Source organism: Phacochoerus africanus, chromosome 8 (genome assembly GCF_016906955.1).
Source record: "Phacochoerus africanus isolate WHEZ1 chromosome 8, ROS_Pafr_v1, whole genome shotgun sequence".
In the NCBI taxonomy this organism is placed as follows: domain Eukaryota; kingdom Metazoa; phylum Chordata; class Mammalia; order Artiodactyla; family Suidae; genus Phacochoerus; species Phacochoerus africanus.
In genome coordinates, this window is record NC_062551.1 from 19,807,501 (window position 1) to 19,879,095 (window position 71,595).

At 43.7% G+C, this 71,595-nt stretch overlaps 2 protein-coding genes across 3 annotated transcripts; one reads left to right on the plus strand and one right to left on the minus strand.

Moving 5' to 3' along the window:
* The first annotated feature begins 620 nt into the window (after window positions 1-620).
* CCDC113 (coiled-coil domain containing 113) lies at window positions 621-37,493 on the plus strand. 2 transcript variants are annotated; one of them, XM_047792224.1, is made up of 9 exons: window positions 621-822; window positions 3,812-3,938; window positions 5,173-5,334; window positions 9,175-9,330; window positions 10,103-10,183; window positions 13,548-13,703; window positions 15,647-15,754; window positions 32,869-33,024; window positions 34,030-37,493. In XM_047792224.1, exons 1-9 carry the CDS (start codon window positions 722-724, stop codon window positions 34,114-34,116), a joined length of 1,134 nt encoding a protein of 377 aa, XP_047648180.1. In that variant the 5' UTR covers window positions 621-721; the 3' UTR covers window positions 34,117-37,493. The 2 variants fall into 2 exon arrangements, with proteins under 2 accessions (XP_047648180.1, XP_047648181.1); XM_047792225.1 differs by lacking the exon at window positions 3,812-3,938 and having other exon boundaries at window positions 34,030-34,193.
* PRSS54 (serine protease 54) lies at window positions 34,556-48,471 on the minus strand. Its single transcript, XM_047791311.1, has 5 exons — window positions 48,322-48,471; window positions 44,899-45,070; window positions 38,902-39,160; window positions 38,183-38,314; window positions 34,556-35,095 (listed from the first exon to the last, which is right to left on the minus strand). Exons 1-5 carry the CDS (start codon window positions 48,437-48,439, stop codon window positions 34,556-34,558), a joined length of 1,221 nt encoding a protein of 406 aa, XP_047647267.1. The 5' UTR covers window positions 48,440-48,471.
* Between the last annotated feature and the right edge of the window lie 23,124 nt (window positions 48,472-71,595).

A 71,595-nucleotide genomic window follows, 5' to 3' on the forward strand; every position in this document is an offset into this window, starting at 1 on the left:
TCATTATGGAAAGATATTACCATAATCACTCCAGATTGCAACAGCTGGTTTGGGGGCTATTTCTTCATTTAACTAGAAGCTCCTTGAAAGCCAGAATGGTCTGCTTCCATACCTTCTTCCAGGATTCTCAAAACATAGTACATAATGTCAATTTACAAATGTCTCTTGAATTTATACCCATTAAATAATCAGCTAAGTTTTTTCCCTTCCGGGAATACAGACTATTGGCATTCCAGAGAAACTGCAGTTAGTATGTATGAAGCCCGGGGTGGTAAGCAGAGTAGAGGCCTCACAGAGAGGTAAGAGAAAGAAGACACCCCCACAAATCGAACTTTCTGATTCTGTTTCCTTATTTGGAGAATACATAAAGAAAAGAATAGATACTATAACAAGTGTTGCAAGGATTTTCATAAACTCTGCTTAACACGATGCCAAGAGCACAGTAAGCGCTGAGCAAACCGTAGCTCATTTTAAAAAGCATGACAGTAAAAGTGAACCGTGAAGGCGCGTAGGTGTCCACCCAAGGTCAGCTATCACGTTCCCGGAAGCGAGGAGTTGGGCTGGGGTCGATGGGCGAGGCCTCAGGAAGCCCCGCCTCCTCACGCATGCGTCCGGGTCGCCCTGGCAACCTACTGCTTGGTCGCAGCCCGAGTGACGCGTGGGTTCTCGCACCCGGCGCCCTTGGTCACCCTTGGCTTTGGCAAGGGTAGCTTCTGCAGTGATGACGGACGAGGACTCTGAGACCTCTGCCTCCGAGGCGCAGGCCCAGGACGAGAACGAGCTACCTATTATCCAGCTATGCGGGTTGGTGGAAGAGCTCAGGTACCAGCCGGCCGGCCTCTGGGGGCGGTCCCTCCTCAGTGTGTGAGGTCGAAACTCGGTCCAGCACCGAGATAATCGAAGTACGAAGTGAACTCTGAGGAAACTGAGACCCCCACCCCAAAAAGTGGGGAAGGCGTTTACCTTTGCTCTTTATTCCTATATCTCCACCGCCACGGAGCTAAGAAGCCACTGATGGAGCCAGAACAGAAACTGGTGCGAAGCCCAGAACCTAATTGGTGAAGCCAGAGCTTCAGCCTGGTGCCACACCGTGCTTAGCCGCTTCTCTACTGTGCGGTGGCAGGTTGGACCGGGTGACCTCTAAACCCCTTTCCAGTGCTAAGATTCTATGATTAAATTAATGTGGCAGAAGATAGAAAAGAGGCTATTGAGATGTTTTTAGTATGAGGCAACTTACACCTGAACCGGAGTATAAGCATGGAGGTCGACAGCAAAGACGGAATAGCCTAATATTCTGTAACTTTAGCAGTGTGTTTTGTATCTACTATAACAAATATATTGGATATCAAGATTCCATGATGCAGTTGAGGTTAATTGTACAACTTCTTGGAAGAATATCCTGACCTGGCAGCAGAATAGATGTTATTTCTATATGTTTATAAATAGCTTAGGTCAGAACTGAGGTACTATTACTAAAATAGCTATAATCTTTTGAGTGCTTATTATGTGCCAAGTATTTTGCATATATATGGCCTTGTATAATGGCACAGTAACCCTAAGAAGTGGGTGAGGAAACAGACACAGAAGTTGTCACTTTCCTAAGGTCACACAGCTAGTCAGTGCTAGTGCTAGGATTAAGACTCAGGTGGGAACACTACATGAAAAAGAAAATTGCCTTGATATTTCCACTGAGCGTTTCCCACTAAGCTTAAAATTCAGCCAAATAGGAATTAGCTCAATGATGTATGAAAATATCAAAGCTGTTCTCTCCCTTATATATACATTTACAAACATATGTATGTATTATACACACTCATATGTGTGAATGTTATATACGTTAAAAGGGTCATAATCTTGGCACATACAGAATAAACTAGGTTTGTCATCTCTAGTTGTTTAAAAACCATCTATACAAAGCTTTCCCACCATTTATAATAAACTTCTAGTGGATCCACTGGGTTCTGGAAATAAAAGAGCTGAGGAATTTAAACCAAAGGAAACATCTGAAGATTGTGGTTATATGTACCTTCAAAAATAGAGTAATTCAGAAGGAATTTCACACATGGATTAGAAGATACTTGAAACATAGCAGTTTTCAGTGTATAGGCATGACTTTGTTTTACTGCTCTTTGCTTTATTGTGCTTTGAATACACTGCATTTTTTACACCATGAGGTTTTGTGCATCCCTGAATTGAACAAGCCTGTTGGTGCCAGTTTTTCTAACAGCATTTATTCACTTTGTGTCTCTGTCACATTTTAGTAATTCTTACCATATTTCAAACTTTTTCATTATTATTATATTATGTGATTTGTCATCAGTCTTTTTTTAATGTTACTATTGCAAAAAGATTATTACTCACTGAAGGCTCAGATGATGTTTAGCATTTTTAGCATTTTAAATTAAGATATGCACTTTTTTGTAGTTCCTTTGTGGCACAGCAGGGTAAGGATCCAGTGTTTTCACTGCAGTGGCTCGGGTCTGTACTGTGGCCCGGGTTCCATCCCTCGCTGGGGAACTTCCACATGCCCTGGGCATGGCCAAAAAAAAAAAAAAAAAGATAATGTACATTTTTTAGACATAATGCTATTGCATACTTAGTAGACTACAGTATAATATAAACATAACTTTATATGCATTGGAAAACTAAAAAAATTTATGTGACTCACTTTATTGTGATATTTTCTTTGTTGAGGTGGTCTGATACTGAACCTGAAGTATCCCCAAGGTATGCCTATAATCCCAGTGCTCTGAATTTTGTGGCTCATTAGATATATTTTTCTTTTTTTTTTGTCTTTTGTCTTTTTGTCTTTTTTGTTGTTGTTGTTGTTGCTATTTCTTGGACAGCTCCCGCGGCATATGGAGGTTCCCAGGCCAGGGGTCGAATCGGAGCTGTAGCCACCAGCCTACGCCAGAGCCACAGCAACGCGGGATCCGAGCTGCGTCTGCAACCTACACCACAGCTCACGGCAACGCCGGATCGTTAATCCACTGAGCAAGGGCAGGGACCAAACCCGCAACCTCATGGTTCCTAGTCAGATTCGTTAACCACTGAGCCACGACGGGAACTCCCCTATTTTTCTTTTCTTTCTTCCTTTCTTTCTATGGCTGCACTGTGACATATGGAAGTTCCTGGGCCAGGGATTGAATCCACGCTGCAGCTGTGACCTACACCACAGCTGCCTCAGCACCATGTCCTTTAACCCACTGCTCTGGGCAGAGGATTGAACCCGCATCTTTGCAATGACCCTAGCTGCTGTAGTCAGATTCTTAACTCATTGCACCACAGTGGAAACCCCTTGATATATATTTAAAATATATCAAATACTTAAATAGCATGTACTGTGTGCCAGGCACTGTCCCAAAGCCTTTTTTTTGGGAGGGGGCACACCATTGACATATGGAAGTTTCCATGCTAGGGGTTGATTTGGAGCTACAGCTGCTGGCCGATGCCACAGCCACAGCATCTTGGGATCCTAGCCACATCTGTAACATACACCACTGCTCATGGCAACGCCAGATCCCTAACCCACTGAACTAGGCAAGGGATAGAACCCGAGTCCTCATGGATACTAGTCAGGTTTGTTACTGCTGCACCACAGTGGGAACTCCCCCAAAGTCTTTGTATTCCTTGTTGCAACCCTAAAAGATAGGTACTGGTATTATTCCCATTTTAAAGATCAGGAAAGTGAGGCACTAAGAGGCTAAGTATCTTGCAGAGGGTCCTACAAAGCTGAAGTGTTAAATACTAGCTATTTGGGGGTTAAAGTCCTATATTGGTGGAACTTACCCCGGCACCCTCTGTCTTGCAGCTATGGAAACTCTGCGCTCAAAACTGAGACAGAGATGTTTGAAAAATATTACAATAAACTGGAACCCAGGGACCAACGATCTCTACGATTATCAGAAATTAAGATATCAGGAGCAGAAATTGCACAGGTATAGCAGCAAGACCTAAGAATTCTTTTCCTCATCCGATTTGATACAGGTGGTGTTTGTTATCCGCCTTTGGTGTGCCCTCCTTGGCCAAGTGGCATGTGACTTTCTCCCCGTTCTACTTTGGATTCTTCCTTCCCCGCCAAGGTTTCTCCTTCAGTTGAGTATGAACAGAATCAGGTTCCATCTGGTGGACTGACACTTCCAGACCATCTTTGTTTGAAATAATTCCCTTAAATTGGGGGACCCAAATGTATATGGGGCCTGGCCTGCCACTTAAAGGAGTGAAGATGGGCCTGGTGTGGGCACTGGAGTGCTTCTCCCATCTCAAAGGGCCAGCCAGACAGCCTGGTATTGCCAGAGCAGCTGATTTTTCAAGAGAATCTGGCAATAATTGGATTATTTTGGTGAAATCTTCTGATTTTTCAAATGTGGGTAATTAATTTTTTTTTTTTTTTTTGGTCTTTTCTAGGGCCACACCCGTGGTATATGGAGGTTCCCAGGCTAGGGGCCTAATCGGAGCTGTAGCTGCCAGCCTACACCAGCGCCATAGCAACTCAGGATCTGAGCCTCGTCCTCCACCTACACCACAGCTCACTGCAATGCCGATCCTTAATCCACTGAGCAAGGTCAGGGATGGAACCCACAACCCCATGGTTCCTAGTCAGATTTGTTAACCACTGAGCCACGACGGGAACTCCAAATTTTTTTTTGATTTAAAACTGTATATAGGTCTATCTTTTGAGGGCCAAACAATCCCATCTTCAGGTCCACACATTCCTTGGCCACTGGTTTTCGACCTTTGGCTTCCTTGCCTAGGAAATCCAAATTTTGGGTCTATTTGTTTTTTTTACTGCACATCATGGCCCCAGATGCAGTTTTTCTCCTGTGTTCCTCTCAGGAAGCCCTGAGCTCCAGGTTTTCTGTGACTCTGACTTGAATGCTAGTCTGTGGTAGGTTCACAATTTTCCCACCCTCGAGACACTTTCCCTTCTTTATTTTCAGTTCATTGTCAAGCGTAGGCCTTTGATGTACTTGGCACAGCACCTCAGGTGGACTTGTGAAAAGAACATCACCTCAGGCTCAGTATCCAGTCTCCTTTCACATGGAGTTGATCCCCTCTGGCTGTCGTTCGCAGTGATCCCTAGCAGGTCTGAGTGGTCCTTTTGATGCCCTCTTGGGCTGCTGTATAACCAGTTCCTAGTAGACCAATGGTTTTGCTTTTCTTGTGTTACAGTTACGAGGCAAGTGGAGATCCAAATCCCGCATAGGTGTGGACCGTGTGACAGGCCTCAGTGTAGACCAAAAATGCGAGCTTGTGCAGAGGGAGCTGGAAGACACAAAGGATGAAATAAGGCACATGAGGGCAAACGCCGAACGGGACCTGCAGCAGCACGAGGTACTTCCTTTCTGTAGGCCATCCTCCCTGCCTCAGCAAGAGGTACCTAGTATATAGATTATAGTTTATATAATCATTGCTAATTTGAGAGACACACAATTAGGTTAAAAAAAATCAAGGGCATGCCTTTGAGGAACTTACCACCTGCTTGAGGAGATATCAAATTTTAAACTTAAAAATTATTTATCTATTTATTTTAGGCAGGAGGCATAGCATATGGAAGTTTCCAGGCTAGGGTTTGAATTGAAGCTACCTCTACCTTCCAGCCCACACCAGAGCCACAGCAACGCCAGCTCCGAGCCCCATCTGTGACCTACCCACAGCTCTTGGCAACCCAGATCCTTAACCACTGAGTGGGGCCAGGGGGGTCACACCCGCATCCTCATGGATACTAGTCAGGTTCGTTTCTGCTGAGCCATGAGGGGAGCTCCTCAAATTTTAAACTTTTTAAAGTGAAAAATTTCAAAATACACAAATGTCGAGAAGCCAGCATAGTGAACCCTTAGGTATTCAACACCCACACATAATAACACATGGCCACTCTCTTTTTAAAATTTATTTTATTGATGTATAGTTGGTTCACAATGTTGTTAATTTCTGCTGTACAGAAAAATCATTCGGTTGTATATATATGTATGTGTGTGTGTTTTCTTTCCATTATGGTTTATCACGGGATTTTGAATATATTTTCCTGTGCTATACAGTAGGTGTTTATCCATTCTGTATATAATAGTTTTCATCTGCTAATCCTGAACTCCCACTCCATCTCTCTTCCACTCCCTTTCCTGCTTGGTAACCACAAGCCTGTTCTCCGCGTCGATGAGTCTGTTTCTCTTTTATAGATAAGTTCGTTTGTGTCATATTTTAGATTCCCCATATAAGTGATATCATATGGTATTTATCTTTCTCTTTGAATTACTTCACTTGGTATAATAACCTCTAGGTCCCAGAGTTCCCTGGTGGCCTAGTGGTTAAGGACTTATTATTGTCACTGCTATGGCTTGGGTTCGGTCCCTGGCCTAGGGGAACTTCTGCAGGCCATGAGCTTGAACAACAGCAGCAACAACAACGAAATCTCTAGAGCCCTCTGTGCTGTTGCACATGGCATTATTTCATTCTTTTTAATGGCTAAGTATTAGTCCAGTGTACATGGGTACCACCTCTTTATCCACTCACTGTCAATGGACATTTAGGTTGCTCCCATGTCTTGGCTGTTGTAAATAGTGCTGCAGTGAGCATTGAAGTGCATGTATCTTTTTGAATTAGAGTTTTTTCCAGATACATGTCCAGGAGTGGGATTGCAAGATCATATAGCAACTCTATTTTTGGCTTTTTGAGGTGCCACGCTGTTGCTGTTTTTCACAGTGGCTGTACCAATTTACATTCCCATCAACCGTGTAGGAGGGTTCGCTTTTCTCCACACCCTTTCTAGGTTATTTATAGACTTTTTAATGATGTAACATATGGCCACTCTTATTTCCTCCATATCCCTACCAACTTCCCCCTCATAATAAGTCCCTGGGCTATTTTTGAAATGAATCTTAAACATATCATTTATCTGTAAATATTTCTAAGACATGAATTCTTTAAAAAACAGTACCATAAATGCCCTTAAAATTTTATAATAATTCCTTAATAATACAAGGGGCTTCAGGTTAAGTCAGTTAGTTGGATGAAAAATCCCTTGACAGCCTCTATATGCAACATGCATGACCATGGTTCATGTCTCATTGGACCCCAATGTGGTCAGTTTTCCTCCAGAGAAGAAATGTCACTCTTAATTTGACTGCCCATGGGATGACATTGTTGGCTTGCATTTGATAGCCATGTTGTATGAAAAATAGATATTTCTGTTCTGTTTCTAAATTTTTCCATTTCTAAATGAAGGCACACAGAGAATCACACTCATCTCCTCGAAAGGGAAAGATCAGTGGACTCAGGTCTCCACTGATGGAACATTGGTACTGCATAAACCTATCCCTCTTTCCCTTTCTCCTTCCCTCCTGCCCCTCAGTCTCTCCCCCTCTTTCTCTTTCCAAACAGGCATTGTTGAATTCTAACATGTTAAAGGAGCTTGGGATGTGGTAGCACTGTCCTGACATGCTCGATTTTGTGATTACACGTTATGGTGGTGGGCTAGGAGTGGTCACAGTAGACTTTGTTGAGGAGTTGGGGCTGGACATAGGACGTGGCATGGCCTTGAAGAAAGATGGCATTTGTTTAAGGAGTAGGAAAGCAAGGGCACCCTAGGTAAGGTGAATGACATGAGCACTGAAGTGGAGGTGGGAATGAACATGGCAAGTTCATGACCTTGAAGAGGATGGTGTGATTAGAGAAGAGGGTGCTTTGGGAGCTATGTTAGGAAATCAGGGTGAGTAGGTCTGTGAGACCTTGAAAGCCAGGCAGAGGAGTTTGTTTTTGATGTCTTAGAAAGCAGAACCCCAGTGAGAAAAACTGAGAAGGAACGTGATGCATAGAAAATAGCATTTAATGTGCATGGATATTCTGGTATGTGAAGATCATGGGGAGGGAAGACGGTGGGCCAGACACTAGTGGTGAAGGAAGATGCTTTGGCTCTTTGGTGCCCAGTGAAAGAGCCTCAACAAAGGTGATCTGCTCTGTAGCTATTCATTTTACTTTTTAAAATAATGTGCGTTTGTACTTTCTTGTTTAAAAACAATCTCTGTTGTAGCAAAATTTGAACATACAGGTAAGCTAAAACAAGAACATTTGAAATTATTCACAATCTTACTACCTAGAGGTAGTTTCTGTTGACTCTTGAACTTATCTCCTCAAGCTTAGATTATTTTCTATGTATATATGAATTTCTTTACAAAAACATATTATTTTGTAAAATATTTTTTACGTAAGAATGTCTTCCCATATTAATACATAGATTCATTTATAACATCTTTTTTCTTTTTCTTTTTTTTTTTGCTTTTTCTAGGGCCGCTCCCATGGCATATGGAGGTTCCCAGGCTAGGGGTCTAATCAGAGCTGTAGCTGCCGTCCTACTCCAGAGCCACAGCAACGGCAGATCCCAGCCGCACCTGCGACCTACACCACAGCTCATGGCAACGCCAGAGCCTAAACCCACTGAGCAAGGCCAGTGATCAAACCCACAACCTCATGGTTCCTAGTCAGATTCGTTAACCACTGAGCCACGACGGGAACTCCTAATATCTCTTTTCAAGATACAGAAATGTATAGTAAGAGTGCTTCTTTGCCTCCCTACTAATCCATCTTTCCAGATACAACTGTGGTTAATGTCCTGGCATATAGCCTTCCAGATATTTTTTGTATATGGCATGATATGATATTAATGTTATAATTTTTAATGGATAATGTTTCAGATACGGAAATACATGTTTCTAGAGATACTCAAGGCCCTGTTTTTGTTTGTTCTTCTCCTCTATACTGATACTGTAATTTCTTGATACTTGCTTTTTTTTTGGTTTTTACTGCTGAACCTCTGGCATATGGAAGTTCCTGGGCTAGGGGTCAAATCAGAGCTGCAGCTGCTGGCTTACACCACAGCCATAGCAACTCCAGAGCCAAGCTGCATCTGCAACCTACACCACAGCTCACGGCAACACAGGATCCTTAACCCACTGAGTGAAGCCAGGGATCGAGCCTGCATCCTCATGGATACTAGTCAGATTTATTTCCGCTGAGTCAGGACAGGAACTCCATATTGTCCAATTTGTATCTTAGGGATATCTTTCTAAGAAAAAAGCTTATGTATTGGGACAGAATAGGGCTGAGAACTAAGGTTTCCTTGGACGGATGTGTCCTTGAGAATTTTTGGAAACTCTTCTCTTTTGGTGCTGACTCCCCCAGGCCATCATTGAGGAAGCTGAAATTCGATGGATTGAAGTTCAGAGAGAAGTGCATGAGTTTAAAAAGGATATTCTAAAGACCATATCCAAGAAGAAAGGGAGTATTTTGGCCACTCAGAAAGTGATGAAGTACATCGAAGACATGAACCGCCGGAGGGTGAGTTGGCAGGTGGTTAGAGCTTAGCATGGGGAATAGATTCATAGAATGGGCAGCCCACTCCACTTGGTCCACCACATGCATTGCCCATGTATGCAGATTCTTTACATTCCTCAAAATATGAATCTTAAAATGCAAGTTTATCAAGGCTAAAATCAATCAGGCAGGATGAATATGCATGGTATTGTCAGATCAGCTTCTTTTTCATTTTGATGTTTGTTTCAAGATTTGATGTTATCTTGAGAAAGGTGTGAGCCTATCTAGTTGGTGACTCTGTGGCATGGGACATGTAAATCTTACTTTCTTTTAGTTCAGTTATCATAAGAATGAGACATAAAATGCTCTTTCACTTCCAAAGATTTTGTAGCATATCTAGCTTTGGATCCTGGAGATAGGTAGGGTTGCTAACTTTAATGTGTTGTAAGTAATAAAAAAAAAATTGTATAAATTACCAAAAGAATAACAGACTAAAGAATCATAAGATCATTTTGTCAGGAAAGGGCCCTGTACCCAAGCATATACCCAAATTGTCTTGAATTTAAAGACAATAGAAAATTTTGTATGGAGCAGACACAGTTTCCTCTGCTTCTTGATCATAAGTAAAATACCATAGCAACACCAACTTGAGTAGACATAAAAGACCTAAAAAGATAAAAAGACATGACTGAATGCTAGGGTTCAAGGGTTCCTTTTGCAGCCCCAGACCTACCACATTCTCAAACCAACAGAGAAGGAGAGGAGCAGTGGATTAAAATTTGCTTTTATTTTTTAGGATAATATGAAGGATAAGCTACGTTTGAAAAATGTTTCTCTCAAAGCCCAGAGGAAAAAGATGCTTTTACAATTGAGGCAGGTATGGGACTTTTCCCTTTTTTGAAGGTAAAACAATGTGCTCCCAAAGATATCCATGTACTAATTCCTGGAATCTGTGAATATGTTACCTTACATAACATAAAGATAAAGATGGCATAAAGATTTTGCGGATGCAGAGAGTTCCCTTCGTGGCTCAGAGGAAATGAATCTGACTAGCATCCATGAGGACACAGGTTCGATCCCTGGCCTTGCTCAATGGCTTAAGGATCCTCACCTTGCTGTGAACTGTGGTGTAGGTCACAGACACGGCTTGGAGCTGGCATTGCTGTGGCATAGGCCTGCAGCTGGAGCTCTGATTAGACCCCTAGTCCGGGAACTTCCATATGCCGAGGGTGCAGCCCTAAAAAAAGACAAAAAAAAAAAAATATATATATATGGATTTTGCTCATGGAATTGAGTCAAGGATCTTGAGATGGGGAGATTTTCTTGGATTATCTGAGTGGATCCAGTGTAATCACAAGGGTCCTTAGAAGGAGGCAGGAGAGTAGGAGTCAGAGAAGATATGATTATGGAAGCTGGGATGGAGTGATGCTTTTTTAAGACAGAGGAAGGGATCATGAACAAAGGATGCAGGCCACCTGCAGAAGCTGGAAGAAAAGTCTCCTCTAGAGCCTCTGGAAAGATGCAGCCCAGAGTTCCCGTCATGGCGCAGTGGTTAACGAATCCGACTAGGAACCATGAGGTTGCGGGTTCGGTCCCTGCCCTTGCTCAGTGGGTTAACGATCCGGCGTTGCCGTGAGCTGTGGTGTAGGTTGCAGACGCGGCTCGGATCCTGTGTTGCTGTGGCTCTGGCTTAGGCCGGTGGCTACAGCTCTGATTCAACCCCTAGCCTGGGAACCTCCATATGCCTCGGGAGCGGCCCAAGAAATAGCAACAACAACAACAACAACAAGACAAAAAAAAAAAAAGATGCAGCCCTTTCAACACCTTGAGTTTAGTCTAAAGAACCATTTCAGGTTTCTGACCTCACGAGCTGTAAGACTATACATTTATGTTGTTTTACGCCCCTAAGTTTGTTACAGCAGCAGTGGGAACCTAATACAGTTTCTCTGCTGGCAAATCTGTAGATGGAGTTGGCTTGAATTTAAAAAACTCTCATGACATACTTGTTGACCCTTTCTGGGAATGTGGCCTGGGTGGCGCATTTAATAGTAAGCTTTGGTGAGTCTTTGGTGAGCTGAGGCTAGAGGCTCCTGATTAAAAGCAGTAAGGCAGACATGGCACAGGGCCTCTGGAATGTGGTTACATGGCCCCATCTTCTCCTAGCTAGATATTTTTATTATTAATTCAAACATGGGCCCTGATGGCATGTGCATCAGAGGTGGCCACTGACTATGACACAGAGTCAGGTGGGAGAATTAACATGTCTGGAGACTGTTGCTTTGACTGACTTGGGATCCCAGAGACTCAACAGGCTGGACAACTTCATCATAGGAAGTGACTAAGGACACACATAAGATCCTCCACTCTGATCCCTCAAATAGCCGCACAGGTACTGGGCGGCTTAGTCGTAGAGCACCTGATAAAGTCAGCTCAACTGGAGGCAATGCTACGGCCTAGGGTTCAGGGCACAGCGCCCCCAGGAAAGGGGTGGTCTCACTTCACTCTGTTCTCAGGTGCCCCCAGAGCACTGTGTCTCAGAGAGAGCTCCACACTTGAAAGAATCTGTAAACTAGAGTCCATGTAGGAAGGGAAGCGGAGAGAAAGGAAAGCCCGTCAGAGGACCTGGGACTGATGGAGCCAAGGAGAGGGGGCTGCTGTGGGGAAGAAAACATAGTGCTTGGGAGTGGCCGCCGGGCTGGAGCTGGGCGGGGGCGGAGGTGTCAGTGGAGGAGACTGAGTTCAGTGTAAGAACAAACGAGGCCCCACTGGCGCTGCCTCCTGATACTGTGATCCTATTTCCCTGGGGTTCCTGCAAGCTCAGGCGTCCTGAATCATGAGAGGGGAGGCAGATGGGTGACCTTTAACCTAAAAGCCATTGCTACAGAGATGACATTGATGCAGCGGGAAGTGGTGATGGGGAGAAAAGGCATGGGTGTGTAGCTGCTATACAGAGGCAGCAGCAGCAGGGACCAGGAGCCACAGCCTCCAGAGGCGGAGTGGAGGGAGGGTTACCCTCTGGTGTGGAAAATGGGTTGGGAACGTTTGAGCTGGAGGATGGGTCAAGTTGGGGCTTAAGGAAATTGTGTCATTTGGGGGAAAAGGAAGAAGATGCCTTCTAGGAGGTAGCACAGCATGAGTAGCAGGCGGGAGTGGCAGCAGTCCTGACTTTGGCTCTCATGTGCCGCAAATTAAAATGGCATCAACCTAGTGGGACAGGTAAGGTGGGCAGGGGCCAGGAGGGAACTCAGTTCACTCATATACTCCCAGGGCAGAAAGGTCACGTGATCAAAGCAAGGGCATTTATGGCACTTGTCCTGGGTTTTCCAGGTTAAAAAAAACTTCTATTTTTAAAGTTTTTTTATTTTTTGTCTTTTTAGGGCCACACCCGAAGCATATGGAAGTTCCCAGGCTAGGGGTCCACTCAGAGCTATAGCTGCTGGCTTATGCCACAGCCACAGCAACGCCAGATCTGAGCCAAATCTGCAACCTACACCACAGCTTAAGGATCCTTAACCCACTGGTCGAGTCCAGGGATCAAACCTGCATCCTCATGGATACTAGTTCAGTTTTTTTCCACTGATCCATGATGGGAACTCCCTAAAAACAACTTTTTTTTTTTTTTGGTCTTTTTGCCATTTCTTGGGCCGCTCCCACGGCATGTGGAGGTTCCCAGGCTAGGGGTCTAATTGGAGCTGTAGCCGCCGGCCTATGCCAGAGCCACAGCAACACTGGATCCGAGCCACATCTGCAGCCTACACCACAGCCCACAGCAACGCCGGATCCTTAACCCACTGAGCAAGGCCAGGGATCGAACCCGAAACCTCATGGTTCCTAGTCGCATTCGTTAACCACTGCATCACGACGGGAACTCCCCTAAAAACAACTTTTAAGTGGCCTTCTTCCCCCGAGCCCTGTTTGGGCACCACTTCCTGGGGGAAGCCTCCCCTGACCCAGCCTTCCATGCTCCCCTGGCCTGGCTCAGGGGCTTGCCTTCTGCCCCTGTGTGTCCCACTACACCATGCTGTGACCTCTGAGCTGCCATTGAGTATGGGACTATCATATTTACTCAAATCTCTATCCCTAGTGCCTAGCACCATGCCTAGTATCAAGCAGATCCCCAGTCTGAGTTTGTTGAATGACTGAATGACGACTGACTTCCAAAAGCTCACCCAGAATTGCAAGGTGTGAGCCGTATATTCAGAAGTGACAACCGCACGTTGTTTCTCCTTTCTGAGCTGCAGAAGGAAGAGGTAGGAGAGGCCCTCCACGAGGTTGACTTTCAGCAGCTTAAGATCGAGAACGCTCAGTTTTTAGAGACGATCGAAGCAAAGAATCAAGAACTGATCCAGCTGAAGCTGGCATCGGGGAACACCCTGCAGATCCTTAATGCGTACAAAGTAAGGCCCGCGCTGGTGCCCAGATCCCTGAGGCTTCTGTGCCTGCCTTTCTGGCACAGCGAGGTTCCAGGGCACCACTGTGGCTTCTCTGAGAGCCCAGTGTTCTTCACTCTCCTGTCAGTCTCTCATTTCTCCCAACAGAACCGGAGCCAAATATTCTGAATGTCCCCACAACCCTGGCTGCACATTAGAACCATCCAAGGAGCCTTTTCTTTTTTTAAAGATAGGCAGACACTCTAGTCTAATTGAATTAGGAGGTGAGGGCCATGCATCTTTTTTTTTTTTTTTAAACTCCCCAGGTGATTTTTATGCACAGTGAGTCTTGAGAACTAGCTACATTTAGGGCCCTTTTAAATTTAGTGTTAATAAGCACTTCCCTGCTTAAAACCCTACAAAGGAAATGTTACTAGCTATACATCAGAAAACTACATCCTCATCCATACAGAACCCTCTTTGCAGAGAAAGACACACTGTTGACAGTTAAGCACAAACTGTGCGCGTGAACATGGCCTGTCCCTGGCAGACCAGACTGTCTGGCCACCCTACTGGCAACTGTTTGATGCAGCAATCAGTGGTCAGCTAGCTAAGGGCCTGTGTATCCTGCCTGCTTGCCTGTGAGCTCAGGATGCTTTTCACATAGGACGATGTGCCACTGCTTTGATGGAGCACACTACCTTTGAAACCCAAGTAAGCAAAATTGATTTCTCCCCCAGAAATTCCATTCTTCTCATTAGTAGACCTGTATTCCAAAATATTATACTTAAGTATTTTATTAATAAAACATTTATGGAAATTTGTTTTTTCTCTTGTTAATATAAGTAATCACACAATATCCACAATTTTGCCTCTTGGCCTGCAAAGCCTGAAATGTTTACTATCTGGCTTTTTACAGAGCAAGCTTGCTGAGCTCTGGCCTAGAGCCTAGGTGGCAACAGCAGCCATGGGCTTAGGTAGCTCCAGGCAAGCTTCGCGTGGCCCACCTGATGTCATTTAAAAATGTGAATTCAAATGTGTTTAGACTAGGCTTATGTTTGCCCAGCGTTTTCCTTTTACAAATGACAAACACGAGGCCCAAAGAGGCAGAGTAATTGCCAGATTCAAGCAAGTTTGTGATGGAATAGATGCTAGTCCAGGGCATGTCCCACCTCACCCAGCCCCCTTCCCCTGACCTACTACTGTGTAGCACAGGAGCAGTCTGGTTTTGTGGAGAAAAGCCAGGGCTTTGGAGCAGAGCTACTGGTCTATAACATGCAACAACCAGGTCCAGGGCTTGATCTGGTTTAGGATGTCTAAATGCACAGTGCTGATTGATTGTGATACCCAGGCTGCAGTAGCACAGGCAACAGCGGGCAGAGTGGGAGCCATTCTGGTCAGAATCCGCGGGGTCCGTGGGCCATGAAATCACACTGCCTGTGATCAAATCCTGGCTCCCCCTTGGCTCTGTGACCCTGGGCTAACTGCTCTCCTCCCCAAGAACCAGCTCCCTCACCTGTACAGTGGATCGCAGCCGCGCCCACTTCGTGGGGAATGCTTCTCCTTCTTCATTTGAGGGAGGAATAGTGGCGGCTGTCTGCCGTGTGTTCCCCATGTGTCAGGCTTTACTAGGATTGACTCCCTTAAGCCCTTCCACAACGCTACAAGCAACCAGCCCAAGAACTGTAGAGCAGTTCTGGGACTTGCCCAGAGCTAATTTCTCTTAGTTAAGTGGTGGGGTGGGCTTTGGGTCCCTGTGTGTCTGGCTGCTTTGCAGGTGAGGACAGGATTTCCGAGGGCCTCTCCTCCCCTGCCACTTAGGCACCGGGATTCTGATCAGCTGTGAGAGGGGCAGGCCCAAGTGCCTGGGGCGGCCCTGCTATTCTCCTGCTTCCTAAAGAGCTGTCTATCTTTCTTATAGTTTCAAACAATCCTCTTTACTCAAAACTTGCCGTGTTGTTATATTTCAGAGCAGGCTGCAACGAGCAATGGAAATGTCTGTCAATCTGGACAAGGAGTTCTTGCTGAGAAAAGAGTTACTGGAAAAAATTGAAAAAGAAACCCTACAAGCAGAGGAGGTAGGAGACGGTAAAACATGCTGCTTCTGGTATTTTTCTCCTTTTGTCTACAAGGGCTTAAGTCAGTGTTCACTAAGATCTAGGCCACCTTGGTTTTTGTCTAAAAAAGCCTAGAGCATAAAACTCAGAATAGCTCTAGGCTGTCAAAGGAGAAGGTGGCACCCAGAGACCGTGGTGCTGCATTTTCTTGCTGGATTAGAATCCAAAGTCAGAAACCATGACATCATCTAGAGATGGTGTGAAGTCCAAAGAACCCTTGAAAATTCCTTAAGTGGCCCATAAATTACCAAATTCAAAGTGTTGTGTATACACCCTTGCCAAAAATGTGTCATGCATGTCCTAATGTAACTGGTCTGAGGAAAAGGCCACAGCCCCCCAGAAAGTTAGCGCTCGGTGTAAAGGAGAGAAGGCTCTTTAAACATGTAGCTCTCTCGGTACAGCAGATGCTCAGGTGTCAGACCTGTGGCCTCTGTCCCGCACCCACTCCAGGGTCGTGGTCACTGTGTGAAAACCTGTGGCATCGTCAGAGCGCCCTGCATCTGCACTGGGATGTGGTGTTCTCATTACTTTACTGAGCACAGAGTTAAATTTCTGTAAGTTATGCTCACCTAGGATACGACTCAAAGGGGCTTTTGGGGGAAGGTGGGGAAGATGAGCGATGGCCTTGTGTAGAAGGCCTGGTGGCGGGTTTGGTGGTGCTGGTCTCTAGCCTCAAACAAGCCTTTGAACTAGACAGAACTCAGTTTCCACATCTGCGAAAGAGATGTCACAGCCCTGTGATCACGCAGGACAATGCCTTGTCAGCCTTAAAGCCGTTAGTTCAGTTAGGGAGTTCTCTTTGTGGCTCAGCAGCAGTTAACAATCCCGACTAGGATCCATGAAGATGAGGGTTTGATCCCTGGCCTCGCTCAGTGGGTGAAGGATCCGGCATTGCCGTGAGCTGTGAGCTGTGGTATAGATCACAGACATGGCTCAGATCCCATGTTGCTGTGGCTGTGGCGTAGGCCAACATCTGCAGCTCCAATTTGACCCCTAGCCTGGGAACTTCCATATGCTGCACATGTAGCCCTAAAAAAGCAAAAAAAAAAAAAAAAAAGCCTCTTAGTTCAGTCTAGTGTCATTGTCTTGAATGAGCCTGAAGTGTCCCCAGTAGTGTGTGTGACCCCAAACCTGCCTACAATGGCCACAAAGCCACAGGATTACTACATCTGACTCAGTTTGCCATGGCATCTGTATCACATCCCTAAAGGAGAACCATTACCCTTTGCAGGAAAGCAGTATGGTTCACTCAGTACAGAGTGGCCAGGAACGAAGGTGAAGCCAGGCTGTGGTGATCCCTCCATGCAGAATTCCTGTGGTACTTACTTGTTTGGGTTGATATTTATTAGGTTACAAGTAAAACATGAAATCAGTTTTTAAAAGCCTGGCAGTCATTACTTAGTATGTTTTCCTTTTCTTAAATTTTTTTTAAAGCAGCTCATACTGGGATATAATTTATATATTTTACCAACTTAAAGTATGCATTTTAATGGTTTATAGTATACTCACAGGGTCGTGTAACCATCAACATAATAATTTTAGAACATTTTCATCACCTCAGAAAGAAAACCCTCGGGGGGTGGGTGGGGATAAATTAGGAGTTTGGGATTAACATACACACACGACTCTATATAAAATAGATACCCAACAAGGACCTGCTGTATAGCACAGGGAACTCTACTCAATATTTTGTAATAAGCTATAAGGGAAAAGACTCTGAAAAAGAATATATGTGTATGTGTATGTTGTATATATATGTGCATATATGAGTGTATGTGTATATATCTATGCATATATGTGTGTATAAATGTATGTATAACTGAATCTCTGTGCTATACACCTGAAACCAACATGTTGTAAATCAACTACACTTCAGTTTAAAAAAAGGAAAGAGAAGCCCATACCCATTAGGAATCCTCCATTGCACCTCCCTTCACTCCCACCCTCCAGCCATAGATGACTGCTAATCTGCTCTCTGTCTCTGCCAATTTGCCTTTTCCGAACCTTTCATATAAAAGGGATCGTACAATGTGCTACTTTAACAATATTTTCAAGATTCATGTTGCAGCATGCATTGGTACCTGTTTCTTTTTATAGCTAAATAATATTTCCTTGCATGTACCACATTTTGTTTATCCATTTCTCGGTTTGATGGATATTTGGGTTGTTGCATTTTTTGGCTATTATGAATAATGCTGCTGTGAACATTCACGTGTAAGTTTTGTGTGCATGTATGTTCTCTTTTCTCTTATACATATAGCTAAAAGTGGAGTTGAGGTTTATATGCGTGTCCTCTATGTTTAACATTTATAGAAACTGCCAAACTGTGGGGTTTTGTTTGGTTTGGTTTGGTTTTTTTTTTTTTTTGCCTTTTTGCTATTTCTTGGGCCGCTCCCGCAGCATGTGGAGGTTCCCAGGCTAGGGGTTGAATCGGAGCTGTAGCCACCGGCCTACGCCAGACCCACAGCAACGCAGGATCCGAGCCACGTCAGCAACCTACACCACAGCTCACGGCAACGCCGGATTGTTAACCCACTGAGCAAGGGCAGGGACCGAACCCGAAACCTCATGGTTCCTAGTCGGATTCGTTAACCACTGCGCCACGACGGGAACTCCTTGGTTTTTTTTTTTTTACATAGTTCACTATTTGTGTATTTTGCAAAATGATCACCACAGTAAGTTTGGTTAACATACATCACCATACATGGCTACAAAATTTCTTGTGATTAGAATTTTTAAAATCTTTCTTAGAAACTTTTAAATAGGCAACACAGGGGAGTTCCCATCATGGCTCAGTAGAAATGAATCTGACTAGGATCCATGAGGGTGCAGGTTTGATCCCTGACCTCGCTTAGTGGGTTAAGGATCCGGCGTTGCTGTGAGCTGTGGTATAGGTTGAAGACGCGGCTGGGATTTGGTGTTGCTGTGGCTGTGGCATAGGCCAGGGCTATAACTCCAATTTGATCCCTAGCCTGGAAACCTCCATATCCCGTGGGTGCGGCCCTAAAAAGATAATAAAATAAAATAAAATAAAAATGCATCACAGTATTATTAACTCTAGTTACCATGTGTATATTACATCCCTAGGACTTATTTATTTTATAAATGGAAGCTTGGAAGTTTGTACTATTTTATTCCCTTCAGTCATTCTACCCACCACTTACTGCCCCCCCACACCCACCTTTGGCAACCACAGATCTGCTCTCTGTATTTAAGAACTTGAACTCATTTTAAAAAAGATTCTGGGAGTTCTTGTCGTGGCGCAGTGGTTAATGAATCTGACCAGGAACCATGAGATTGCAGGTTCGATCCCTGGCCTTGCTCAGTGGGTTAAGGATCCGGCATTGCCGTGAGCTGTGGTGTAGGTTGCAGATGCGGCTCAGATCCCGCGTTGCTGTGGCTCTAGCGTAGGCCGATGGCTACAGCTCCGATTCGACCCCTAGCCTGGGAACCTCCATATGCCAAGGGAGTGGCCCTAGAAAAGGCAAAAAGACAAAAAAAAAAAAGATTCTGGGTATAAGTGAGATCATAGGTATTTATCTTTGACTTATTTCACTTAGCATAATGCTATCAAATCCATCTGTGTTGTCACAAATGGCAAGGTTTCCTTCTTTTTCTGACTGAATAGTATTTCATTGGAGTGTGTGTATGTATATATATATATATAATCACAGTTTCATTATTCATTCATCCATTGATGGATATAAAGGTGGTTTCCACGTATTGGTTATTGTGAATAATGCTGCAGTGAACATGTTGATGCCTGTATCTTTTAAAGTTAGTCTTTTTGTTTTCTTTGAATAAATATCCAGAAGTGGAATTGCTGGACTGTAGAGTAGTTCCTTTTTTAGTTTTTTGAGGAAGCTCCATGCTGTTTTCCATAGTGTCTGCGCTAATTTAGATTTCCAGCAGCAGCGCATGAGGGTTTTTTCCCTCCACATCCTTGCCAGCACTTGTTATTTCTTGTCTGTTTGATAATAGCCATTCTAACAGGTGAGAAGTGATATCTCAGTGCAGTTTTGATTTGCAGTTCCCTGATGCTTAGTGATACTGGACATCTTTTCATGTGCCTGTTGGCTGTCCGTATATCTTCTTTGGAAAAATGTCTGTTAGAAATGTCCAAACTGTTTTGCAAAGTGGCTGCACCATTTTACACTCCCATCAAAAATATATGTGTGAGGGTTCTAATTTCTGTACATCTCCACCAACACTTGTTATTTTTAGTTTTTTTTTTTTAATACTGTCCCGGTGGATGTGATGTGGCATCTCATTTGTGGTTTTGATTTGAATTTACTTAATGACTAATGACATTGAGCATCTTTTCATAGGCCTCTTGGCCTCTTGTCTATCTTTTTTTTTTTTTTGAGGAATGTCTATCCAAAGCCCTTGACCAGTTTTTAATTGAGTTATTTGTCTTTTTATCATTGCAGTTACAAGAATTCTTTACATAGTCTGGATTCAAATTCCCTATCAAGTATATGACTTACAAGTATTTGCTCTTGTTCTATGGGTTTTCTTTCTTTCTTTCTTTGGTTTGTTTTTTGTTTTGTCTTTTGTCTTCTTAGGGCCACACCCCGTGGTATATGGAGGTTTCCAGGCTAGGGGTCCAATCAGAGCTGTAGGCCAGCCTACGCCACAGCCACAGCAACGTGGGATCTGAGCTGTGTCTGCGACCTACACCACAGCTCACGGCAATGCCGGATCCTTCACCCACTGAGCGAGGCCAGGGATCAAACCCACAACCTCATGGTTCCTAGTCAGATTCGTTTCTGCTGAGCCACGATGGGAAATCCTTCTTTCTTGATGTTATCATTTATAGCACAAAAGTTTTTCATTTTGGTGCAATCCAGTTTTTTCAACTTTTACTTTTGTGTTGTGCCTTTGGTGTTATAGCTAAGAAACTCTTACCTAACCTAGTATCATGAAGATTAACTCCTATGTCTTCTAAGAGTTTTATAGGTCTTAAATTTAGCTTATGATCCATTATGGGTTAAATGGATCATTTGTAAATGGTGTGAGAAGGGGGTCAAAAACTGAAGGGAGAAAGGAGATGCAGTATGTTTATAGAATGTGTTATATTAACCTTCCTATTTACCATTTGTGTGGTCTCTTCACTTCTTCCTGTAGATCTGAGTTACCATCTGGTGCTATTTTCTTAATCAAATATAGCTTCATTTTGGTTTGTCTCCTTTGTGCTGTTGTTGAAAATTTATATTACATTTTTTATGCCATAGGTCCAATATAAAATTATATACCGATTTTTTAAGAAATTGCTTTTTTTTTTGTCTTTTTGTCTTTTTGTCTTTCTAGAGCTGCACCCACGGCACATGGAGGTTCCCTGGCTAGGAGTCCAGTCGGAGCTGTAGCTGCCGGCCTACACCACAGCCACAGCAGCTCGGGATCCGAGCTAGCATCTGTGACCTACACCACAGCTCATGGCACTACCGGATCCTTAACCCACTGAGTAAGGCCAGGGTTGGAACCCGCGTCCTCATGGATGCTAGTCTGGTTTGTTAACCACTGAGCCACGATGGGAACTCCAAGAAATTGCTTTTTAAATCAGTTAAAATAAGGAAAATATGCAATGACATTGTCTTTTATAATTACCTACATAAATACCTTTACTTGTGGTATTTGTTTTCTTGTATTCAAGTTATTGTTGGGTGTCACTTGTAAGACAGTAACACCCGACAGTAACTTTAGAATTTCTAGTAAGACAGGTCCACTAGCATTGAATTCTCTCAGTTTTTGTTTATCCAGGAAAGTCTTCATTTTTCCTCATTTTTAAAAAACAAACTTTAAATTTTAGAACTGTTTTTTATTTATAGGAAAATGGTGAAGCTGGTACAGAGAGTTCCCAAATCCCTCACACCCGGTCTCTCCTATTATTAACTGCTTACCTTAGTGGAATACATTTATTAAAATGAATCAATACTGACATGTTATTATTAGGTAAAGTCTATTCTTTATTCACACATCCTTCATCTTTACCTACTGTTCTTCTTCTGTTTCAAGATGCTGTTCAGGACACCACAGTTAGTGTCATGCCTCCTCAGGTTTCTCTTGGCTGTGACAGTTTCTCAGATTTTGTTGTTGATGACCTTGACAGGTTTGCGGAGTGCTGGCCAGTTATTCTGTAGAATGCTCCTTGATTAGGATTTGATTAGTTCTTTCCCCCCCATGATTAGACAGGGGTTATGCGGTTTGGTTTGGGGAGGAGAACTACAGAAATAAAGTGCCATGTTCATCTCATCTCATCAAGAGAGCATCCTGTCAAAATGACTCCTCGCTGCTGATGTTAACCTTGATCCCCTGGCGGAGATGGTGTCCCCACTTTTCAGCTTCACTCTGGGGAAGGAAGTTCCTGTGCACAGCCCACACTTTTTTTTGTGTGTGTGTGATTTTTGGGGTCACACCCGCAGCATATGGAAGTTCCCAGGCTAGGGGTCAAATAGGAGCTGCAGCTGCCAGCCTTTACCACAGCCACAGCAACACTGGATCTGAGCCACACCTGTGGCTTACACTGCAGCTCACAGCAGTGCCAGATTCTTAACCCACTGAGGGATCAAACCCACATCCTCATGGATACTCGTTGGACTCGTTACTGCTGAGCCACAAGGGGAACTCCTGAAGCCCACTCTTAAGATGTAGGAAGTTATAATTTTTTAGAATTTTTTATGTGGGAGATTTGCCACTTCTCCCCCATTTATTTATTTGTTAAATTATTTATTGATATCAGTATCAACTCATTAGTTATTAATTTTGTACCTTGGGTTATAATCTAACATTATTTTGTTGCTCCCATTGTTCCAATTTGGCCATTGGGAGGTCTTTTAGTTGGTTTTTGTGTTCTTTGACACATTCTTATTTTTGTGGGTTGTGGAGTGTGTGTGTGTGTGTGTGTGTGTGTGTGTGTGTGTTTTGTTTTGAGCACCTCTTTCGTTTCTGAAACTAGAAGATGCTCTAGGCTCTTTGAGTGTATTTCCTGCCCCAGTCTTAGAATCAGCCGTATTTCCAAGGAGTCCTGGGTCCTTTAATTTGAAATTAATATCAGAAACCAAGATCTCATTGTTTTCTCTCATTTTTCTTTTTTGGCCACACCCATAGCATATAGAAGTTCCCAGGCCAGGGATGGAATCTGAGCCACAGCTGCAACCTACACCACAGCTGAGGTAACACTGGATTTTTAACCCTCTGCAGTGGGTCAGTGATCAAACTCATGCTTCTGCAGTGACCTGAGCTACTGCAGTTGGATCCTTAACCCACTGCACCATTGCAGGAACTTCTCTTTCATTTTTGAAAGATAGTTTTGCTGGATGTAAGATTCTTGGTTGACAGGTTTTTTTTTTCCCCCAGCACTTAGAATATATCGTCATGCTGCTTTCTGGCCTCCATTTTGTTTCTGAAGAGGCATTGGCTATTAATCTTATTGGACTTCCCTTGTATGTGTTGAATTGTTTTCTTTTGCTGTTTTCAATATTTTCTCTTTGACTAGTTAGTCAGCATTTTGGGTATGATATATGTAGGTGTGGATTTCTTTGCACTCATCCTACTTGGAGTTTGTTGGATATCATGGATGTATAGCTTAGTGTTTTTCATCAAAGATGGAAAGTTTTCATATATGTTGGTGCACTTAGGGGTATTCCACATTTCTCTGAAACTTTTCTTCTTTTTTTCTCTGCGTTCTTCACAGTGTATGATCTCGTTAACTTACCTTCAGGTTTACTGATTATTTCTTTTATTGTCTTAAATGTAGTACTTTCTAGTTAATTTTTCATTTGAGTTGAAAATACTTCAGATTTTCTATTTGGTTCTTATTTTTTTTTGTCTTTTTTTAGCTATTTCTTGGGCTGCTCCCGCGGCATATGGAGGTTCCCAGGCTAGGGGTCGAATCGGAGCTGCAGTCACCGGCCTACGCCAGAGCCACAGCAACGTGGGATCCAAGCTGCATCTGCAACCTACACCACAGCTCACAGCAACACCAGATCCTTAACCCACTGAGCAAAGGCAGGGACCGAACCCACAACCTCATGGTTCCTAGTCGTTAACCACTGCGCCACGACGGGAACTCCCTGGTTCTTATTTGTATCTTAAGTTATTTAAAGTAATTTCTACCTATGGGAGTTCCTGTTGTGGCTCATTGGAGACAAATCCGACTAGTATCCATGAGGATGTGGATTCGATCCCTGGCCCCGCTCAGTGGATTAAAGGATCCAGCATTGCCATGAGCTGTGGTGTAGGTCACAGACACAGCTCAGATCTGGCATTGCAGTGGGTATGGTGGAGGCCAGCAGCTGTAGCTCCAGTTCAACCCCTAGGCTGGAACTTCCATATGCCATGGGTGCAGCCCTAAAAAGAAAAAAAAAAAAAAAGAATTTCTACCTTTTTATCAATATTCTCTGATAAGAAATTATCATCATATAGTCTTTTAATTCTTTGAACATTGTTTACTTTACTTTTTTGAACCTGTTTCTAATAGCTGCTTTGAAGACATTGCTAAGTCCATCATCTGGATTCTCTCAAAGGCAGTTTATAATATCTGCTTTTTCCCCTGTGTGGGTCACACTTTCTTTCTTTTTTTAATTTTTTTAAAACTTTTTCTTGTACAGTTGATTTACATTGTTCTGTCAATTTCTTCTGTGCAGCAAAGTGATCCAGTCATACATATATATACATTCTTTCTCTCACATTATCCTCCATCATGTTCCATCACAAGTGAGTAGATATTGTTTACTGTTCTTTACGACAGGATCTCATTGCTTATCTACTCCAAATGCAGAAGTTTGCATCCACTAACTCCAAACTTCCAGTGCATCCCACTCCCTCCCTCTCCCCCTCGGCAACCACAAGTCTGTTCTCCAAGTTCATGAGTTTGTTTCTTTTCCATAGAAAGGTTCATTTGTGCTGTATATTAGATTCCAGATATAAGTGATATCATATGGTATTTGTCCTTCTCTTTCTGACTTACCTCACTTAGTATTAGAATCTCTAGATTCATCCATGTTGCTGCAAATGACATTATTTTGTTCCTTTTTATGGCTGAGTGGTATTCCATTGTGTATATATATCTTATCTTCTTAATCCATTCACCTGCTGATGAACATTTAGGTTGTTTCCATGTCTTTGCTATTGTGAATAGTGCTGGAGTGAACATAGGGGTGCATGTATCTTTTTCATGAAAGTTTTGTCCAGATATATGCCCAGGAATGGGATTGCTAGGTCATATGGTAGTTCTGTATTTAGTTTTCTGAGGTACCTCCCTACTGTTTTCCATAGTGGTTGTACCAATTTACGTTCCCACCAACAGTGTAGGAGGGTACCCTTTTCTCCACACCCTCTCCAACACTTGTTGTTTGTTGGCTTGTTGATGATGGCCACTCTGACAGGTATGAGGTGGTACCTCATAGTAGTTTTAATTTTCATTTCTCTAATAATAATAGTGATGTTGAACATTTTCTCCTGTGCAAGTTGGTCATCTGTATATCTTCTTTGGAGAAATGTCTATTCAGGTCTTCTGCCCATTTTCACTTGGGTTGATGGCTTTTTGGTGTTGAGTTGTATAAGGTGTTTGTATATTTTAGAGATTAAGCTCTTGTCAGTTGCATCATTTGAAACTATTTTCTCCAATTCCATAGTTTGTCTTTTTTTTTTTATGGTTTCCTTTGCTGTGCAAAAGATTTTAAATTTGATTAGGTCCCATTGGTTTATTTTTTGCTTTAATTTCTGTTGCCTCGGGAGACTGACCTAGGAAAATATCTGTACAGTTGATGCCAGAGAATGTTTTGCCTATTTTCTCTTCTAGGAGTTTTATGGTGTCTTATCTTATGTTTAAGTCTTTAAGCCATTTTGAATTTATTTTTGTGCATAGTGTGAGGGCGTATTCTAGTTTCATTGATTTACATGCAGCTGTCCAGTTTTCCCAACACCACTTGCTGAAAAGACTGTCTTTTCCCCATTTTATATTCTTGCCTCCTTTGTTGAAGATTAATTGACCACAGGTTTCTGGGTTTATTTCTGGGTTCTCTGTTCTGTTCCATTGATCTGTATGTCTGTTTTGGTACCAGTACCACACTATCTTGATTACTATAACTTTGTAATATTGTCCAAAGTCTGGGAGAGTTATGCCTCTTGCTTGGTTTTTGTTCCTCAGGATTGCTTTGGCAATTCTGGGTCTTTTATGGTTCCACATAAATTTTTGGATTGTTTGTTCTAGTTCTGTGAAAAATTTCATGGGTAATTTGATAGGGATTGCACTGAATCTGTAGATTGCTTTGGGTAGTATGACCATTTTCACAATATTGATTCTTCCAATCCAGGAGCATGGAATATCTTTTCATTTCTTTGAATCCTCTTTAATTTCCTTGATTAATGTTTTATAGTTCTCAGCGTATAAGTCTTTCACCTCCTTAGGTTTATTCCTAGGTATTTAATTTTGGGGGGTGCAATTTTAAAAGGTATTGTATTTTTTTTGTGGTGAGAGAATTTTGTTGAGGTTAGTTTTATGCCCCAGTATGTGATCAATCCTTGAGACTGTTCCATGTGCACTTGAAAAGAATGTATATTCTGATTTTTTTTAATGTAACGTCCTGAAAATGTCAATTAAATCTAAGTTTTCTATTGTGTCATTTGGGATCTCTGTTGCCTTATTGATTTTCTGTCTAGAGGATTTGTACATTGATGTGAGTGGGGTGTTACAGTCTCCCACTGTTATTGTATTCCCATCAATTTCTCCTTTTATGTCTGTTAGTATTTATTGTATGTATCTAGATGCTTTTATATTAAGGGCATATATATTGATGATTGTAATATCCTCTTCTTGAATGGATCCTTTTACCCTTAAATAGTGTCCTTTGTCTTTCTTTATGGCTTTTGTTTTAAAGTCTATTTTGTCTGAAATGAGTATTGCAACTCCTGCTTTCCTCTCTTTCCCATTTGCATGAAATATCTTTTTCTATTCCCTCACTTTCAATTTATACGTGTCCTTTGCCCTAAGGTGATTCTCTTGTAGGCAGCATATTTTAGGCTCTTGTTTTTTTTTTTAATCCAATCTGCCACTCTATGTCTTTTGATTGGAGCATTCAGTCCATTGACATTTAAGGTAATTATTTATAAATATGCATTTATTGCCATTTTAAACCTTGTTTCCAGTTGATTCTGTTTCTCCTATGTTCCTTTCTCTTTTCGGTTGGATGATTTCCTTTTATGCTTGTGTCCTTTTTTTTTTTTTTTTTTTGTCTTTTTGCTGTTTCTTGGGCCGCTCCTGCAGCATATGGAGGTTCCTAGGCTAGGGGTCTGATCGGAGCTGTAGTCGCCGGCCTACGCCAGAGCCACAGCAACGCGGGATCCGAGCCGCGTCTGCGACCTATACCACAGCTCACAGCAACGCCGGATCGTTAACCCACTGAGCAAGGGCAGGGACCGAACCCGCAACCTCATGGTTCCTAGTTGGATTCGTTAACCATTGCGCCACGAGGGGAACTCCTGCTTGTGTCCTTTTGTTTTTAGTTTTTGTGAGTGTAATGTTTGGTTTTGATTTGTGGTTGCCCTGTTTTTCAAGTTTGTTAACCCCTTCCTATATCTGCTTGCTTTAGCCTGATAAGTCATATAGGCTCAAACACATTCCAAAAAAAAAAAAAAAGAATCTAGATGTACTTACTTTCCTTCCCCACATTTTATGATTTTGAAGTCCTTTTTTAACATCTTCATGTTTGTCCTTTTGCTATTCCTTGTGTTTAATCATCACTTTTTTACAATAGGTTTCGTGGTTTTTTTTTTTTTTCCTTTACCACCCTGAGCATTTGGCAGTGGCAGTAGCAGGTGGGGTGTGTTCCCAGGGGAGTGAGAGCAACAGCAGATGATGTTCAGTTGTAGTGCCCTCTTCTTTGCCAACCTCTGAGGTGACTGGGGCTGCAGGTGGTGCCTGTTCACAGACCCCTAGTGGCGGTGGGCCACGCCCCCACTCTGGTGTCTGAGATAACTTCAGTGGTTTGTTCCTGCCTCCTGTAGATCATGCAAGAGGTGCCGTGCCACACAGACCCCTCGCTGCCCTTAGGCCACACAAGAAGCGCCTGGCCACCCGTAGCGCACACAAGAGGCGCCTGGTCACCGGTATCATGAGAAAGTGGTGTCTTGCTACTGGTAGCTTGCGTCAGAGGCACCCTGCCCTCTGAGAGTCTGCCAGTGCACAGGGAAAGATATTCCTATGTGGTCTGCCCCTCCTCCTCTCGCCCTCCCCAACAATGGTGCCTTGCTTCTCCTACGGGCCCAGACCTCCCAGGTTCCCTCAGCTGTGGTGTTCCACTCCCCAGCCCTGGCACACCACTCCCTAACCCCTCAGGCTGTCTCCACAGAGCCAATCCTGGTCCTGCCCCCAGAACCGGCCTCTCTCTGGAGCCTGAGTCCCAGTGCCCAGCCCCCACCGGAGCGTCTCAGGCTGTGGTGTCCCGGGGCAGTGGTGCAGATGACCTGTGATGCTTTCACTCTGCTTTGCCCTCCTCAGTCCAGCTGCTGTGATTTTTCTCCATGGCTCTGAGGTCCCTCCATCTTGGCTGATCTCCCCAGATGGAGGTGGCTTCCTAGGGTGTGGGTTCCTTTCCTCTTTAACAGCTCCTTTTCAGGAGTGCTAGTCCCATCCTGATTCCTTTTCTTCCTCTCTCTCTCTCTTTTCCCTTTTCTTCTACCCAGTTATGTGGAGGGTTTTTTCCCCTTTTTGGAGATTTAAAGTCTTCTGCCAGTGTTCAGTAGATGTTCTGTGCAAATTGTTCTACATGTAGATTTTTTTTTTTTTTGGATGTGTTTGTGGGAGAAGGTGAGGGCCTCATCTTACTCCTCCGCCATCTCAATCCTTCTGCTCAGCCACACTCTCTTGTTTCTTTCTTATTTCATAATTTTTGTTGAAAACTGGAAATTTTAGATAATGTATATTAGCAACATAGGATACTGATCTTGCTCTCATCATTATTTTTGCTTGTTGTTTGTTTAGTGGTTTGTCTGGACTAATTCAGTAAAGTCTTTTTCTCCTGCTGTTCGTAGCTTCTGATGTGGCTCCCCAGAAGGTTCAGCCTTGATTCATGGATATAGTCTCCCTGACCACCAGAGATGATAGGTGTTTCAGCTGAGTTCTCTTTGACGCCTCCTCTTCCAGCTTAACTTCTGGCTGGTGTACCTTTATTAGTATTACACCCAGCAGTAGCCTCCATTCATTACTAGCCAATCGCTCTATTGCTTTAATATCCCGAGACATTAATTGCTCCACATTCTGATCTAATTAAAGTCAGGTCCCTTCACAGGGGCAAAGTGTTGCTGGTCACTGAAGCTTGCTCTCATGCCATAAGACTCTTCTTAATTGTCTCTTTCTCTGGTTAAGTTAAGCATCTAGCTGATCAACTGTTTTGCTTGTTGCTACTAATTTGGAACTATCAGCTTCATCTTGATTTCTCACCCCAGAGCTCGCCATTGTTTTCCACAAAGTCCTTAGGCATGAACTCCCCACACTCTGTTCCAAATAAAGTCTGTCTTCTTAGGCGGAATTCCAGAAGACTCTGTTTTTCAGCCTCTCCCTTTGGGCAAAATCTCTGTACCACTGCACTGGAGCCGACAGAGGGAACTATGGCCTGTCTTTCTTGCAGTTGCACCCCTGTTCTACAACTGGGAAGCTGGGTAGGGGCTGCAGTCCCTGGTCCTCCCAGCTAATATTTTTGTAATGCTTTAGTTTTTGTTACTTCATTATGTTTTATTAGGTGTTCTGTAGTCATCATCCTCATAAGAGTGTCCACTGATGGTTCCGGGTACATTTTTAGGTCTCCCCACAGTTGTATGCCACCCTGGACAGATAGATAGTAGATATGCACTAAACACTTCTCGACAAAATATTGTTACATTCTGAAAACAGGTTAATAAAAAAAGTTTATTGGGTTGCTTCAAAGTGAACTAAAATGGTACTTCTTGAACCAGAAGGTGAAAACCAATCACCTGGGAATGTTGTTAAAAGCAGATTCTGACTGGATAGGTCTGGAATGGCCTGAGACTCTGCATTTTCACCCAGTTTCCAGGTGATGCCAGTGCCACAGATTGTACTTTGTGAAGCAAGGAGTCAAAAGACAGTGCTAGGCTAGGAAAATTCAACATCATAAAAATGTTAGTTCTGTTTAGGTTTATCTGTGAAATAATAGTATTCCAATTAAAATAACAAGGAGATTTTTTAAGGGCTTAAATAAACTGACTCAAAAATTCTTTTGGAAAAATAAATAAGAATATCCACAAAGTTCTTAATAAGCAGAGGACTAGCCCTACCAGATACTGAGACATGTTACGAAGTTATAGTATTTAAAACACGTGCATAAATAGACTAGAAGATCAAGAAAAAAAATGTATAAGCCATTTGATGAATTCTAAAATGTGATATGTATATGAATACGTATCTGATAGTTTTGATATTGATACATTCAGTTTATGATAAAGGTGACACTGCAGTAAGAGACAACATATTCAGTAACTGATTTGCAGTGACTGGGTAGCTATTTAGTAAAAAATAAATTTGGAACTATATGTTGTGGCAAAATTAATCCAGACCATGCAGATTTAAATGTAAATGAAAAACCATTAAAGACCTAAAATTATATACTGGGACTATTTTTGTTATGATCTTGGAATAGGGGAGACTTTAAAAATCTAAAATCCACAAACCCTGAAATCAATAATGTCAGTTATATACAAATAAAATTTTTTTCTGCCTGGCAAAAATGATCATGAAAAATATCAAAGCCAAAAGACAAATAACTAGATAAATATTGTATCTAATGTCACAAGGAACTAATTTTCTTAAAAAATTAATTAGTTTTATAAATTAATTAAAAAAGGGGGGGAAAAATGGGCCAAAGATTTAAACAGTTTACAGAAAAGCTTAAAAATCTCAAACATACGAAAAATGTTCTTCCTCCCTCATAAGGAACACAAAATAAAGCTATAATGAGATACCATTTTCCCTCTGTTATACTGACAAACATGAAAAAGTAAGATTGTGTTGGGAGAATGGGGAAAAGAGCAGTCTCACACTGCTGCAAAGTCTGATTGGCTTGATCGTTATAGAGGTCAAATAGCACCATTTATCATACACACACATGTGCTTAGGGCAGGGTTTCTCAACTGAGACACTACTGACATTTTGGATCAGGTGGTTCTTTGTTCTTTGTTGCGGAGGCTGTCCTGTGCATTGTAGGGTGTTTTGTAGCATACCTGGCCTCAACCTACTAGATGCCAGTAGCATTCCCTTAGTTGTAACAAACAAAATGACTCCAGCTATGGCCAAATGTCTCCTGGAGAGAAAATAGCCCCCAGTTGAGAACCAACCACTGCCTTCGATAAGCAAGTCGTTTACCCTGCTTATATACTTGCATTTTATAACAGATGTATACCCAGATTATTAGTAATCACAGCACCGTTTGTTGTAAGAGACTGAGAAGCTGAGCAACTGTTGGTGGGGCCTTGTTAACTTATGGTATATTCACACAATGGAAAATTATGCAACTATTAAAAAGAATGAGTAAATTCTTCATGTGCCTATACAAAAGAATCTTCATGATTAAGTGAAGAAAAAAAAAGTTGGATGAATAAATGTCAATAGAATTGACTACTCTGGGCCAAAAAGCTAAACATATAGGTTTGTGTGGTTATAGATTTCTAGAAAGATGCACCAAATCTAAAAATAGTGTATGCTTCTTGAAAGGGGATCTGCGTTACTGGGGAGAGGAGTGTGTACTTGTCATTGTGTACTTTTATACCACTTGAATTGAATGTATTGCCTATTCAAAACAATTGTTAACAATGGAAAGGACAATGCCAACTCAAAAATCCCTCTGTGGGTAAGCAATGAGGTCCTCTTGCATAGCACAGGGAACTATATCCAAGGTCTTGAGATAGATGATGATAGAAGATAACATAGCAAAAGGAATGTGTGTGTGTGTGTGTGTGTGTGAGAGACTGGGTCACTCTGTTGTACAGTAGAAATTGGCACAACATTACAAATCAACTATAATGAAAAAAGGATAAAAGAAAAAAGCAAAAATCCATTCAAAAGAAGACTAATTTTACTGTGTAGTAATTTTTTAAAAGGCAGTCCTCAAAAAAGTGGGTAAGCATTTATGATCCAGCAAGTTGTCTTCCAAGTATATAATCAAAATAATTGAAGGCATGAACTTGAACAGGTATTTGTATAACCGTGTTTGTAGCAGCATTGTTTACAATAGCCAAAACGTAGGAGCAACCCAAGTGTCCACTGACAGATGAATGGACAATCAAAACGTGGTGTAGATACATAGAATAGAATATTATTCCTCCTTGAAAAGAAATGTTGACATGCTACAAAAATTGTATCATGCTATGTAAATGAACCCTGAGGACATTTATGCCAAATGAAATTGGCCATTCACAAAAGGGAAAATATTGTATGATTCTACTTCCATGAGGTGCCTACTAGTGTAGTCAGATTCATAGAGGCAGGAAATAGAATGGTAGTTGCCAGGGCCTGAGGGGAGGGGGGCTGGGCAGTTAGTGTTTGATGGGTGCGAAGTTCTGGAGATGGATGGTGATGAAGGCTGCACAACAGTGTGAGTGTACGGAATGCCACAGAACCGTACACTTAAAAGTGGCTAAAATGGGAAATTTTGTGTTACGTATAGTTTGCAAAAAAAAAAAAAAAAAAAAAGACACGAAAATTAATTGAAATTGGTCTAATCAAAGTGTACTTAAATACAGAATTTTTCCAAAACAAAAAAAAGCCCCTGAGCAATCAAAAGTAAAACATATTCCTTAATAAAGGAGGAAGTGAGAAAGGAAGGAAGGGAGGGGGAAAAAGACTGTTTTAGACTGCACTTCGTGTTCTGAACTCGATGGAAGCACCACGATCTGTAAAGAATCAGAGTCTTGTGGTTTCACCCGCTCGTTTGAAAATGTAATCATGGTTTTTAGAACTACATTGAAACTGGGGAGGGACACCAGGGCCAGTAAGTCCCAGGAGGCGGGAACCAAGTTTCATTGGTCCAGGGAGCCTCCAGTCTAATTGGTCCTTCCCAACCCAGGACCGGGCCAAGGCCATGGCTGTGAACAAGCAGCTCCGGAAGCAGCTGGCGGAGTTCCGGGCGCCGCAGGTGATGTTGTACGTCCAGGAGAAGATCCGAAATGGGGACCTGGAGAAGACCATCAGGATGTGGGAGAGGAAAGTGGAGATCGCAGAGGTGAGTCACAGGGAGTTCCCAACCCGGTGTCTTCTGCCCCCTCACGTTTTTTTGTTTAGGATTTTGTTTTATGAGCTAAGAATACAGGCGTTTGGACACGCGATGTCTATGAGAAAGCTCAGCTGTTGCTTCAACTCTTATACCAAAATAAAGGATGGTTCCCCCTTCCCCCTGCTTAAAGCTCCTTTTTCTGGTTGGAGCATAGAGTCTTTTCAGGTTATCAGAAAGAAACTCTAGTAGTAGTGTGTTTTTAGTTGCTTCTTTTCTTAATGAATTATGGAAGCTTCTGAACCCCTCCTCCCATTATAATAATTTAGTGATTGCTCTTTTATACATGGAGAAACCAGGTTTTTAAAAGTTGAGATAATAATGGATTTTTAATATCCCTCAGAACCCGATTCCATGCATTTACATAGTTGCCAAGGGTGTTTTCGATGTTGACTAACCCGCAGCCTTTTCATATAGTACAGGGAGCACAGAAGCACCCTCGCTTCTTGTGAGCTGTGGGAGAGAAAAGGGAAAAGTGCAAACAATATGCTGGTGTCAAAAACCAGAAAGCACTCAGACTGCCGCAAGCCTGCTTGCACACTGAGGGCACATCAGACATCCTTAGAGTAGCTAAAAACCCACTCAGGTCACTTGGGAAGCTTGGCTCTGTTTGTGGACCCCAGCTCTGTTTTCCATAGTCCTTTCTCCTGCTTTTGCATAGTCACTTGGTGGCAGGGAAATAAATTCGCATCCAAACTTGGGCCCATCAGATCTGGGGCTGAGAAGTAGCAGAGAATCCCAGCAGGAACCTGCAATTTCTCACTTCATGGAACAGAAATAAGTTTTTTAGAAGAATCTTCCAGGCACCCCTAAGTGGCCTTTGTCTACAGCAGGCCTGCAGACACTGCCCCCTGCACAAGGTCATCTGTACCATCCTAGGACTGGACACGGTAGGATAGGCACAATTCTTTTGTCCTAAATGACCTTCCCCCTTCTCCCCCTCTTTCCTTTTTGCAGATGTCCTTAAAAGGCTACCGCAAGGCTTGGAATAAAATGAAAACCACCAATGAGCAGTTGCAGGCAATTTGCCCCCCTGGGAAATAACGAGAGGCAGGCTACGGCTGCACCAAAAAGTGACCCATTAAAGTAATCAGCCCCTTTCTAGTCATGGGGCCCGCTCACTGTTCCCTGTGCTGGCTAGTGTCCCCGACTCTCCAGCCAGGCTGCCTGTCACCTCCCAGGCCACGTCGGCCCCTGGGGAGGGTTTTCACAGCCTGGCCCTGGGAACCATTAACACTGAAAGAACCACAGGGCACTCTAATGGTTTGTCACTTGTTAGCCCACATTTAGTTCACAAGCACACAAGAAAGTGACCTTCCCGCAGGCAGGAGTGGGACAGAGGAGGGAGAGCCCGCCCAGTCTGTGCCGTGGGCCTGTCCGTGGCAGCCAGCCATGCAGCTCTCAAAGAGAGACACCAAAGCAACATGGTGAATGCCTGGCACTCAGCGTTCTGAGCTTAGTCTTCAGTTTGGAGGGTTAACTCCTAGACTAAGATCCAATTGCAAAAGAAAACAAGCACAAAGAAAAACAAGGTAATTGCTTGGGGCTGATGTAACCTGTTCTGACCTGCTAGAGGCCGGCCCTCCCCAGCATCCCCACCATAGTAGTCATAGTACATGGGTTGTGTGTTCACCTCAGTCCTGCCTAACTCCCTTAGACCCTTTTCCCTAAAGTCTAGACTTGCTTGAGTGCCATTTGTTGGCTGTGAATGCATGGTGGCCCTATTTTGTCCTTGGAGGTGTGCTTGGGACCATCCAACCTGGCTCAGCCCAGACTGTGTTTGCTGTGTCACGGCAGCATTCGATGAGTAGCCGGAGAGATGAATTGTGTTCTCCCAGTGGTGGAAAGAAGACAGGGGAGGGCTGGTCCTCTTGGTCTTGGACGTGATCCAGTCGCTAAAGTCTTCCACCTTGATGTACAGGAACAGGCCGGGGCACTTCTCACCACCTTGGGACAGGATTCCTCTCAGCACCCACAGACTCAGTTCCTTCAGCTGGCACATCATTGGGTTTCCGGGGTCCCCCTGTGACAAAGGACAGAAGGCTTTGGGTCTTAGAAAAACTTTTCTTTTTTAATATATCCTTGCACAATTTACTATCTGTTCTAGAAATGTTTTACACTGGTTCTCCCTGGAAATGGGGTAGATTATAGGATACTATCTCCAGTCTAGGCCACCACCACCGCAGATTCCAACAAGATGACCTTTCCTTTTATTGTACAAATTATTTCCTTTTATTATACAATCCTGCAGTTTGCCTGTAGCATCCTGGTTCCCATTTCGCTTCCTTGCCCCTTTCCAGTCCATCCAGAAATCCTCCCTCACTTTTGGTTTCTTATTCCTCCGTGTTGATATTTTGTTCCTTTCTGGTCTGGAATGCTCCCGCCTTCCTTTCTTTCTATTTCGTTTCCATCTTTTGTTTAAGCTGCTCCCTCCCACCCTCGGTCCTGCTAGGGTCAGGGTCAGGGTCAGGGTCAGGGGCTGTGTTTGTTCACAGCCTTTGCAGCCGGGCAGCTGCCTGTCAGTGCCCCTGCCCTGCCCCCTGCCCAGGCTCTCACCTGTCTCTGCTCTGGAGTTCTGCTGCGCGGATCTTTTCTCTTGTGAGGTGTGGGGTGGAAGCTGGCATGCTAGACATGGGGCCCTGGCAGGTTACCTAATTCTCTCTGAGCTCAGGTGGGGGCACAGTCAGTGCCTGTAGGTCCGGCAGAGCTCCGAGCACAGTGCCTGCCATACAGGATGCACTCAGTCAACAATTAGCTGCCTTGACCCTGGTGTCTAGAAAAGCCATTATTTTTATGTGAAAAACTGAGAAAGGCTGGAAGAGCAACAAGACAGCTACTAGGTATAATTAACCTCGCTTGACCCCCCACTAGGCCTGGCCCAAGGTCCACCCTGGTCCCCGAGGGGGCTTATCATCAAAGGCGAGCCAGCCAACTTTGACCTGTGTGACCTGCCTTGCTGGGGGGCCGGGCAGTCACACTGCTCTCACTGTTTGGACTGAGGCATGGAGGGAGGGGGTTTGCAGTCGGCAGTGGGGAACAAGCTGAACAGACTCAACATTGAGAAGCAAAGGGAGACAGGCTCTGCAAGGCAGCCCTAATGCCCGGTCGTCACACAGTCACACACATAGGGATGACATCCTGGACTTCGCTCCCTGCCTCTCATCAGATGGGAGGGAGTACTTTAGGGTGGGACTCGTGATTTTTCAGTTCTTTACGTCCTGCTTTCATCTGCTGCTGCCAAACAGCAGAGGGTAGAGGTTTCCTCCCTGAGTGTTGGCTGGTCGTCCCAGGACTGAGTGGTGGACAGGCTCTTGTCTGCCTGGGGCACAGAGGCTCTCTGGCCAAGAATGGAGTGATGTCCCCTCTGTTAACCAGTCCCACTCCCAGGTTGTTTTAACTGTGCTTTTACAGCCGGAGGAAGAAAAAGTATGTAATTCAGGACCAAACGTTTGACAGATGATGGTGTGGTTGATGTCCCCAGCCATTGTGTGGATTCACAAGTCACCATTCCACTTAGGTGTAGAATACGCTGCTTTTTCTCTTCCCCATAACCTGGAAGGCTGAGACTTCTGAAGCTCAAGCAGTGGAGATGAAAATTACCAGGTGCTCCTCTGGAGCAGCCCTGCCTCCTCTCCCAGGGAAGCGACCCCAGCATGGAAGAGCTCGTTTATTGTGTGATCTCAACCTTGACATTCAGCAAAAGCTCTAACAGTAGCGGGGACCAAATGGGTGAGTTCAGAGTGATTCTGCTTTTGCTGGGTTTCTGGGGACCCATCAGGGCAGACACTGAACCCGTGTGGTTTGTTCTACAAGGGCGAAGTGTGGCTTTGAGGACCTCTGGACATTAGAACCCATTTCCTAGGAGGATCCTGGGTAGACCAGTCACCATTTATTTGAGATGGTTTGCAAGCACAGTTCTGTTCAAAAACAAAGGACTATTTACCAGTGTACTACAGTTAAAAACCAGTCTCAACTTTGCAGGTGGTTTAAAGAGGTGATCATTCGAAGATAAGCAGCTTACCATATTCCAGTGAACCTAAGATGCTCTTAAAAAATTAGCATATTTGAAATGGGATGTGTCTTTTAATTGGTTCATTTCAGAGTTTAAGTAGCAGCATTTTTTATCTCTTGGTGTTACATAAAAATAATGGTGCTTTCTAAAACTGACAGCATCTAAGATTTGATGAAGTGTGGCACTAGATCGATGGAGCGGCTGATGGCAGGATTTTGTTAAACAGCTACGTCTTCTACTGTATTTTAACACATTCTCAGATTTAAGATGTTGCTGCAGTCCTCCACCTGGCAGAGAGCCCAGTACAACATAGGCAGTCAGTCAACATCTAACCAACTTTGGAACAGCAACCTGATGAAAGGCAGTCCTTCATGCTTTCACAATAAAATGACTTTTGGGAAGAAATGGCCACATGTATGTATTTTTTTTTCCTTTTCTCTAAAAAATTCCCCCAGGTCTTCTGGTAAAAAAATTTCCCCATTAGGGAATCCTAAAGATTCCTTTGAGGAAAATTGTTGATCAGCATCTTAGGCTATTTTAGAGGAGGGAAACTGCGTGGAAACCTGGCAGACATGGATTCTTGTCTTTAACATTTATTAACTATGCGGCCCCCATAAGCCACACTTTTTCCACATGTGGATACAGGTGTTTGTGAATTCTACACATTTTCCTGAGACAGTAAGACAGCCACATCTGGACAGCCCTCATCCGGGTGGAAGGCAGGCTTCTGACAGGAAATAATAAAAGATAAAGCGACCTAATAACTGATGAGCAATAGCATCAGTCTGGGTTGCACAGGAGCCAATACAGCAACCCCACATAGTAGGCATGCTCAAACCATTGCTGCATGTCTGGTTTGGACTTGCTCTTTCAAACTTTGAGCTAATGAAATACATAATTTAGCCATGCTTAGTCATGTCACAGTGGCTGGTTAATTCATTCAGCAGGTGCTATTCACCCCAGAGATGCTGGTGAATCCCAGGTGACCGTCCCTGCCCTCACAGAGCTCACCATCCGGCAAGGGGGTGTCCCAAGGCGCCCCATGAGGTGACCGCTGCTTACTCTCAGCAAGCAGCTTCTACTCCACCGTGTTCTTACCAAGCAGACGGAGTCGGTTTCCAGCTCTATGTGATTGCCACATCCTGTCTTCTGGATTTTGTTTAAGGGACACAGGTCGATGTCATTCACGGAGATTTTCCTCAGGATACTCATCGTCATGTGATTTCCTGTCTGGACCATGCAACAGAGAGCCCAAGAATGATTAACGAGAAGACTTCCCCCAAGTCAACTCAACTACCGCTCACATATCCAGAAGGGAGTGAGTGGGAAATGTTCGGAGAAACCCCCTTTTCCTCATGGAAATCAGAACCTGTGTCTGAGTTTTTTACTAAAAACTACCTTGCTTTGAACTTGAATGTGAACCTGGGCAGAGAACATGTTCATGTTCCTCCACATCTGTGGAGAGTGAATGCATTTCCTTGTTTACTTCCCAAGCACAGAAGAAAACAAGCTCGGCTCGGCTCGGCTCAGCCCTGGTTCAAGGAATAATGTCCCCCGGCCCCTCCATAACCTTGCACCATTTCAGGCTTCTCTGCCCATGTACTTTCCATTTTGGTGTAGGAATAGAAGAAATAAGACCAACTAAGAATGGCCTCAGAGAGGGCAAGCGCTGGGAATCTTGACTAAGCGAGGGTTCCAGCCCAACTCTAGAACCTTGGGCCACCTGAATTATTGAGCTAAGCCCTAGAACAGTCCATCCCAGTCAGCCCCACTGCTAGCACACACACAGCCTCCTCTAGGAGAAGGAAGGCATTAACTGCAGATGTAGGATTCCATCCTGCCACCCAGCAGTTCTCCAAGGTGGGTGGCATATGCAGCTTTCTGCCGAGGAAGCAAATGGGTTGGACCAGGCTGTTGAACTTTATCGCCGTGTCTGTCTTCAGCAGGGCTATGTTGTTTTTCATCGTTACATTATCAAAGTCCTCATGGATGATGATGGTGTTGACTGGATACTCTTCATGAGCAATCAGTTTTGCATCCATCTTAGCTATACCCACTATAGCGACAGCATCCTTCCTGGAGAGAGCAAGGGGATCTTGAGAAGCCAAGGCACCAAGGAAGCATCACACTTCCCTGTTTTCATATCTGTTATTTTTTTCAGTCTGAAGCACTCATCCAACTCATCTTCCCTGAGCTAATTTTTACTCACTCTTTTTTTTTTGTCTTTTTGCCTTTTCTAGGGCTGCTCCTGCAGCACATGGAGATTCCCAGGCTAGGGGTCCAATCAGAGCTTCAGCCACTGGCCTACGCCAGAGCCACAGCAACGCGGGACCCGAGCTGTGTTTGCAACCTACACCACAGCTCACAGCAACGCCGGATCCCTAACCCACTGAGCAAGGGCAGGGACCAAACCTGCAACCTCATGGTTCCTAGTCGGATTCGTTAACCACTGCACCATGACGGGAACTCCAAATTTTTATTCACTCTTTTGAACCGAGTCCCCAGGAAATTTTTTTCCCCATTTTATCGAAGTATAGTTGAATTACAATATTATGTTAGCTTCTGGTGTACAGCAAAGTGATTCAGACATATATATATACACACACACACACAGACACACACATACATTTACATATATATATGTATATATATATACTTTTTCATATTCTTTTCCATTATAGTTTATTACAGGATATTGAAATTGGCCCCCTGTGCCACACAGTAGGACCTTGTTTTTTTATCTATTTTATATAGTGTAGTTTTTCAGGAAATCTTTTCTGAACCCCTGGATGTATGCCCTCCTTTGTAAGCCCATAGGATCTTGAGAATTCTATCTTAATAGCATATGCCCCACCACCTAAAGATAATCTGTTATGTTATGGCTGATTATCTTTTTTCTGTACTTACTTATTTATTTTTACATAGTTGTAGTCACACCCAAGGTGATTCTTGACTTTCACACTTAACCTTTTTTTAAAGTTTTAATTATTTTTATTTTTCTCCATTATAGCTGATTTACAGTGTTCTATCAGTTTTCTACTGTACAGTAAGGTGACCCAGTCACACATGCACATATACATTCCTTTTTCTCACATTATCATGCTCCATCACAAGTGATCAGATATAGTTCCCAGTGCTATGCAGCAGGATCTCATTGCTTATTCATTCCAAAGACAATAGTTTGCATCTATTAACCCCATCCCACTCTCTCCCCCTCCCCCTTGGCAACCACAGGTCTGTTCTCTACACACTTAACCTTTTAATTCCAGCATCTATCTATATTATATACTTGGCACATGCACTTCGGAGAAATTTTGATTTTAATAATGATAGTCAATTGGGTATTTTCCCCTTCTCGGGAATCACCCAAGGAGCAACGATAATGAGAAATAAATGAAAATACCATAAAACTGAGAGACACTAGAGAACCAAACCTCACAATCAGAGGACAAGCTGACAGAAACAGCCCAAGTATAGAGGGTTACACATGATACCTACTGTCGCAGTCAGAAAAAGCTGGCCAAACAAGCTTCTCAGCAAATAAATGGAAAGTAAAGAAGTGAAACCATGACCAGAATGAAGGCCAGTATGGAAGCAGCATAAAGGAGAGTAGGGACCACAGAAAACACAATGAGGGCCACAGAAGGGAAAGGTGACCAAAATGAAATAGACATTAACAAAAGATTTTTAAAGACTAGAGAGAAAAATGACAAATATGGCAGTCATCAGACAGCCAGCAGACCACAAAGAAGATAAACAAAATAAACAGAAAAAAAACATTTTAAGATCTAATTTAAGAACATCTTTCAGAAATGAGAATTGAGTATACAGCATGGAAGGGTACTCCATAGCCTCTGGGAAAAATGACACAGAATGATCAACACTGAGACAACTCCCAGCAGGAAACAAATGGCTCCATTAAAGTAAATCAAGGAGAGTTTAACCACGGGACTCTTTACAAAGGTCTTGCAGGATGCTGGGAAACCACAAGGAACAGTGCAGTGTGCTGGGGTTCCGGGTAGCATTTGCAGCTTCCTGCCAAGACAACAACAGGGTGCTGGTGGGAGGGAGTGGTCAGACACAGCTGTGGGGAGTGGGTCACTTGGTGGAGGAGGCAGCCAGTCTTCAGATCCTGTCAGGGGAATGAGGGCCCTGACCTCACTATCCCCCCGCCCCACCGCCTTCTCATCTCTTGCTGCTGCTCCTTTTGGCCAAACCCAACTGGAATCCAGAAGACAAGAGCGCCCATTGGTATAAACCACACACGTCAGCCTCCTGGGACCCAGCAGAGTAAACAGAGTAGGGCGTGGATCTGGAGGAGCGTCTGGGGGAGATCCAGCATAACCAGTAAAGTTGCTGGACTTCAGGGACAAAGAAGGAATCCTTGGGCATCCACGAAAAAGTGGATTCAGTCATCTTAAGTTTGGTCCCTAATTTACTGCCTAACCCCAGGAACTTGAGAGAGTGAAAGGGCATACTAACAATAGGATATTATAGGTGGAAACCAGCCCTCTCCCGGGCATACTATGATGTGTGGTCTCCCACCTACAGACGAAAAAATCGGAATGCCTGCAGACTTCTCCACAGCAAGATTTAATATCAGAAGCTGAGGAGTAGGAGTGGGAAATGCCTAATAAGTCCTCAAATAGGAGCAGATATGGTCTATGAATTCTATACGTATGTGGTCATTCAGATTGAAGGGCAGCACAACGTTTCTGAATATGCAAAACCCAAGGAAATACGGTTTTGGGGAGTCCTTTAAAAAAGTACTTGAAGGCAAATTTTAGCCAGTTCTAGTGTTGAATGGAGAAAATCCAGCAAAGGGACTGTCGATATGCATGGAATTTGTTATAATAGGAGTCTAAAATTAAGACAAAAGAAAAACTTTTAAAGTTATAGATTGGAGTAGTAATAACCCTGGCAGTAATCACATGGTGTAACTAGAGCTGAAAAGAAAGCAGAGATGGGTGTACACACCAATTTTCTCATCTTTTGTAGGATCTAAACTATTATTTATTTACAGCTACTGTATGAAATAACAAGAGTGTGCAAATATGGATATGAGTCAAGGTAAACATTAAACTACATAAATAACCAATTAATTTTGGGTGGTCGTGGAGAAGGAGGGAAGACGTGAACAGACAGGAGTTCTGGTGTTGGCCACAGTAGCATCTAGAGAGGACTATCCAGAGAGAAGTAGAAGATTTGGGTGTCTTCCATGAAATCACAACCCTAAGATGAACACCAGAACACAAATTCAGACTTTCCAGATTTGTCAGAGGAGACATACAAGACAAAAGCCATATAATGAAAAGAAAAACAGGAAGCAATCAAAGCAGAAAAAAAAAATCTAAAATAAAACCAAAAGCAGGAGTTTCATTCTGAACATCAGAGCAGAAGGGCGTGCAGTAAGACAAAGAAAGGCTTTTAATGATGATAAGGAATTCATTGTACAGTGAAGACCTCAGTTATAAATATCTGCAGCAAGGGACACAATGTTCATGAAGTAAATTCCAGGAAATAGAAGAGGGAAAAGCCAGAAGCTTATAATTTGTCTCAGTCAGCCTAGGACTGATCAACTGGACTCCCTGCCCCAATTTTATATAGTAAATTGTACTCCAAGGACAGAGAATGAGCTTTTTAATTTACCTGTGGAAAATATTCACATGGACCACATAGTAGGCCACAAAGACAACCTCAGTAAATTCCTTAATAGATCACCAGGCAGTCTAACTCAAAATTTAATCGTGTTAGAAAACAAAACACCCCAACAGCTGGATGTTTTAAAACAGTCTTTAATAAAACCCAGAGTCAAAGAGGAAATCAAAACCAAAACAGCAGACCAGATAGAAAATAGCAGTGATGAAAATACTACACAGAAAACAGAACCTCTCTGAGGGCTGGTTGGCCATAGCCTTCAAGATTTAGGCCAGTTTTTCCACTCCTGGGTTATTCTTGTTGCAGTATATTTACATGTGTGTAAAATAACGTATACACAAGTATGTCTACTGCAGCATTTTTTGCTACTATTGGAAAGACTGGAAACAATCCAGATTTCCATTATTAGAGAACTATGTAATTATGATACATCCATTGTGGGATACTGGGCAGCTAGCTAATGAAAATAATGAGGTCGCTTTCTATGTCTTAATAAGAAAAGATTGCCCAACATTCATGACAGAGTGAAACAAACTAAGAGTGGAATAATGTGTGTGGTGTGCTACCAGTTTGTATTGGACCAAATTATGTCCCCTCAAATTCATAGGTGAAGCCCTACCTTCCAATGTGACTGTGTTTGGAAATAAGTCCTTTCAGGAGGTAATTAAGGTTAAATGAGTCCACAGGGTGGGGTCCTAATACAGCAGGACTGGTGTCCTTATAAGAAGAAGAGACAGCAAGAATGTGTGCATGCAAAGGAGTGGCCAGGGAGAACAAGGGAGAAGGTGGCCACCTGCAAGCCAAGGAGCGAGTCCTCAGGAGAAATCAAACAGCTGACACCTTGATCTTGGACTTCCAGCCTCCAGAACGGTGAGAAATAAATTTATGTTGTCTAAGCCACCCTGCCTGTGTTATTTTGTGGTGGCAGCCCCAGCAGATTAACACATGGCGGGAGTGGGGGAGAAAATTCTCTCTGTGTCAATAGATATGAGTCAATATGGAGAGACCTATGGGTATAGAGACATCCATGAGCGTATGGAGTGTTTAGGGAAGAGTGCCCGATAAAGTGGTGACAGAAATGGCCCAAGGGAGGAAGGATGACTAAAGAGGTGGTGGGGGAGCTGCTTTTTGTTATATACCCTTTGGTTCTCATAGTATTACAGGTATTTTCATTTAAATACATTATTTTCAATTGAAAAATACAAATCATCTGTTAAAAAATTCAGCAGCTGCAGAATATTCGACCAAGGGTTTATACTATAATGCATTTAGCATAATTAAGTTATGTACTTAACCCTTTCCTTCTGTGCTCTGTGTATATCTAATGTATAAATATGATACATGTCACATATATGTCCATATAATAGATAGATCTATGTGTAATTATAGATGGTATTCGTATACTACATATGTTATATGATAAGCTAGATAGAAGAGTAACTATATCATAATTTATCCGTGATAATCAGACATTACATTTCCAGGATTTTGTATGTAATTAATCATCCTAGGAACAACTTTATGCATAAAAATTTTCATTAATGATGATACCCAGAAGTGAAATCACTGGGTCGGAAAGGGAGATGTTTTACTAACAAAAGTTATTTCTTTAATAGCACATATAGGAGTTCTGGTTTGAAAGAATGCCCATTTGTTGTAAAGAATTTGGAGAATATAGAGAGGTTGGAAGAAGAAAACGAAAGCCTGTGTATTCTGAGCATCCAGAGATGGATGCTTTTCAAGGCTTTTCTCTACGTGCCGGTATTTGCGGCAGTCTCATTGTTAAGGCCCGGGGTAAGTGTTTTAAGGTGAGGGCCCCTGTCAGGACAAGCACTAGAGACCTCCAGGACCAAGAGTCAGTGCCGTCGTGGTTGTAGTAACATGCAGGGTGGGGGGGAGCGGGTAGTGGAGAAAAGATCCTTTCCCTTTGCAGTTAAGCAGCCAACAGCCCTAAGCGGAAGACACACACACCGCGCCAACCTCGGCACCTGCTGATTGTAGGACCCCCAGACAAACGCCAAGCAGTGGAGCTGGTAAAAAGCCCTGTGGCTCTGTCACCAGGGATCTGCCTCCCAGGCCTCCCCAAGCTGAGAAAGAAGCAGAGCCCCCCGCCCCATGCCGGTGCGCCAGCCTGGGCCCAAAGCAGAGGTACTGGCCTGTTCTGAAAGGCAGATGCGATGCTGAGGATCCAGAACTCACTGAGGATGCTGCCAAAAGCCAGGTGGGTATACTGGGAATCCTGCAGCGACACCACCCATGGGAACTCCTCTTCGTTGACCAGACCCTCCTCTGAAGTCTCCACAATGTTGCTTTTCTGGATGCCGCAACCTGCAGGGGGTGTGCAGGGGCCTCACTGCTGGGGCCGCCACTGCCTAACCAGACCTCAGGACCCCCTCGCTTTCCTGCTGCTTCCCCGCTCCTGGCTCTCCGTGTTGTCACCACTAATCCTGCCACCCTCGATTAGTTTCCTAGTGGGTCTTCTTCCCTATAAGAGACCCTTTGAATCTAAAAATCTTTGAATCTAAAAATAATGTTAGGCTGCCAATAATCACTCTCATCTTTTAAGTGCTCAGCATTTAGCAAATAATTGGTGTCTGGAACGTTTTATATACATCAGCGGTTCTTAAGGTGTAGTCTGGGACCTTTGGGCGTCCTTGAGACCCTTTCTGGGGCCTGCAAGGTTAAAACTATGAGCACACTAAGGCTGCGTTTGCTCTTTTCGCTCTCATTCTCTCAGAAGAGTACATGGAATTTTCCAGAGACTACATGATGTCTTCTTCACCCTGAGGGCTAATAGCATGTGTGAACCCGGATATTCTCATGTTTTAAATTTTTCCCTGGTTTTAATTTCTAATACGCTAAATATGGAAAGATATTAACTCCATAAGCAAAAACTCTTTGGGGTTCTCAATAATTTTTAAGAGTATACAGGGGTCCTAAGACCAAACGGTTTGAGAACTGCTGATTTCTATAACTTCATACAGTTCCTCCTGCCCTCCTAGAAGGGGGCATTGTCATTTTCAGTTTGCAGATAAGAAAATTGAGCTTGAGAACAGGTAAGCCCTTGTCCAAGTTACATGGCTGGTAGGATACAGGGTTGGTCCAGATGAATCCAAACTCCATACACCCAAGGTGGCTGTATTGCCCTGTGTGTATGTTTTGTAGTCATAGAACCATGGAGAGTGTTAGGATGATAACCAGGAAGCACCTTTTGAAACTCGAAGCCCCAGCTTGGGGCTCCTTTGCAGGCACCCTTGTAGGATGGGTGTTTCACCCTCCCTGGATGCTGACTCCCCCCACTGCCCTGTGTCCTCCCTCAACAGTCTACATGCTCTGTTCCCAAGTGTCCCCAGGCCAGGGCTCCTCACTGGACCCAGGGGTGCCCATCTCATCCTCGCCTACGCAGAGTGGGGTACAGGGGTTCTTGACCCGGCTAAACATTTCGTGTGCCTGCTGCCCAGCCCTTCCCAGACACCTGGGGATGGGGCCTGGGCATTGGTATTTTTAATAAGCTCCTCAGGTGGGTACTAATGTATATTTGGGGTTAGGAACCACTAGTGTTTCAGGAAGGTCCTGGACACACAGTGTCCCAGATCTGATTGACCCTCATGTTTTGAGACTTGGGGAGCGTCACTTGCCTCTCTGGGCCTCAGTTTCCTTTTTAGAGGCGGGGTAACACACGCCTCTCCTAAGAGGAGAGGTGTATCCCCATGACTGATGATACTAAGCCCAGTGTACTATTCTATCCCCCTACTGCCCCGTGTAAACCACTGCTCCAGTTGCCACTGCATGAGCACCCAGTGCTTGTTTCTAAATTCGTGGCCGTGGGAGTTCTCCTATGGTGTAGCAGGTTAAAGATCCAGCATTGTCACTACAGAGGCTTGGGTTGCTGCTGTGGCACGAGTTCGATCCTTGGCCTAGGAACTTCCATATGCTATGGGTGCTGCCAAAAAAAATAAGTAGTCCTGGGTCCTGTGTGTCTTGTGGTTGGTCATACAAGCTAACAAGTTCAGGTTATTGGTGGCTTCTTTTTCAGCCATTCTTCCAACTGTACAGAAGCCTTGCTAAGCTCGGGGCTGGGCTAATAGGGAAAGATTTCAGGATCCTTTCCCCACCCCGGGGAGGTCACAATGCATGGGGGAGATGGACACACTGAAGAGTGACAGTGCACAGAGAGACCTGAGACACAGGGAGTGTGCCTGGAGTATATAAGGGGGGCATGGATTCTGCCCAGAGCATTAAATCTGGGAGGCCTTCCTCCAGGAGGTGACCTCTGAGGTGAGCATCAGAGACAGAGAGTTTCCAAACTATGGTGCTGGAGTCGACTGAACCTTCAGTATAGTCCTTAAAGGGCCACGGCAGACCTCTCCGTGCTAGGGCATCATGTAACCAAACATCCATATGACTTGACACTTGGAGACTTTGCCAGAACAGTGACAGAGCTGGTTGTTAGCAAGAGGATGTCCATAAGGCCACCAAGTGCTTCAGAGTCACCAAAGACAGGAATTCCTTTTCTCCCCACCCCGGGACACTGGCCATCTTCAGTGAACGCAGCACGAACCAGCCCTTCCCAACCCAGCAAAAACCTACAGGTGTGTGATGACTTTTGTTTTTTCAAAGCTCTGGTTGGCTGGTTCATTAGACCTTATAAAACCCTTGAAAGGCCAGGATATAATGAGGACATCTGTCTCAGAGAGGAAATGTTTGCCCTGAGGCTTTTTATGAGGCACAGGGGAGGCCCTTGCTCTGTCTGTCTCCTTGGGTCGCAAGGACGGGAGTGGCTAGGAAGGTGAGGTAGTTCTCTTGACAAGTGTGTGAGCGCACGGGTGAGCGAGGAGGTGGGGCAGGGGGTGCTCTCTCCTGTCTCCCATCTGACTCCAGGAGGATGGGAGAGAGCCAGCTGGGGTGGCAGCAGGGCAGGGCAGAGCCCGCTTTACTCAGGTGCCCCCTCCCCAGCTGCCCCTTTCTAATCTGGAATCTTGGTCCTGGAGGTCAGGGAAGGGGCTGCGGCTGTCACTTCTGCCAGTTGAGACCAGGCAGTCTCTAAGGCACCCCCCTGCCCCAAGGGGTCAGTTTTGAAATAATGATAAAAGTTTAAGGATAAAGAACTTCAGAACAAGAGTGCTCAAGTAGAAACCCTCAGGGACCAGGCAAGGCCTGGGTTCCAAGTGTGCAAGATGCATCTCGGGCCCCATCCAGGCCTGGGGAGGACGTCCTGATGGAGCTGGGAGGTGGGCCCCAGGAAGAACAGGGCAGGGGCTGTGAGTGGGGAGGCGGGTCTCAGCCAACCTGCTGCCCAGGGGATCTCTCTGCAGCCTAAGGCCTCTTTTCCTGAGCTTCCTCTCACCAAGGATTAGCCCTGACATCAGGCTGCTGAAGCCACAGTTTCCTCCATCCACAGCCCATGCTCCATTTCTCTGCCTGGTTCCCACAAGCAACGCATGCTGCTGGGAGCAGAGCACTGTGAGTCACCAGCCCCTGAGCCCCTTTCTGAGCCCCTCTCTGGTCATCAAGGACCATTTCCTTTCCCGGGACAACCCCCCTCCCAGGTTCCACCATCGGCTAAAGTCAACACTCACTGGCGGAAGATCGGGAGACGCAGAGCAGCACCAGGAACATCCCTCTCATCGCAGCCACCCCCAGAGAGAAGCGCGCAGACACCATGGGCAGCTGTGAACACAGAACATCCAAACGCATGGGCTTTTCCTCTCCTCCCCCAGGTGGCGGTTTCCCCCAGGGTCCCTTTCTTTCCTCTGGCAAAGCTTCCGAGACGTGGGAAACAGACCTGTCACATCCCTATTTTTTGGTTCTGTGCGGTAAAGAGCCAGGGACCAGCCGCCCAGCACCAATATTTAGTGGCAGCTTGTAAGTGCAAGGAGAGGAGGCAGCCCACGCTGGTCAGTTTTCTCCACAATCCAACCAGGATCCCCAGGTTTCCCCCAGAGCTGGGTCTCAAAAAAGGGTCATTTTTTGACTCGTGGAATCCAACCCTTGCCTTAATCTGTCGCCATAAAATGCTCGTGAAAGAAGAAGCAGGGTTTCCATGAAAGCCCACCCTGGTTTTGCCCTCCTGCTAAGTAAGCTCTACTGGCTTAAGAGATGCTGGGTTTTCTTTTAACTGGTGACAGCTCCTACTTTTACTTAGTCACAGCCCTGGGAATTCGCTCAGGTCGCTGACACAATAGCCCTGTGCGGTGGGCACTCTCACCCCCATTTTACAGATTCAGAAACTGACACTCAGAAACATTGAGAATCCCACCCAAGGTCACAGCCGCCAAGTGGAGGAGCTGGAATTCAAAGCCCAGGCGTGCTCCCCCCTCCACCGAACCTCCAGGCCTGCCCTCGCCTCAGACAATGCACAGTAGCCCAAGGAACCTGTGCCTGCCGTTCTTAGTCACCATGTTCGGCTCATGACCCCGGGTGTTTCTTGTTGTCAGGATGGTTCTCAGAGTTGTTCGGTGAACTGCTCCTGCTAAAGGAGAAATGCACTCACTCGGGCCTTACACCGCAGAGCCCAACAGAGGGATTCCTTCTACCACCTCAGGAAGAGTGTTCCATTGTGGCATCACGGTTGCCATGGTGTCACCAAGCAAACGTCTGGACATGGGGATGCAGGAGGAGCCAGGATGAAAAGCCTGCCTGTTTCCTGAACTTGGCAGGGCTATTCTGGAAGTCTGGCTCTCTCCAAGTCTAGCCGAGACGACATCCCTCTCGCTAGATCACAGAGTCCTGTCCAGTTGTGGCTGCAGCCTGTCTGCCTTCTTAGTACCGCCCTATGTCTATCTGAGTCTCTCTGACTGGACAGGAGGAAGCCCACGACGTGGGTGGCTTGTTTTTTTTCAACTCCTAACAACATTCTTACACCCCCAGTATGGTTTCCTGGAGGCTCAAGCCTAGTTTTCTTTAGCCTCTTGGCTTGCGGGTCCACCTGGAGCTACCAGAAGGGCCCTGCCAGACCACAGGGGCAGGTGGATCTGCATTCGGGCCACTATAGATAGCTCTGGCTTCAGCGTAAACGCCACGACTGCAGAAAAGTGTTGACAGCATTGTGGTAAGATTTAACTCCTTGGAACCAGAGGGCTCGCAGGCTGCTGGGGCAGGTGCATAAATGCTGTTTATTGGACAGACAGATGAATGGTTGATGGAGTAAAGGATGGCCGGACAGAAAGCAAAGCCTGGCTAGAGAGAAGCTTCTATCTCTTCCCCTCACGGTTTCCCTGGCATCCAACCTATGTGCCTCACCAGCCTCCGTCACCTCCAACACCAAGGCGGTCTTGGCTTCTTCTGGGAGACGGAATGGGAAAGATTTTTGGCAGTGGGAGAAGCGGAAGTTGTTGATCCTTCACTCTGCTCCGCGTTGCAGGTCTCAAAGAGCTTTCACATAGGTTTTCATGTTCATGATTCACGGTCAGCTGCCAGGAAGAGGGAATTACCCAACTTTCCAGATGGAAGCGTGGTGCCTCCGGATGGGAAAGTCACTTCTGTAAAACCAAATACCTGGAAAACGCGGGCAGAGCTCCAGCCCAGATCCTTCCAACTCCAGGGTGGTCGGCAGTCTCCACATATGCATTTCTCAGCCTAGACCGCATGCTGCCTTTAGAGGGGTTGGAAGTAGAAACAGTGATTAGGGCAAAGTCAGGGGCTGCTCTTTAAGAGTGGGGGTGCTGAGGTTAAGGCACAAGATCCCAACTCTTTCCAGATTCCTCTTTATTTCTACATGAAAAGCCATGTGCAAGCTGCCAGAAACACTCCTCACAGGAAGGATCTAGCAAAAAATCACTGTAAGAAAGGCTCAGAATCCTACAGGGGTCAGCAGACCTTATAGACAGTGGGCCTCAAATTTCCATCCTCTCTGGGCCACTTAAACAGACCATCAACTTTAGGTAAATTTTTAAAAAAATCTGTCACAATGTTTTAAATAATTATGTAATTTTTTAAGGTTAATAATAAAATTTTTATTTTACATCTTTGAGAGGAAATCTATTTGCAATCATATGCCAAGGGCCCCATATCCAGGACAGTGACAGCATGAAACAGATGTAGTTTTTCAGCCTGTCACTTTCTATTTTTACTCTTTATTTTTGTTAAGTTAGAAAATCCTGGAGTTCCCTTTGTGGCTCAGTGGGTTAAGAACCCGACTAGTATCCATAAGGATGTGGGTTTGTTCCCTGGCCTTGCTCAGTGGATTAAGGCTCCACCAGTTGCCCTGAGCTGCGGTGTAGGTGGCAGATGTGGCTTGGACCCCACATTGCTATGGCTGTGACGCAGACCGGCAGCTGCAGCTCCGATTCCATCCCCAACCTGGAAACTTCCATATGCCGCAGGTGTGGCCCTAAAAAGCAGGAAAAAAAAGAAAGAAAGAAAGAAAGAAAGAAAGAAAATCCTAACTCTCAATTAAAGGACATCAGAAGTCATAGCATGTTCTGGCGGTTCTGTCAGATGTTCAGTTCGGGGTGTTCATATTGAACATGGACGTTACATTTCTTCTGGGAAGTTGAAAGTTTCATCCTGAGAGACAGTGATGGTTGGATTTCTAGTCTACTTGGTTGCTCTTCCATCTGGAAAACATTTCATGTCCTGTTGCGGTTTTGGAAAATGGTTTTTATTTTTATTTATTTTTTGTCTTTTTAGGGCTGAACCCACGGCATCTGGAGGTTCCCAGGCTAGGGCTCGAATCCCAGCTGTTGCCACTGGCCTACACCACAGCCACAGCGACACAGGATCCAAGCCGATTAGACCCCTAGCCCGGGAACTTCCATATGCCGAGGGAGCAGCCCTAGAAATGGCAAAAAGACAAAAAAAAATAATAAAATAAAGTTATTTAATATAAAAAGAACATTTAAGGGAGTTCCCTGGTAGCCTAGTGGGTTAAGGATCCAGTGTTGTCACTGCCATGGCTCTGGTTTGATTCCTGGCCCAGAAATTTCTGCATACGTCAGGTGTGGCTAAATCACATCTTAAGATCTTTTTTTGTTTGTTTGTCTTTCTGCCGCTCCCGCGGCCTATGGAGTTTCCCAGGCTAGGGGTCTAATCGGAGATGTAGCCGCCAGCAACAGCCACAGCAATGTGGGATCCGAGCCTCGTCTGCAACCTACTCCACAGCTCACGGCAATGCCGGATCCTTAACCCACTGAGCAAGGCCAGGGATCGAACACGCAACCTCATGGATTCATTAACCATTGAGCCACGACAGGAACTCCACACCTTAAAATCTTTAAATCAAACTTATCACACAACCAAGAACTAGGACATTACCATTATCTGGCGTCTACCTACGTCTTCCATCCTCTCTCTCATTCTCTTGCTCTTTGTTTAATATGAAGTTTATCCATGTGTATATATAAACTTAACTATATATTGAGTAGCTGGGCAAGAGTTTCCCTAGGGTATATATACTAGAAGTGGGGTTGCCAGGTCAGAGGAGCCGTTAGGATATATCTGTCCTTAGAAGGTAATACTAAACTCTCTTCCAAGGTGGTTGTACCCGTTTACACTCCTATAACCAGTCTCTGTGGATTACTGCTGGTCTACATCCTTTCCAACACTTGCTACTGTCAGCCTTAATTTTGGGCCAGTCCAACAGATGTAAATGACATCTTCCTGCTAATCTGCACTCCCCTAATTACTCATCAGGTTGGATATTTTCCCACATGCTTATCGCCTCTACGAGTTCATGCTTGTGTCTTTTGTCTTTTTTTTTTTTTTCTGTTGGGTTGCTTGCCTTTTTCTTACTGCTATAGAGGAATTCTTATTACTTTGTGAGTATTGCTCCTTTTCTATATTGCGAGTATCTTCTACCAGTTGTGGCCTGTGTTTTTCCTTTTAATTTATTTATGAATTTTGAATAAACAGGTCTTAATTTTCTTTTTAATGAAGTCAAATGTATGCACGTTATACAGTAGGTCCTGGTTGGTTACATTATACTTTTAAAATTATTATGATGATTTATGATTGTGATTTTATTCAGTGATTGTTTGGATTTAAATAATATTTATTGTGTTATTTGTTCACTCTCCCTTTTTCTATCTTAGGCCCTTATATCTCCTTCTTCTACCTCTTTCCTGAAGAGCATCTTTTAGAAGTTTCTTTGTATGGATTTCTTAATGACAAAAATTTCTCAGTTTTTGCTCATCTGTACGTGTGTGTGTGTGTCTCTCTCTCTCTTTTTTTTTGTCTTTTTGTCTTTCTAGGGCCACACACGCAACACATGGAAGTTCCCAGGCTGGGGGTCCAGTTGGAGCTGTAGCTGCCGGGCTATATCAGAGCCATGGCAACGTGGGGTCTGAGCCACGTCTGCGACCTACATCGCAGCTCAAGGCAACGCCAGATCCTTAACCCACTGAAAGAGGCCAGGGATCAAACCCATGTCCTCATGGATGCTAGTCGGGTTCATTAACCTCTGAGTCACAACAGGAACTCCTCTCTTTCTTAAAAAGCCATTTCAGTGGTATGCAATTCTAGGTTGAGAATTATTTCCCTCAATTTTTAGAAGGTGCTCTTCCCCTATCTTCTGGAGTCTGTTGCTGTGAGAAAGGGTGCCTCAACATAACTGTTGTTTCCTTATAAATTATCTGTCCTTTCCTTTAGCACTTTTTAACACCTTCCTGTTTGGGGTGTACTGTGCTTTCACTAAGGTGGGTTGAAGTATGAATTTCTTTTTATGTTCTGTTTAGGGTACGTTATACTTCCTGTCTTTGTGTTTTTATATTTTCTTATAGATTCTAGAACTATCTCAGCTATTACCTTTTCAAAATTGCCTATTCTTCAGGCTCTCTCTTCTTCTGGGACTCCAAATAGACATACATTAGACATTCTTATTCTATCCTTCACATCTCTTATTATCAGTTTCATATTTTTTTTGTCTTTGTGTCACTGTGCTGCATTCTGGGTGATTTCTGTGGCTATACCTCTCAGTTTACTAATTCCCTCTTCACCTATGTCTAATTAACAATTCAGTCATCCTCTGGAGGTTTTTTCCAATTTGACAAACATTTTTATTTCTCAAAGATCCATTTTTTCAAGATCTCTCTGTTTCTGAAGTTCCTGTCGTGGCTCAGTGGAAACGAATCTGACCAGCTTCCACGAGGACACGGGTTCAATCCCTGGCCTCTCTCAATGGGTTAAGGATCCAGCGTTGCTGTGAGCTGTGGTGTAGGTCAGCAGCTACAGCTCTGACTCGCCTCCTAGCCTGGGGACTTCCATTAAGCCATGGTGTGGCCCTAGAAAGACTAAATAAATAAATAATTTTTAAAAGATCTGTTTCTGATAGTCTGTTGTTGGTCCTCATTTTTGTCATTGCATCCTTTATTTTATTTTATTTTTTGCTTTTTAGGGCTGCACTCATGGCATATGGAGGTTCCCAGGCTAGGGATCCAAACGGAGCTGTTGCTGCCAGCCTACACCACAGCCACAGCAATGCAGGATCCCAGCTGCGTCTGTGACCTATGCCACAACTCACAGCAATGCTGGATCCTTAACCCACCTGAGAGAGGCCAGGGATCCAACCCGAAACCTCATGGTTCCTAGTCAAACTCGTTTCCACTGCGCCACGGTGGGAACTCCTGCATCCTTTATTTCTTCAACTATTTCATATGTAGCTGTTCTATATTCAGTATCTGACAGTTCCAAGATCTGCTGTTTGAGGGGGTGGGGTAATTCTAAATATGTTTTCAGTGTTATCTGTTAACTCTTAGATGGATTGGCTTGCCTTCCTATGTGACTTCCTAGTGCGAGTTGGTTTCTTCTTCATCTATGGGTGTCTTAGATCATCTCTTCCAGAGAGTTTGCTTCTGCCTCTGGTCACCAGAGGGCGCCAGTGCCTGGGACTGTGGCTTGGTTTCCCACTGTCTCCAAGAGTTAAGTATTTTAACAGCTGTGCTGCTCAGAGCACTTGCCTCTAAAGCAACTGTGTTATCAGCTCATTTTTCTTGAAATATCCTCCTAAAGCTGCTTTTGTGGGAGCAAAGATAAGTCAAAGGATGTGTCTTCTGCACCGTTTTGCAATGAGAAAGCTCCTCAGACTACCCAGTCTGCAATGATGCTCAAAACCAAAAGAGCCTGAGCATTGCAGCAGACCACACATTAGAAACCGGCCTCACAGACTCCCCGGAGAGCAAAAGGTAACTTGCAGGTAGTCATCGCTGTGCTTCCTATCTCACCGTTGGATTTGTTCATTGCTGTCGTTTGGTTTGATTTTGGTTGCTTTCTCAAACACATCATGCTCTCAGATTCATTATCCCAGCAGAAGTAAATCACACTGGGGTCAGCAGCCACTCCTTTCCTGAATTACGTATTTACACGTCTATTTTCATCACTATTTTTATATTTCACGGAACCTCTTTTAGCCATCCTCTCATTTTTGTGAATTGGGTCTATAAAACCGCTCAGGCCTGTTATTCCCACAGGCCCAGGTGTGGACCTGAAACCCTAGCCAGGCCCTCAGATCCTCCCCTCCCTGGAATCTGAGTCTTGAGCCAAAGGGCAGAGAGGCCAAAACAGCTGGAGCCACAGGGCCAGGCCAACCCAGGCCCTTCTGGCCCTGCAGCCGCAGTGAGGGCTCCTCCCTGACAGGGCCCCTCTGTGAAAAGCTCAGGCCCCAGCAGCAAACTTCTCCATGGCCGAAGAGTCAGAGATAGTTTCCGTTGCTTCTGACCAAAGAAAACTTGACTGATCCTGTGGTTAGAGTAGCGTTTATGCCTAAGAATTTTCTTTGCATGTCCGGTGACTATCGCCTAATAAGGTCTCTTCAGCAATCCGAACAGCAGCGGTCACTGACAAGCTTATATTATATATTTCTTATATCATCTTTCGTCATGGTCCATCCCAAGAGACTGGATATAGTTCCCTGTGCTATACAGAAGGACCTCATTGCTTATCATTCTAAATGTAATAGTTTCCATCTACTAACCCCAAACTCCTAGTCTATCCCCCTCCTCCCCCACCCTTGGCAACCACAAGTCTCTTCTCTATGTCCTTGAGCCTGTTTCTGTTCTGTAGATAGGTTCATTTGTGCCACATTTTATTTTATTTTATTTTGTTTTTTAGGCCACACCTGTGGCATATGGAGGTTCCCAGGCTAGGCGTCAAATCAGAACTGTAGCTGCTGGCCTGGGCCACAGCCATAGCAATGCCAGATCTGAACTGTGTCTGCAACCTCACCACAGCTCACAGCAATGCCAGATCCTTAACCCACTGAGCGAGGCCAGAGATTGAACCTCATGGATGCTAGTCAGATTTGTTTCTGCTGAACTGTCATGGGAATTCCCACTTGTGCCATATTAGATTCCACATATGAGTGATATCATATGGTATTTGTCTTTTTCTTTCTGACTTCATTTACTATGAGAATCTCTAGTTGCATCCATGTTGCTGCAAATGGCATTATTTTATTATTTTTTATGGCTGAGTAGTATTCCATTGTGTATATATACCACATCTTCTTAATTCATTCACCTGTTGATGAACATTTAGGCTGTTTCCATGCCTTGGCTATTATGGCTAGTGCTGCTGTGAACATACAGGTACATGTATCTTTTTGAATTGTAGTTTTCTCTGGATACATGCCCAAGAGTGGGATTGCTGAATCGTACGGTAGTTCTACTTTTACTTTTCTGAGGAATCTCCATACTGTTTTTCATAGTGGTTGTACCAGTTTACATTCCCACCCAATAGTGTAGGAGGGCTCCCTTTTCTCCACATGCTCTCCAGCATTTGCTATTTGTAGACTTATTAATGATGGCCATTCTGACCAGTGTGAGGTGATACCTCACTGTAGTTTTAATTTTCATCTCTCTAGTAATTAACGATGTTGAAGATCTTTTCATATACCTACTGGCCATTGGTATATATTCTTTGGAGAAATGTCTAAATCTCCTGCCCATTTTTCAGTTGGGTTGTTTGTTTTTTTGTTGTTGAGTTGTATGAGTTGTATATTTTGTCAGTTGCATCATTTGCAACTATTTTCTCCCATTCTTTAGGTTGTCTTTTCTTTTAAAGGTTTCCTTTGCAAAAGCATGTAAGTTTGATTAGGTCCCATTTACTTATTTTTGATTTTATTTCTATTGCTTTGGGAGATTGAACTAAGAAACATTTGTACAGTTGATGTCAGAGAATGTTTTGCCTATGTTCTCTTTGAGGAGTTCTGTGGTGTCAGGTTTTATGTTTAGTCATTAAGCCATTTTGAGTTTATTTTTGTGCATTGTGGGAGATACAACCTCACATTTTTCATGAAACATACAACCTTGTCCACTGAGCTTCCATTTCCTACTTTACGACAGAGACTTGGGTACAAAGACTATTTCACGTTCCTCTTCACACTATGAAAAAACAAGACAGATGCAATGCTAAAACACCACTGATGTTTGTCAGCATTGTAAGAGTTGAATCGGGAGCAGTGGGAACCTTAAGGGCTAGAGAGCCGGGACCCTATTTTAAGGGGGTAGCCATGGCCAGATTCCATCAGCAACCACCAGCTTACAGTCTGTGTAGGAAAGAAAATCTTGCCTACTATTTAGAAGGACAGAAAAGTCCAAGGCAGACATGAGTGTGTATGCACGCAGGCATTAAAGATTTGCAGTGCAAAAGCGAACTAGGAGGTTTGGACTTCGTGTTTGAATTTTGGACCTGGAGACCAGGCTAGGGTCTCCAGTGCAGCATTGAGTGTCCAAGAGCTGACATGGTGACCCCACATCACAGATCTTATTGGCCCAGGTCCCATGCAACAAATGCCTCAGCAGCCACTGAGGATTGGAAGGATGAAAACCAAATGTCACAAGGCAACTAACTCCTCTCATTGCTTAAGACTGAAGACCATCATAAAGTACACATGCACACACACATACACGTGTAGAAGTGTGCACGTGTGCACATACACATGCAGGCATGCACACCTGCATACACATGAAGAGCTCCCATTCCTACTCCCACCCTCCACCATGCACATGGCACCTTCATCACTCAGAGATGCCTGGCTGGCACTCTGCAGATTGGAACTGGCCCATTTATGACCCCATGTAATGAATAAAACTGGACTTATTTCCAACAATTAAAAACATTAAAAGATTTTCCATAAAATGATGGATTTCTGACTTCTCTCAAAAAAAAAAAAAAAAGAAAAAGAAAAACCTTCCAAGTATCTGGTAACATTTGGCCTGCATTCCAGCATGGGCAGCTTGGAGCTCAGGGGTGGCTGCCCCCTCCATACCAACCATTCTCTTAGACCGCCACAGGCCCCACCACTCCCTATTATCTTACACCAGCCTGCCCTGTTGTGGTAGACCTGTGGGCGGAGCATGGAGTAAGGGAGAACAGGATGAGAAGACAGGGGCAGAGACTGGAAGAAGAAGAGGAAGAGGAGGAGAGAGGAGAAGAAGAGTAAGGTGGGATGGATGCTTCCGTCTTACAGTAAGGCACAAGGTGATTTAAGAAGACTTCCTCCGTCTGCCAACCACCACCATGTCTGATGAAATCATGATTACCATTTAGTGGATAGCAGGGCTGGACCTGTTTTATGGGGGGTTACATATATTTCTGAAATTCTTGTTAAAATATTAGCAAATAATCCTACAGAAAATGTTTTTGTACAGGTCTCCATAAGCAAGCATAAAGGATTTTTTTTTTTTTTTTTGCACAACCCATTACACTAAAGAAACAACATTGCTTGACTATGCTGGGTGAATATAATAGTTCGTTTTCCTGGGAGGAACTTCTCCTGGACGTGAAATAAATCAACTTGTCATTGTATTTCTCAATGTCAATGACCAAAGCAAGCCCTGACAGAAGTGGAAAATGGGAGCTACACATGTTTTGTTGGAGCGCTGGGATCCCCTATAGCAAGAGCCTGATCCAGCAGCAAACCCCCACGTCTTGCCTCTGCTGTCTCCTGCTCTGTGGGGCTGGCAGTTGCCCAGTTCCACCCAGGACCCTCTTGCTGGGAAGTTGGAGTTTCCGAGGCCATGGAGTCTAGCCACAGGCTGGCACCATTTGAAGGATAAAAGCTGCCCTTTTCCAAGGATCCCCTTGCAGGTTGCATTGGCGGATTCAAGGTCTTCTTTCTCTTAGTAAAGACAGGCGTGCTCAAGGATACTGATGCTTTTGAGAACAAATTCTGCCGGATCAGGACTCTCAGCCAGTACATAGAGGGCAGTGCTGCCCAATGCCTGGACCCCCAAAAGGTCTTGGTCATCAACTACTGAAAGAGAAAAAAAGCAAGCTAAAAAACAGGCTGCCGACTGTGAGCTCATCTCTGGCTTTGTTGTTTTGTTTTGTTTTGTTTTGTTTTACATATATTATAAAAAAAAGCAGATGTAGAAAATATCCGAAAGACCACATCCACACCCCTGAGGCGCAGATTGAGACTATGAGGTGAGGAGGAGAGAGGGATCTTTTGCTTTGGCCTCATGCCTCTGGGTACTTTCTCTTGAATAAGCACCTGTTACTGTTTCAGAGTAAGGAGCACTTACTGGATGCAGGCTGCCATTCTTCTGGCTGGCGTTGCCGTGGCTCGAAGCAGTCAATTTTTAAAACATTCTGTTATGGGAGTTCCCATCGTGGCGCAGTGCTTAACGAATCCAGCTAGGATCCCTGGCCTCGCTCAGTGGGTTGAGGATCCTGTGTTGCCGTGAACTGTGGTGTAGGTCACAGACTCGGCTCAGATCCTGAGTTGCTATGGCTGTGGTGTAGGCCAGTGGCTACAGCTCCAACTAGACCCCTAGCCTGGGAACCTCCATATGCCACGGGTGCGGCCCTAGAAAAGGCAAACAAACAAACAAACAAGCAAACAAACAAACCCAAAACCAAACAAAAAAAATCTGTTATAATTATTAACAAGGATTACTATACTTCCAAAAATATATCATATCTTTAACATTTATCAGCCAATAAGCACTGGCTGAGTAACAGTTAGAATGAAAAGATCTTTTTTTGGAATAAAGTGTGATGTGTCTAAACCAGACGCCTAATTAAGGAAGGACTCCAGGGGTCCCTCACAATAGAACACAACAGTTGAAGACTGGTGCCCCATCTGTCAGAGTGGCCCTTAGGACATTCTGCCTCACTGCAGAAATAGACATCCTAGATTCTTCCACATCGGCTTACTGAGACAGATGGGAGGGACAGTACAAGCTTTTAAAATATTCTGCATAATGAAACAGGAGGTAAGCATAATTTCTTCTGCAAACTGAAAGACAATGGTTATCTCAAGGAAAAGCATTTTGGAGTTCTTGTCGTGGCTCAGTGGTAATGAACGCGACTAGTAACCATGAGGATGTGTGTTCGATCCCTGGCTTTGCTCAGTCTGTTAAGGATCCGGCGTTACCATAAGCTGTGGTATAGGTCACTGACTCGGCTCAGATCTGGTGTTGCTGTGGCTGTGGTGTAGGCCGGCAGCTACAGCTCCTATTTCACCCCTAGCCTGGGAACCTCCATGCGTCGGGTACAGCCCTAAAAAGACCAAAAAAAAAAAGAAAGAAAGAAAAAGAAAAGCGAAAAGCACTTTGTGATTGAGTTGCCAGCCAAACTAGTCCCATTTATTATGGAACATCATTTTTACTTGAAAGTGTGACTTACAAATGATGACCATTCAGACTTGAGTGTTTGGCAGACATTTTCTTGAAAATAAATGAAGTGAGGCTGTCGTTTCAATGAAAACAACTAAAGTATGTGTTGGCAATGATGAAATTTGAGCTTTCATGTGAAAATTAACATTTGGAAAAATTGTATTGACCACTGTGAGCCTGACAGCTTTCCAACATTTAAATACGTATCTGATGAGTCAGGTGGTAATATTAACAAACATGATTTATAACGTTTACATAATGAAAACATTTGGAAAATCTGCACAACTCAACAAACCAGTATTTTACAAATGACCAAAATATGATGTTAACATATCACACATGGGTGAAAGATATATTCAGAGAGCAAGGCAGGCATTCCCGTTGTGGCTCAGCGGAAACAAATCTGACTAGTATCCGTGAGGACACAGGTTCGATCCTTAGCCTCGATCAACGGGTTAAGGATCTGGTGTTGTTGTGAACTGTGGTGTAGGTCGCCAACTTGGCTCAGATCCTGGGTTGCTATGGCTGTGGTGTAAGCCAGCAGCTACAGCTCTGATTGGACCTCTAGTCTGGGAACTTCCCTATGCTGTGGGTGTGGGTCCTAAAAAAGACAAAAAAAAAAAAGCAAGGCAGACCAATGAATTTCAATATAACAGAATAAAAAAAATATTGATATGGTTTCTCATTCTACACTGCAACTAACCCTTTAGGAAACACTATCAATTGTTGAGTTTGGACATAGTATCAAAGAAGGATCCCTATGGTTATCTAAAAAGGCCATTAAGGAGTTCCCGTCGTGGCTCAGTGCTTAACGAATCCAGCTAGGAACCATGAGATTTTGGGTTCGATCCCTGGCCTTGCTCAGTGGGTTAAGATCCAGCGTTGCTGTGAGCTGTGGTGTAGGTTGCAGACGTGGCTCGGATCTGGTGTTGCTGTGGCTCTGGCGTAGGCCGGTGGCTACAGCTCCGATCGGACCGCTAGCCTGGGAGCCTCCATATGCTGCAGGTGCAGCCCTAGAAAAGGCAAAAAGACAATAAATAAATAAATAAATAAAAAGGCCTTAAAATAGCCTACCTTTTCCAGCTACCTATCTGTAGGAAGCTCAATTTTCTTCATATGCTTCATATACTAAAATAACACTGCAATAGATTGAATGCTGAAGCTGATGTGAGAATTCAGCTGCCTTCTATTAAGACAGACATTAAAGAGATTTACAAGTATGTACATTAATACAACTCTTCTCCCAAATGTCTTTTGTCCTGAAAAATATGTCAACATATAGTTGGTTTATTATTTTTAGAGAATTAAAATTTGAATGATCATTTTAAATTTTATTTTAATTTCTAATACTTTATTTTTTGTAGATATACTCTATATAAACAAAAGTACTTTGGAGTCCCCAGTAATTTTTATGGAGTAAAGGGTTTCTGAGACCAAAAAGTTGGACATTCAGTTGTTTACAGTGGAATTTGTGTTTATAGCTTTTTTTTTTTTTTTTTAACTGGCCACTCTCATGGCATATGGAAGTTCCTAAAGCCAGGGGTTGAATCTGAGCTGCAGTTGTGACCTGAGCTGCTGCACCACGGCAGAAGTCCTACAGCTTTTTTGGAATGTCGTACTAGGAGACTGACCTCAGGGTCTTTGCACCTGCTCCTCTGACTACCTCATTCATTATGTCCAGTATTGGCGATAAAGGGGTATTTGGAGGGAAATTATCCATCACCTTCCCTTCTCTGACTTGAGCAATGGTCATTTTCTTTAACCTGAATACTGTCCTAAATTGTCCCCTATACAGAAAATCTGGAGTCCCACTGTTCAGGTCTTAGTTTAAACGTCCCTTCATCATTACCTAACACCAGAGGGACAGTAGAGTTACTTCTGCGAGTATTTGCTTCGTTTCATTCTTCCCCACTCCATGAGGCTGGTTTCCTTGTCTCTTTTGTTCACTGGTGGTTCCTAAGTTTCTAGGACATTTGTTCAAAGAATGAATGCATGAAGATGTGTGTTCGTGTGTGTCGTCAGACCAGCTGAGCCTACAGGCTGTGGGCTTTGCAGCTGACACATGGACATGCAGCATGAGAGCATGGCTGATATTTCGCATCATTTGTGGGGATACTTTTTGAAAAAAATCAAACTATGGTGAGTTTCATTATGGAATTATAGAATTACATTTATTTCATTATAGACTTTCTAGAGCATTTACAAAACAAGACCTTGCTGTGTTGGGTGAAGGAGAGAGTGGAGGGACCAAGAGAAGGAATTAGGCCACCTTCTTCCTGGGATCTCCTTTCACTGCTTCCTCTCCAGGGAGAAGGCAGGGTGCAAATAAGGATTTTTATCTTAATGCGGATTTGGAAAATGTGCAATTCAGAGAGGCTCCAGGGGAATTCACTGGCAGACCCAGAAAATCAGTTTTAATAATGAGGAGAGAAGGAAATGATTGTCAAAATACGAATTCATTAAGGCTTATTCCCTAGGGGCCTCTTTTGGCAGTAAAGATAATTAAGCTTAAGTTTTAAAGGTCAGTTTTAACCAGCTCATGAGACAAATGGTAGCAGTGACATCATCCTAGTCCTCTGTATCTATGGCAACAGAATTTCTGAGCCAGTGATTAAACATCAAACTACAACTACTGCATTAGTCCCAGCACCCAGCCGCAAATAAATATTCAAGAAAGTGGGTGAACTTTACCTTTCCTCTTGGGCTATGCCAGCCATTTACTGAGAAAACAAGCAACAGAACCTGCTGTTAAAATTGCCTGCTGATGAAGCCAGGTCACCGGCCCTCAGCCTCCTCTGGAGCCTTGGGCAAGAGGAGGGTCACCCCCCAAGGCAATTGCTTTTCATTCATGTATTGGTCTCAAGTTGGAGAGCAAAGGTAGCTAGAAGGTGATTGCTTGCGCATTTGAATGATCCTTTTTTAAAAGAACAATTGTTTTCTTCCCTAATCATAAAAATAGTGATTAAATAAGAAAACAATACAGTAATTCTCATCTTACCCACATTCACCCCCCCTCCGCTCCCTACACCTGCCCTTATCCGAAGATTTGCTTTTCATGGTTTTAGTTACTCTCAGTCAACTAAAGTGGGAAGTGGAAGGTTCCAGAAAGAAACAATTCATAAGTTTGTCATTGGGTGCCATCCTGAGCAGTGTGATGATGTCTCTTGCCAACCTGTCGGTCCCACCCAGGACGCGATCATCCCTTCGTCCAGCGTATCCACTCCCTACTATTTGTGTAAGAAAAAACAGCACATGTGAGCCCCTAATAACATGTGTTTGGACCACGCATGTCCACTTACATGTGGATTTTTTCCGATGAATACATGGACATGATCTGAGGTTGGTGGAATCTGAGGATGGGACCATGGATACAAAGAGCCACCTGTAAACTTATACTTGGATTTGAGGGTTTTCAGTTGGAAGTGAGCCGTGGAGGAGTCAGGTCGGCGCCACTAACCCCCACGTTGTTCAAGGGTCAAACCACATGCTGAACACTTCAAACCTACACAGTATTGTAGGTCAGTTGCATCTTGATAAAAATTTTTTAAATTAAAGTAATTTTTAACACAGTCCCTATCCCAATTCTGAGGCTTATTCAGAGCTCAGGAAGTTAGATATTAAGCATTTTGTTGTTTATTTAAAAACATCTATTGCGATATGATTCACATGCCGTCACCTGCCTAAAGTTTAAAATTCAGTGGCTTTTAGTATATTTACAAATTCATGCACCCACCACCATAGTCAATTCTAGAACATTTTCATTACCATTGGCAAAACCCAAACCCACCGGCAGTCACTCCCTATTCCCCCCCCGCCCAGCCCCAGGCAAACAATGATGTGCTTCTGTCTCTATGGATTTGTCTCTTCTGGATATTTCATCAAAATGGGATCATACAATAATACATGGGGATAAAGGGGATGGAGAATGACTGCTTAATGGATTGGGGAGTGATGAAAGTGTTCTGGTTGACAACATTGTAAATCTGTTGAACACCACTGAGTTATACACATTCAGATTGTTTAAATGGTCAACTTCATATTATGTGTACTTTGCCATGCTAACTTCGAAAAACCTGAACTAAGGGAAACTCCTATTTGCGAAGTCATTGGACAGGATCACATCTTACTTAAGGATTAGTCATGAATATTAAGTGAATTGTGTTTTGTCACATTGTCTTAAGAGAATTAATCAACATTACCAGCGAAATATCACCCAACACAACAAATATTTAAACATTTAATTAAAACAAGGAGTGTAGGCATTTTGTCTCTTCAATAGCAAGGTATAACTTTAACAAAACCTATGGAGTTAAAAATATTTTGGCTATAAATACAATTAATCAACATTACCAGCGAAATATCACCCAACACAACAAATATTTAAACATTTAATTAAAACAAGGAGTGTAGGCATTTTGTCTCTTCAATAGCAAGGTATAACTTTAACAAAACCTATGGAGTTAAAAATATTTTGGCTATAAATACGAAATGTGCTATTGCTGCATTTCAATACACGATATGATCTGTGTGAATATGAAAGCCTTGGGCTGTCAGGGTAGGAGGCTGGCATCACCTTGCTCTTTCTCTTTATTTACAGGAAAGAAAGATTGAATGAACCTTCCAGCTTTTTCAAGTCATTAAAGCTTGAGCAGCATGGAACTACATCAACAGATCAATTTGTTTCCTCATTGGCTGCTGCCCAGTTTCTCACCCCGCCCCTCAGGACCACCTGGTTCAGCCTGTGGACAGGGGAGAAAATCTTCTGCTCCAGAGGTTGGCTGATCCTGAAAGTGATAACGCTCAAAGAAATGGCATCAAATTCTAGAGCAAGTTCAAAGTTTCTACCATGTTTGTGCTCAACATCCTTTTCCCGTCCCCAAAGGGAAACTTAGGTTCAGTTTCTAAATGGTTTGGGACTTTGAGAAATAAAATGAGTTAAGAATACTGCAACCAGAGTTCCCATCGTAGCTCAGCGGAAAGGAATCTGACTAGTGTCTATGAGGACACAGGTTCGATCCCTGGCCTCGTTCAGTGGGTTAAGGATCCAGCGTTGCTATGAGCTGTAGTGTAGGTTGCAGACGGGGCTCAGGTCTGGCATGGCTGTGGCTGTGGTGTAGGCTGGCAGCTACAGCTCTGATTCAACCCCTAGCCTGGGAACCTCCATATGCTGAGAGTGAGGCCCTAAAAAGACCAAAAAAAAAAAAAAATTGCAACCAAGCATGCATACAGTGGTTTGTGATATTGGTTGCCTATTAAAATCATCTGGGGGCTTCTATAAACCTGCATGCCCTGGTCTCGCCACAAACCAATTGAATCAGATGCTGGGGGCAGCGACTGGGCTCCAGCAGGGCTTTAAAGCTGCCCAGGTGATTTCCAATGTGCAGAGGAGGCTGGATGTAATGGTGTGAGAAACTTGACAATTAAGTTTGAAATGCCTTCCAACTGCCTTCCAACTTTGCATGAATAAACCTGTAGGAGGAAAGAAAATCCTGCTCCCAAAGGAGCCTTCAGAGGTTCTGTGCTGAAAGCTCTAGGCAAGCTGAGCAGATGGAAGAAACACAGGGACAGAAAGACCGTGGTTCCATTCATTCATTCACCCACCCGCCCACACCAACTACACCACCCACACCACCACACCACTCTGCATTTCATAGGCTCCCCTCTATGCCAGACCCTGCTCTGGGCCCTGGGGAAACAGATCCAAGGAAGGCCTGGTACCCACCCCCAGAAGGCCTGCAGTCTGGCAGGAAATGCTCTGGGAGAATTGTGTTCTGTGTGTCCTGGAGCACTGAGAGAACGGGGCAGGAAGATACCTTCCTAAGGAGGGGTCACCTGGTTGAGATCTGGAGCAGGTGTGAGCGAAGTGCTGCTCTTGAGAAATTAGCAGCGAACCCCCTGTGGACGTGGTTGTCATCTTGGGCTACGCCCTGGAATCAGATGGGAGCCCCTGAATATGCCAGTGTCTGGTCACACCCCAGAGGCTCAGGTTTAATTAATCTGTGATGGGGCTCTGGCATATATGTATATATCATTATGTTATTCATTTTAGACAACATATATTTTTCAGAGGCTTAGAGGATTCCAGGAGAGTTCCAACAGAAATGGGAACCCTTTCCCCCTCAACTGGGTAAGTTCTGAGCTTATATGCATTTCCTAGAGTGACCATATAAACATTATCACCCCTCCGTTGTCCAAGAAAGTCCAGCCAGTGAACTCGTGTAATTAAATATTTCCATCCCTCAAGCCACTCTGCCAACCAAATGCCCCACCGTCTCTTAGGATGGTGATCATTGAGGCCGGTAGGGGGCGATCTTGCTTGCAACATTCTACAGTCACGTTTCCCAAAAGTGCAGCCAAACGTGGCACTCAAGAAAATTAACCTTTAAAAGTTTCTACGTTGAGGATTCCTTGGCAGTATAGCTGCTATCTGCAAATGGCAAGAGAAAAGTGCTCAAAAGCTAACCTGGGAAACCTGGCTTCTGATGACTGTTTTTAGAAGGAACTGCTTTAAAAAGAAAGAAAAGGGAGAAAGGGAAGGAAGTGGGGAAGGAGGGAGGAAAGAAGGTGCCTACTGTGTTAACTTATTGAAAGTGTTAAAACTTCAATTACAATTTTTTTTTTCTTTTGCTTCATTGGTGTCAGGTGGCTTTTTCTTTTAACTCATTTTCCAAGGTGGCTTAACACCTGGGCTTTCTGTTAAATGCCCTCCAAGCCGATGCTCGCCAGGCTGACTGACGGGCGCTGCAGGAAAAGTGTGTGTCTGGCAGGCACTGGAACGTTATATCTGCCTCACATAAATTTGGGGCTCCAGCCGCTCCTCCATTGCCTTTGCAGCATCTTTGGAATACACGTGAACCCGGAGGCTGAGAAGGGACCTCGTTAGCGTACCTGTTTTTTGTGTGGAAGATCAAAGGTAAGACTCCCATTTGCTGACACTTCTCTCAAAACCAACCAACAAACCCCCCTCAAAACCCCTTGTTTCCCAAAGGCCCAAGGGTGTCAAGTGGTGTGAAGAGGCAGCTGGGGGTGACATTTCCTGTCTCTTGACTCAATAAATAAATGAAGTTGGCAAAGACAAAGACCCCCTACAGTAATGATGTTTCAATCTCCTTATCGTCAGTTTGAAGAGATTCTCATAAATGAGTGGAAGCTTGAATTGTAAATAAAATCTCAAGAAACCCAATCTTCAGAAAGCTGTGATCAAAATTATTTTTAAAAAGATGACCAACATGGGGAGTTCCCGTCGTGGCGCAGTGGTTAACGAATCCGACTAGGAACCATGAGGTTGCAGGTTCCATCCCTGGCCTTGCTCAGTGGGTTAACGATCCGGCGTTGCCGTGAGCTGTGGTGTAGATTGCAGATGTGGCTCAGATCCCGCGTTGCTGTGGCTGTGGTGTAGGCCAGTGGCTATAGCGCCGATTAGAGCCCTAGCCTGGGAACCTCCATATGCTGTGGGAAGCGGCTCTAGAAAAGGCAAAAGACAAAAAAAAAAAAGATGACCAACAGGTAATTGTTTTGCACTTGTACAAGTTAAAAGTACTCCAAACTCGTTTGTGTGGGAAGGTGCAAATGGGCATCCCGCTTGGAACACAGATGAGGTTTTTCAGAGGCACACCTGGAAGTGGGATTGTGTAACACCCACTCGGTTGGGGGCGAGTACTGGACAAGAGGAAACACCTGATGGGGTGTCTGCTTGTCTCACTCAGATCTCTCTGCGGAGAGAAGCTCTCCTTACCTGGCTGCCAGGGAAGGCCACTCCCCTGCCTGGGAGCCTCCGCTCCGTCCTCTTCCTCGGTCATTGACTGAACTGCAAGTGTTACCTCAAGGAGAGCCACAGTCAAACTCTTGGTTCTAGCCCTGTGACCAGCGGCAAAGGACCATGGGTAATGTTGGAGCTTGAAAGGACAGAACTCAGAGAAAAAGGGTTCTGGGTCACTCTGTGTATGTATAACTGGGTCTCTTTGCTGTACAGCAGAAACTGACAGAATATTGTAAATCAACTATCACAAAAATTTTTAAAAACAAAGAAAAGTCAGAACTCAAGATTGTCAACTCCCTCAGTTTCCAGAAAGGGGGCTGACTTGCCTGGGTCACCTTGGGTAGCACAGTTGGGCTAGAGGCAGCGGATCTGCTGCTTGGTTAGGAGTTTTTTCCATTGCTTCCCAAATGACTCAGGCCAACTCCATGGCACTGTGCACGTCGGAAACGGCCTTGGAACTGCTCACAGTTGAGTCCCCAGGGAGTTCTCTTTTGGCCACTGGCAGAACTTAGTTCCTGTGATGTGAAAACTAAAGGAATGGTGAATTTGCAGAATTTTTTTTAACAGCCATAATATGTTTATTAAAGGGTCTTTTTAAAAATAAATTCTCAGTCCCCTCTTTTACTCCAAGTTAGTGTTTAGTAACTGTTGTTTGACTGAATAGATATGGTTCCAAATTGAAGACTTCAATTCATAAATTTACAGCAATGTTAAGGTTTTTCAAACCTCTCATTTTTAGGCCTTTTTTTCTTCCTAGATCAGGCCTCCTGAAATTTTTTTTCTTCTCTCTTAAACTTGTTTTCTGTGTTATTTAAGTTTAATAACATACAGCCTTTTCCTCTTACTCACTTGTTTCCCACACCAGTCTCATTTTCCCACCAACGTTGTCCTCTCCTTAAAGGCTGGGTTAAGGTTTTATGTGCCTACAATATCCAGTCAGTATCTGGTACAGTGCCAGGCAAAGAAGGAAATTCTGAAGATATTATTGGAAAGTTTCAGAAGTGGTACAAATTAAGATGGTGCTTTTAAATAGCATTTTTTTCAATTATTTCTTTCAAAAATTATTCCTTTTCAACAACCTGACAATTTTTTAAATTTGCAACTTCTGTTCAAATTATTTTTTTTAGTTTTTATATTATTTTTTCATTGTGGTAAAATCTAAATAACATAAAATTTACCTTTTATTACTCAATGAATTTTATTACATTTATAGTTGTACAACAATTATCACAACCAAATTTTATAGCATTTCCATCCCAGACCCTCAGTACATCCTCCTACCCCCCAGTCTGTCTCCTTTGGAAACCATAAATTTTTCAAAGTCTGTGAGTCAGGATCTGTTCTGCCAAGAAGTTCATTGTGTCCTTTTTTAGATTCCACATGTAAGTGATAGCATGTGATGCTGGTGTCTCATTGTCTGACTGATTTCACTTAGCATGATCATTTCTAGGTCCATCCATGTTGCTGCAAATGCTGTTATTTCGTTCCTTTTAATGGCTGAGTAATATTCCATTGTGTATATCTACCACATCTTCTTGATCCACTCCTCTGTCGATGGACATTTAGGTTGTTTCCATGTCTTGGCTATTGCAAATAGTGCTGCAATGAACACTGGAGTACATGTGTCTTTTCAAGTCATGGTTTTCTCTGGATAGATGCCCAGGAGTGGGATTGCTAGATCAAATGGTGATTCTATTTTTAGTTTTCTGAGAAATTTCCATACTGTTTTCCACAGTGGTTGCACAGTGGACATTCGTACCAATAGTGTAATAGGGTTCCCTTTTCTCCACACCATCTCCAGCACTTATTGTTTGTAGTAAAATTTACCATTTTTAAGTGTACAGTAAGTACCTTTATTAAGTGGCATTAAGTACATTCATACTGTTGTGCAACCATTACCACCTTCCATCCCCAGAAGTTTTGTCATCTGGCAAAACTGAAACTCCCATTAAACAACATCTCCACACTCCTCCCTTTTCCTAGTTCCTCGCATCCTATCTTTTTACTTTCTGTGCCTATAAATTTGACTAGTTTACTTAGGTTATATCAGTGGAATCATAGTGTATTTTTCTTTTGGGGATTGGTTTATTTCACTTAGCATATGTCTTCAGAGTTAATCTGTGTTGTAACATATGTCAGAATTTCTTTCCTTTTTAAGGCTGAATAATACTCTGCTGTACATGTGTTCCACGTTATGCTTATCCATGTATCTGTTGATGGATACTTGAGTTGCTTCTACCTCTTAGCTATTGTGATGCATGCTACCATGAACATGCGTATGTAAATATCTGTTCCAGTCTCTGCATTTAATTCTATCAGTTACATACCTAGAAGTGCAATTACTGAATATGGTCATTCCATGAGGAACCATCGTGCTTTTTTTCACAACAGCTGCACCATTTTACGTTTCCACCAGCAGTGCACATGGGTCCTAATTAGGTCCCATCCTCACCAACACTTGTTATTTTCTGTTGTTTTTTGGTTTATTTTGTATATTGGCAATCCTAATAGTGTGAAGTAGTATCTTAATGTGCTTTTGACTTGCATTTCGCTACTGATCAGTGATGTTGAGCATCTTTTGTGTACTAACTGGTTATTTTTGTATCTTCTTTGGAGGAATATTATTCAAGTCCTCTGCCTATCTTTTATTTATTTATTTACTTTTTTTATTTTAAGATTTTTATTTTTTCTATTATAGTTGGTTTACAGTGTTCTGTCAATTTCTGCTGTACAGCGAAGTGACCCAGTCATATATATATATACACACACACACATACACACATATACATTCTTTTTCTAACTTTATTTCCATCATGTTCCATCACAAATGAGTAGATATAGTTCCTTGTGTTATACAGCAGGATCTCATTGCTTATCCACTCCAAATGCAATAGTCTGCATCTACTAACCCCAAACTCCCAGTCCGTCCCACTCCCTCCCCCTCCCCCTTGACAACCACAAGTCTGTTCTCCAAATCCATGAGTTTGTTTCTTTTCTGTAGGTAGTTTCATTTGTGCCATATATTAGATTCCAGGTATAAGTGGTACCACATGGTATTTGTCTTTCTCTTAGTCACTTAATATGAGAGTCTCTAGTTCCACCCATGTTGCTGAAAATGACATTATTTTGTTATTTTTTATGGATGAGTAGTATTCTATCATGTCTATATACCACATCTTATTAATCCACTCATCTGTCGATGGACATTTAGTTGTTTCCATGTCTTAGCTATTGTGAATGGTGTTGCAGTGTAGATAGGGGTGCATGTATCTTTTTCAATGAAAGTTTTGTCTGGATATATGCCCAGAAAAGGGATTACTATGTCATATGGTAGTTCTATATTTAGTTTTCTGAGGTACCTCCATGCTGTTTTCCAGAGTGGTTGTACAAATTTACATTCCTACCAACAGTGTATGAGGGTTCCCTTTTCTCCACATCCTTGCCAACACTTACCATTTGTGTCTTATTTGACAGGTGTGAGGTGATGTCTCATTGTGGTTTTGGTTTACATTTCCCTGATAATTAGTGATATTGAGCAT

Coding starts and splice junctions, on each gene's coding strand:
- PRSS54 (XM_047791311.1), bottom strand. CDS start 48,439: ATGCGTTTGGATGTTCTGTGTTCACAGCTGCCCATGGTGTCTGCGCGC. Junction 45,071..48,321: donor CGTCTCCCGATCTTCCGCCA/GTGAGTGTTGAC, acceptor CACCCCCTGCAG/GTTGCGGCATCCAGAAAAGC. Junction 39,161..44,898: donor GCATCTGCCTTTCAGAACAG/GCCAGTACCTCT, acceptor TGCTCTCTCCAG/GAAGGATGCTGTCGCTATAG.
- CCDC113 (XM_047792224.1), top strand. CDS start 722: ATGACGGACGAGGACTCTGAGACCTCTGCCTCCGAGGCGCAGGCCCAG. Junction 9,331..10,102: donor AAGACATGAACCGCCGGAGG/GTGAGTTGGCAG, acceptor TTTATTTTTTAG/GATAATATGAAGGATAAGCT. Junction 13,704..15,646: donor AGATCCTTAATGCGTACAAA/GTAAGGCCCGCG, acceptor GTTATATTTCAG/AGCAGGCTGCAACGAGCAAT.